The sequence below is a fragment of the Sorex fumeus genome, unplaced genomic scaffold, assembly GCF_029834395.1.
Source record: "Sorex fumeus unplaced genomic scaffold, SorFum_2.1 ptg000232l, whole genome shotgun sequence".
NCBI lineage: Eukaryota > Metazoa > Chordata > Mammalia > Eulipotyphla > Soricidae > Sorex > Sorex fumeus.
Genome location: NW_026606289.1, coordinates 53,547 through 119,181, shown reverse-complemented (window position 1 = coordinate 119,181; position 65,635 = coordinate 53,547). Strand labels below are relative to the sequence as shown.

At 46.8% G+C, this 65,635-nt stretch overlaps 2 protein-coding genes and 1 pseudogene across 2 annotated transcripts; 1 reads left to right on the top strand and 2 right to left on the bottom strand.

The window, feature by feature from the left end:
- Positions 1–7,366: 7,366 nt before the first annotated feature.
- Positions 7,367–12,562, bottom strand: LOC130017950 (cytochrome c oxidase subunit 7A2, mitochondrial-like; annotated as a pseudogene).
- A 6,317-nt stretch (positions 12,563–18,879) lies between these two features.
- LOC130017949 (olfactory receptor 3A1-like) lies at positions 18,880–19,815 on the top strand. The gene has a single exon (XM_056108731.1). It carries the CDS (start codon positions 18,880–18,882, stop codon positions 19,813–19,815), a length of 936 nt encoding a protein of 311 aa, XP_055964706.1.
- A 13,174-nt stretch (positions 19,816–32,989) lies between these two features.
- On the bottom strand, positions 32,990–33,952 carry LOC130017948 (olfactory receptor 10V1-like). Its single transcript, XM_056108730.1, has one exon. It carries the CDS (start codon positions 33,950–33,952, stop codon positions 32,990–32,992), a length of 963 nt encoding a protein of 320 aa, XP_055964705.1.
- Positions 33,953–65,635: the final 31,683 nt, after the last annotated feature.

Below are 65,635 nucleotides of genomic sequence, written 5' to 3'. Positions count from 1 at the left end.
ATCACTGTTTACAGTAGCCAAAATCTGGAAACAACCCACGTATCCTAGAACAGATGACTGGTTAAAGAAACTTAAGTAAACCTATGTAATGGAATACTATGCAGCTGTTAGGAGAGATGAAGCAATGAAATTTGCTTATAAATGGATAGACATGGAGAGTGTCATGTTAAGTGAAATGAGTCAGAAAGAGAGGGACAGACATAGAAGGACTGCATTTATTTGTGTAGTATAAAACAACATAACACGAGGCTGACAGCTAAGGATAGTAGATACACGGGACAGGAGGATTGCTCCATAGCTGGAAGCCTGCCTCATGAGCAAAGGGGGAAAGGCGGCTGGAATAGAGAAGAGGTCACTGAGAAAGTGATGGCTTGAGGAACCGGTCAGGATGAGAGATGTGTGCTGAAAGTGGATAATGGACCAAACATGATAACCTCTCAGTATCTACATTGCAAACCATAATGCCCAAAAGTAGAGAGAGAGTATGGAGAATATTGTCTGCCATGGAGGCAGGGTGAGGGTGGGAAAGGGGGGTGTATACCGAGGATATTGGTGGTTGGGAATGTGTACTGGTGGAAGGATGGGTGTTTGATTATTGTGTGATTGTAACCCAAAGATGAACACTTGTAACTATCTCATGGAGATTCAATAAAATTTTTTAAAAAGAAAATGTGAGGCAACTTCCTATGGAACATTCAGAAAGATATCTGGTGTTAGGGGGATGATTGGGCCACATTCAGCAATGTGCAGGGTTACTCGTGGCAGTGACTGGGAGACTATATGTGGTGCTGGAACAAACCAGGTTTGGCACATTCAAGGAAATTACCTATTGCGTGGTCACCTGACCACAGAAATATATGTGTGTGTGTGTAATTGAATGTTTTATAATTCTACCTTATGACAGATAGATTTGTATTGGTTTTGTTTCTTTATCATGGTATGTCCTTTCGAGGGTGAGAATTGTTCATATAAGTGTCAATTGGAAAAAGTCATACTTTCCAACTGTAACTGGAAGAACACAAGACTTCCCCAATTATGTTAGGTACCTGAAAGCCAGAGCTAGAGTCAGACTGAAGCCATGATGGGTTGCAGCTAACATTAAGTTTTGACTAGGCCCAAGTTTCTGTTTCCCAGAAACTGAACTTGTAATTTCTGGTAAGAAATTGCTAAATCATCTGACCAATCGTGAGGGGTCACTATGTCCAGTTTTTGGGAACAACCACAACTGACTGTCACTATGTCTATTTTTTGGAACAACCAGAAACTAACTGCTATGAAATGTTGAGTAATAGCTGACAACTGTTGCTTAATCACTGCTATCATAGTACTTGCTCAACCTTGGAACCTACATAAATGCTTGCACTTGGACTTCAAGAGAGCACGTGGTGGGTGAGATAGTTAACCCCAGTCAACTGGAATAAAACTCCTTTGCACTTGCATTACTGTCTCTGATTCTGTGTCCCTTCACGTCAAGACCTGAAAACCTGGGTACAATACTATCATGTTTGAGTTTCAATCATACCATGATCAAATCCCCATCCTTCCACCAGTGCACATTCTCCACCACCAATGTCCCCAATATACCCCCCTACCCCCATACTTTCCAACCCTCCCCCTGCCTTCATGGCAGACAATTTTCTCCATACTCTCTCTTCCTTTGGGCATTATGGTTTGCAATATATATACTGAAAGGTTATCATGTTTGGTTCTTTGTCTACTTTCAGCACACATCTCCCATCCTGAACAATTCCTCCAACCATCATTGTCTTAGTGATCTACTCTCTATAACAGCTGCCTTCTCACCCAGCTCATGAGGAAAGCTCCCAACTATGGGTCAATATTCCTGGCCCTTGTGTCTATGTCCTTGGGTGTCAGTCTTCTATTATGTTATTTTATATTCCACAAATGAGTGCAGTCATTCTATGTCTGTCCCTCTCTTTCTTTCTTTCTTTCTTTCTTTCTTTCTTTCTTTCTTTCTTTCTTTCTTTCTTTTCTTTCCTTTTTGCTTCTTTGGGTCACACCCGGAGATTCACAGTGGTTACTCCTGGCTCATGCACTCAGGAGTTACTCCTGCCGGTGCTCAGGGACCAGATGAGATGCTGGGAATTGAACCCGGGTTGGCCGTGTGCAAGGCAAATGCCCTACCCACTGTGCTATTTCTCCAAGCCCCTGTCCCTCTCTTTCTGACTCACTTCACTTAGCATCATACTTTCCATGTCCATACACTTATAAGAAAATTTCATGGCTTCATCTCTTCTAACAGCTGCAAAGTATCCATTGTGTAGATGTACGAAAGTTTCTTTGTATTTCTTGTTTCCAGTCCTGGGCACTCGAGTTGTTTCCAGATTCTGGCTATTGTGAACATTGAAGCAATGAATCTACAGGTGCAGATGTATTTTCTACTGTGCTTTTTTGCACCCTCAGGATATATTCCCAGAAGTGGTATTGCAGGTGGCCGGTCCTGGAGGTCTTCGGCAGCCGGAGCCCTGGTCCAGCTCTGAATTAAAGGGGTTTGCCTTGCACAAGCTGACCCAGATTCTATGCCCTGTCCCCCAGACGATCCCCCCCAAGCCTGCTAAAAAATGACTCCTGAATGCAGAGCCAGGGGTGAACCCCGAGCACAGGCAGGTGTGGCTCAGAAACTGGGGGCCAGTGTCCAGACGGTAGCCCTTTCCTTTAACTTCTTTGGTTGAAAGTCTCTGTTCATGTCTATATGCATAAAATTCACAAGTATAATTTTGAGCAAAAGAAATCAGACACGAACTAGTTTGTCCTATTGCATGCTGTTGATCTAGGGCCAGAACGACAGTAGAGCGGGTGGGGCATTTGCCTTGCACTCGACTGAGCTGCTTCGATCCCTGGCATCCCATATGGTCTCCTGAGTACTGCGGGGAGTAATTCCTGGCTGAGTGCAGAGCAGGAGGAACCCCTGGCCAACCCCCCACCAAAACAAATGTTAGTGCTTTATAAGGAAGGGGAGGGGCATTTGGGTCCTTGGGGATGGAGGTGGGTACACTGGTGATGGGTTTGGTGTTAGAATCATGTGCATGGGAAACCATTGTTAACGGTATTGTAAATTACAGAAGCTCAGTTCTTTTTTTCCCTTTTTTCATGTGGAGGGCGTTGGGCTACTCCCGGAGGTGTTCAGGGCTTATGCCTACTTCTTTGCTCGGGGATCACTCCTGATGGTGCTGGGTGGATCATGTGCAGTGCCAGAGATCAAACTGCGCTTGACCGCAAGGAAGGCAGTCAGTTCAGGCCCTGTGTTCTATCTGGCCTCTAACGTTTTATTCTTCTGTATATAGTGCTCCAGTTTCCCAAATGTCACCTGTGAGAGAGACCAGTTTTCCATCAGTGACTGAATTTGATATAGATGTGCTTTTTGGAGCAGCGAGCAGCTCTTCGGGGAGGCCCTGAAGCGGCTCTGGGGCCAGTCTCCAGACGGCAGCCCTTTCTTAACTTGAGCTGCCTACTACCCTCCTGAGCTGGACCCTAAAGCACTTCGTGTGAAATCCTGGCTCACCTGGGATGTGGGCCCGCCAAGCACATGCCCCTTCCACCTGGGGCCTCAGTCCCTGAGGTGCCCGGAGCTGCCTCCTTTGCTGTGCTCTTGCATCACCCTTCTCCAAAGGGTCTCTAGTTGATCATGCTGCCTTGCTCTTCCCTGAAGTCTCATCAAGGGTCCCTGAGGAGGAGAGTAGAGATGAAGTCGAGCCACCTACCTCTGCGCTCCCTTGCAAGATGGGGCTGATCACAGGGCCCCGGAGTGGTGAGGAGCCCCCAGTGCAAGCAGCAGCACAGGTGAGTCCCTGGGACAGAGAGGAGCAGAGCAGCAGAGGGAGTGTCACTGCTGACAGAGTGAGTCTAAGACTGTGAAACTGAATTGCTACCTGTCTATGTGTCCACAGATAGGTCTGCCCCAGGAAATAGGGACCTGAAGGCAACCCTGCCTTGTCTGTGGGAAAGTAGAAGGTGGCTGATGCCTAGAATGACTTGGCGCTTAGGTGGCATGTCTGTGGCAAAGTCACTAAAGCAAGCCCAGCCCCAGGGGCTCAGGTTCTGTCTGTCAGTTCTGTCGCATTCGATGGAACAGACACGGATCTCACAGGCACATGCAGGGGGCACCCACAGCATCAGAAGCATCATGGCTCAGAAGCGTCAGCTTGACAGGCAGGCTTCCTTGATCCAGGTCAGTGCTGTGCTGAGGGGGAGGACAGCTCAGTGTCCCTTCAGCTGTATTTCATTCAACTCTTGGTTTTTGAGGTGTCAGGGATCCCACCCAGGCCACACACATGCAAAGGCACGGGCTCTGTGGCAGAGTCACGTCCCCAACACACTAAGACAATCTTTACCTGAGCGAAGAAGTCAAACGCTGTAACGAGGACAAGACACGGAGAAAAGTTCCCGTTCATGAGCGCAAACCCACACACAGGGATAGCTCAGTATCCACGTCAAGACAGATGTACGTCGTGCTGCCAGGATTCCATTCTATGAAAGTAACATGGTACAGCGGACAATTCTTCCTATGCTGCTCTTGATTTTTAGGCATTTCTGGCTAGTGTTACAATGAGATTTCACGTACACATACACTGGTGGCTGTGTAAAACCTTAAGAATGAATCGAGGGGGCTGGAGTGATAGCACAGCAGGTAGGGCGTTTGCCTCGCACGCAGCCAACCCGGGTTCGATTCCCAGGATCCCAAATGGTCCCCTGAGCACCACCAGGAGTAATTCCTGAGTGCAGAGCCGGGAGTAACCCCTGTGCATTGCCGGGTGTGACCCAAGAAGCAAAAAAAAAAAAAAAAAGAATGAATTGAAGGAGTTTCTGGGGCCAAATTCATGCATTAATAAACAATCCCTTGTTCAAAAAATGTTCACATTTATTCTCATTAATGGTATGGGTTTTATCAGTCTTCATAACTGGCTGACGTGAGAGAAGGAAATGGATTTTTTTTGTTTGGGGGCCATATCCAGAGATACTCTGGCATTACTCCTGGCTCTGCACACAGCGAGCCTGGTGTAACTCCTGGTGGGTTTCGGGGACCATATGGAATTCCTGGGATCAAATCCAGCTTAGCTGCATGCTGTACTATCTTTCTGGCCCCAGAAAATGGATTCTTTTTTTAAAATTAATTAATTAATTTTTTTACTAGTGAAACACCACGAGGTACAGTTATAGACTTACAACTTTTGTGCGTGGGTTTCAGTTATACAATGATCAAGTACCCATCCCTCCAAGAAAATGGATTCTTAATGTTTTGTGTACTATGCATTTTTTGAGCACTGATGAGGTCGAATATCTTTGATTTCTTTATCAGACATCTCTTGCTCTTCATCTTCCTTCCTTCCTTCCATCCTTTCATCCTTTATATTTTTGGGCCATCCCCATCAATGTTCAGGGGTTACTACTAATGGTGCTCGGGAGACCATCTGGGATACTTGGGATTGAACCCCAGTTGGCCTCATGCAAGAAAGTGCCAGATCCAACGCCAGTCTCTCCTTCATTCCTTCCTTCCTTCCTCCCTCCTTTCTTCCCTCTGTACCTCCCTCCCTCCCTCCCTCCCTCCTTTTTTCCTTCCTTCCTTCCTTCCTTCCTTCCTTCCTTCCTTCCTTCCTTCCTTCCTTCCTTCCTTCCTTCTTTCCTCTTGGTGTGTGTTTGTTTGTTTGTTTGTTTGGGAGGGCACAACTGGCAGTGCTCAAGGCTTACTCTTGGCTCTGTACTCAGGAATCACTCCCGGTGCTGCTCAGGGGACCGAATGTGGTGCTGGGGATTAATTAGCCCTTTGCAAAGCAAGTGACTTAATCACTGTACTGTCTCTCCAGCAACTTTAATTTGTATTTTAATGACTTCTGTGACTCATTGCTTATTTGAAAGTGTGCTGTTTAAGGGTTGGTGATGTAGTTCAGCCTTAGAACACTCCTTCAATCACTGGCACTGCAAAACAAAAGAAGAAAAAGGAGTGTGTTGTTTAATTTCTATAAATTCTGAAGTTTTAAAAGATATGCCAGAGTTTATGTCTAATTTATTTGCTTAATGATCATAAATTATAAACTCTGTGTTTAATTTGCAAGTTTTTTATCATTACTTAATCTTAAATTGATTGTAATTGAATCACTGTGAGATATCACTTAATCACTTAACGTAGTAGACGACCTGCTTCTGGGTCAGGGTTTCGTACGTAGCAGAGCAGCCCCCTCGCTGCGATCTATTGAAAGTCAGCCCTCGACACACTAAACCATTTGTAGACTGTGAGATATACAGTTACAAAAGTTGTTCATAATTTGGTTTCACTCATACAATGTTCCAAAACGCATCCCTTCCCCACTGTACAGTTCTCACCATCAGTGTCCCCAGTTTCACTCTTGCTGCACCACCCTCCCCCGCACACACACACCTGACTCAATGGCTGGCACTTTCCTTCCCTCTCTGTCTCTCTCCGTCTCTCTGTCTCTCTGTCTTTTTCTGTATTTCCTTTGGGGCGTTGTGGTTTTCAATAGTTACTCAAAAGTTATTATATGTATATATATATACACGTATATATCTTTCTATACTTTCAGCACTCAATTCTTGTCCAGAGAGAACATTCCCATCCATTATTGTCATAGTGGTCCATTCTCTCTCCTAACTGCCCTCTGCCCCCACTCTCTTGTGGCAAGCTTCAAGCCGTGGACCATCCCACTTGGCGCATGTTTTTCTCTCCTTGGATATTAGTCTCATACTCTGTTTTTTCATATTCCAGAATTGAGCGCAGTCATTCTATGTCTGTCCCTCTCCTTCCAACTCATTTCGCACAGCATGAAAGTTAGCTCATCAGTTTAACTCATTCACCACTTTATTCCATAGTCGTGAGGCATGTACTTTGTGCCAGAGGCTATTTCGTTAGAGTCTTTGCCATGGGTCTGTTTTTGTTGTTGCTTATCTTTTATTTTATTTCTTCATTTCTTTTTATGTAATGAATATATATTTTGAAATTTTTATTCGTGAAATACCATGAGGTACAGGTGTAGACTTACAAATTTTGTGCTTGGGTTTCAGTTCTACAATGATCGAGTACCCATCCCTCCACCAGTGCCCATTCCCCACCTCCAATGCTCCCCCTATCCATCCCACCCACCCCCACCCCGCCATCCCACCTCACCCCCGTGGCAGGGCATTCCCTTTTGTTCTCTCTCTCCTTTTGGATGCTGTGGTTTGCAAAGGAGGCATTGAGTGGCAATCGTGCTCGGTCTATAGTTCATTTCTTTACTTTCATGGGAAAGGCTGCTTTATCGGTGGAAAGTAAGTAGAAATTGATAAACATTGATCCCCAAAGAACTCAGATCAGTGGGCCATTGAATCGGTTGGTGGCTGGGATAATAACTTGAAGTCAATCCTGTTTCTTGGGAAATGAAGCCACAATCAGCTCATATATAGCACATGCCGATTCACCAACTGTAAGAATCACAGGTGGGCATCACACCCCCTACCCTTTAGATGCACTGGAATTCCATTATCCTGGTAAAATAGCTTTTGTTTTTTCTGGAAGCTTATTTTCAAATTGCCTGTAGGAAGCAGTACTTACGGTCCTCCGGGCAATCTGAGTAGATCCCTTTCTTGCTTCCTTGATATGCATCCTCAAGTTCCAAACATGAGAGAGATTATTCTGCAGCTATCCCTCTTTTTCTGAATGACTTCACTCGGCAGGTATACTCTAGTTCCATCCGTGTTGCAGAAATTTGCATGAATGTGTTCTTCCCTAGAGCTCCATAGTATTCCACTGCGCACATATGCCACAACTTCTGGATCCTTTTATCCCTATTTGCCAGCCCCCATTTTTTTTATCATCTCCATGCTACTTTCCATAGAATCTGGACCAATTTGTCTTTGCAGCAAAGGGTCTCAGGGGTTCATATACTTGCACATTGTCCCCAACACTCGATGTCGCTCTAAGAGATGTGCCGTGATATCTCACTGTGGTTTGGATTTGTGTTCCTCTGATTAGTAATGCAAAGCATTTTTTCTTGTTCCCACGGCAATTTGGATTTCTTTGGAAAACGTCTCTTCATTTCCTGTGCCCACTTTAATTTTTGGTGGGAAGGTTTGGCCACCTACTGTTCCCAGTGTCTATTCCTGCCCTTGTGCTCACGGGCACTCCCAAAGGTGCTCGGAAGACCATTTATTTCTGCTTTCTTCCTCATTTAAAATCAGTATCTTGGGGCCATAGCGATAGTACAGTAGGTGGGACGCTTCCCTGCATAGGTCGACTTGGGTCAGTGCCCCGGCATCCCGTATGTTTCCCCGAGCCCACCAGGAGTGACTCTTGAGTGCAGAGTCAGAAGTAACCTCTGAGCATCCCCAGCTGTGGCCCATACACACAAAATAGTCTCGTAGTTTTTATTCTACAAATCTTTCATTTCCTGGGTTCCTTTTATTCCTAAGCAATGTTTGGATACTATTGTGAGTGGCGTAGTTCCTTAGTTTCCTTCAGTATTCGGATGGAGGGATGGGGTGGGTGTTAAGGGGGTTGGCTTGCAAGTGACAGTCCCTGATTTGTTCCCCAGTCCATATATGGTCCCCCAAGCACCATTGCAGTAACCTCTTAGTACGGAGCCCTGAGTGTGGGGTACAGTCAAGTTTGGTGCAAACCCCCCTCAAAAATCACATATTTGATTGTTGAGTTAAAAATGTAACTGATGTGTGCCGGGAGATCATGGCGGCCCAGAATGGCTTCTGCCTAGTCTATATCCCGTGGGGGTTCCATTTCTGGCACCAGGACTGCCTGGCAGCATTGCGTCCACAGCCCTTGCACTGAGCTTCTGGGAAGGTTGATTGAGAATTGCTGTTGGGACCCCCAGGCCTTCTAGGCATTTCTTGGGAGCTTCTCTAAAGTAATTAATTTCTGTCTTTTGGGATGATGATGATGATGACGATGATGATGACGATGATGATAATGGTGGTGGTGATGGTGGTAGAGGTGGTGGTGATGATGATGGTATGGTGATGATGATGATGATGATGATGATGATGACGATGATGATGGTGGTGGTGATGATGATGGTGATGGTGCTGATGATGATGGTGATGATGATGGGGATGATAATGATGGTGGTGGTGATGATGATGATGAAGATGGTGATGATGGTGATGATGATGATGATGGTAATGAAGATGGTGATGGTGATGATGATGATGATGAACATGGTGGTTGTGATGATGGTGATGATGCTGATTGTGGTCGTGATGATGATGGCCGTGATGATGGTTATGATGATGTTGTTGATGGCGATCGTGATGATGCAGATGGTGATTATGATGATGATAATGATGATGATGAAGATGGTGGTGATGATGATCGTGATGAAGATGATGAGGATGAAGATGGTGGTGGTGATGATGATGATGGTGATGATGATGGTGGTGAGATGATGATGATGATGGTGATGATAATGATGAGGATCAAGCTGGTGGTGGTGATGATGATGATGAAGATGGTGATGATGGTGATGATGATGATGATGGTAATGAAGATGGTGATGTGATGATGATGATGATGAACATGGTGGTTGTGATGATGGTGATGATGCTGATTGTGGTCGTGATGATGATGGCCGTGATGATGGTTATGATGATGATGATGGCGATCGTGATGATGCAGATGGTGATTATGATGATGATAATGATGATGATGAAGATGGTGGTGATGATGATCGTGATGAAGATGATGAGGATGAAGATGGTGGTGGTGATGATGATGGTGATGATGATGGTGGTGAGATGATGATGATGATGGTGATGATAATGATGAGGATGAAGCTGGTGGTGGTGATGATGATGAAGATGGTGGTGTTGATGATGGTGGTGGTGATGCTGCTGCTGCTGAAGATGGTGGTGATGATGGTGATTATGATGATGAAGATGGTGGTGGTGATGATGATGGTGATGGTGCTGATGATGATGGTGATGATGATGGGGATCATAATGATGGTGGTGGTGATGATGATGATGAAGATGGTGATGATGGTGATGATGATGATGATGGTAATGAAGATGGTGATGTGATGATGATGATGATGATGAACATGGTGGTTGTGATGATGGTGATGATGCTGATTGTGGTCGTGATGATGATGGCCGTGATGATGGTTATGATGATGATGATGGCGATCGTGATGATGCAGATGGTGATTATGATGATGATAATGATGATGATGAAGATGGTGGTGATGATGATCGTGATGAAGATGATGAGGATGAAGATGGTGGTGGTGATGATGATGGTGATGATGATGGTGGTGAGATGATGATGATGATGGTGATGATAATGATGAGGATGAAGCTGGTGGTGGTGATGATGATGAAGATGGTGGTGTTGATGATGGTGGTGGTGATGCTGCTGCTGCTGCTGCTGCTGAAGATGGTGGTGATGATGGTGATTATGATGATGAAGATGGTGGTGGTGATGATGATGATGAGGATGAAGATGGTGGTGGTGATGATGATGATGGTGATGATGTTGGTGGTGAGATGATGATGATGATGGTGATGATAATGATGAGTATGAAGTTGGTGGTGGTGATGATGATGAAGATGGTGGTGTTGATGGTGGTGGTGATGATGCTGCTGCTGCTGAAGATGGTGGTGATGATGGTGATTATGATGATGAAGATGGTGGTGGTGATGATGATGATGGTGATGATGTTGGTGGTGAGATGATGATGATGGTGATGATAATGATGAGGATGAAGTTGGTGGTGGTGATGATGATGAAGATGGTGGTGTTGATGGTGGTGGTGATGATGCTGCTGCTGCTGAAGATGGTGGTGATGATGGTGATTATGATGATGAAGATGGTGGTGGTGATGATGATAGTGATGACGATGATGATGATGATGATAGTGGTTTTGGCGATGATGCTGATGTTTGATTTTTGTGCCACACCTGGTGATGTTCAGGAGTTACTCAGGAATCTCTCTTGGTCGACTTGGGGGACCATATGGGATGCCAAGAATCGAAACCGGGTTGGTAGTGTGCAAGGCAAAGCACCCCACCCACTGTACGCTCTCCAGCTTCTGACTTCTGAGCGTTAAATCTATATTCTGAAACTTTGCTGAATTTATTGATTAGTTCAAACAGACCTTTAGTCGAGCCTTTAGGATTTCTCATACATAAGATCCTATCTATGAAAAACCAATTTTACTCAATGCAAGTCTTCTCAAACTTCAAAAAATAAGGAGGGAATGCTCTCTAACTTATATGAATCTAGAAAATGTCACACCAATGGCGGTGCTATGGGGCCACTCAGTACTGGGGGCAGGTTCAGGACCTCATGACGGTTCAGGACCTCATGCATGGTAGATGTGTGCTCTACTCCTCCGAGCTGTCTTCCGCATTGCTAAAAATCTCAGTTATTGGGGCCGGAGTGATAGTACAACGGTTAGGGCACTTGCCGGGCTGGGGGCCAAGCTGGGTTTGATCACCGGCCTGGAGTGATACCTGAGCACCACCAGGTGTGGCACCAAAACTAAAACAATTGAATTTACTGGGGCTGCAGAGACAGTACAATGGGTAAAGCACTTGCCTTGCACCTGACTGACCAGGGTTTATTTTTTTATGGGAAGCAGAGTAGGGATTAATTTATTTTTCATATCCAACATAGGCAGTACTCATTCTAATTTTTTCAGACCCTCCACTGGCTAATAGGATGAAATCTTCTCAGCAAATCCTAGCTTTGAAAAGGCACTTGCTCAAAAAACTTATTTGTTGGCATGCTGTTAGCAACTTTAAAACCACCTATCTTTATTGTTTTGCATTATTACAACACCGTGATTTACCAATTTGTTCAAAATACAGTTGTTTCAGGCATGCAACATCCCAATACCAATCCCACCACCAGAGTCACCTTCCCTCCACCAATGTCCCCAGTTCCCCACCCGATGCCCCAGCCTTCCCCCTTGCAGGCACAAACAGGTTTACTTCATACTGCTTGTTACTGCACTATAGCACTGTCCTCCCGTTGTTCATCGATTTGCTCGAGCGGGCCCAGTAACGTCTCCATCGTGAGACTTGTTGTTACTGTGTTTGGCATATCAAATACATCACGGGGGGCTTGCCCGGCTTTGCCCTGCAGGCGAGATACTCTCGGGAGCTTGCCAGGCTCTCCGAGAGGGGTGGAGGAATCGAACCCGGCTCGGCCGGGCCGGCTGCATGCAAGGCAAACGCCCTACCACTATAAAAAGATTGTAAAACTTTTTCAAGAGCAAGGAAGGCCACCAAATGAAGCCACAGGGGCCAATGACTAGAAACAATTTCCTGGAGAAAGCCAGCAGTGTCCCTCATTGGAGTTTGGTCCTTAAGGGGAAAAAAGATCCAAACTAGAATTTAAAGAATAAACTTTTCTCATGAGCCCAAGCTCCCAGAAGCTAAAACAGAGCAGAAAACACAAAGGGCAGAGTCCGAACCACCAGCAAGGCATGGGGTCTGGACACACGTTGCCTGATCGCATGCAGCCGCATTTCACTTCCTGTATTGCCAGGATATTGTGATTTGGTCCCACGAGATGAACTGTTTGCTTGATTGGTGCCATGCTCTGAACTCAGGGATCACTCCTGGTGATGTTTGGGGGTGCCTTGTGGGGTGCTCGGATTAAATTGGGACTAAGCCTTACCCGCTGTACTATCGCTCCAGTTCCCCTCACTGGAAGATTTTTAAAGCACTTCCAGTTCATAAAAAAAAAAAAAGCAAACAAACAAACAAAAATACCAGCGTGCCACTCTTATCCAGTTCTAATGAACTTGCTAGGTGAATTATTACCACCCTCCTTCCCATTTCGATGCAAATATTTCATTAAAACCCAGGCAGGGAACAGACCAGACGTCTTTCCAATCCTGCACGGCCCTGCTGCAGCATATGAAAACCCTTTAGTGAAAATAGAAACATCTTCAGCCAAGAGCCTGAAGGCCAGCTCCTCAATATAAGAAGGTTGCGCTCTATCTCAAATATATATACACATATATATATAAAATGAAATGAAAGAACGTGTTAATATCACCGATGTGTTCACTCTTGGTTAACAGACATTTAGAGTGTCATTAGTGACAGTTGCCTCTTCCCTGCAGGCCAACCATTACTTGGAACATTCTTCAAAAAACACTGTATCTTTGCTAAAGTTCTCCAAGTCTACACCTTTCCCTCCAAATTAAGTCACAAGTGCATTTTTTCTGAATATATGTTTCAAAATCCTCTATGAAGAGCACGAGCGTTTAGGAAATAGAACCTGCCCAGGAAATCCTGAGCTTGGATCACAAAGGTGAAGGAACTGAGAAGGGAAATGGTTTCAGGTGGCCAGTGACTGGGAGGGCAGCCCACACCCAGACAGGACAGGAGGGGTGGGTAGGGCAAACTCAGGGCTCCCAGGCCCCCAAGGTGCCCTCTGGTGGCCTTCGGGATGAGACAAATGAGACAAATCAGACAAACGTGTTGCTGATTTTTAGTCAGGGGCAGGTTAAAATTTTCAAAGCACAGCGTCTGGAGATTTAAAAAAAATGAAAAAAATTGATCACTCGAGGAAAAAAATCACCCTGAATCCCAATACCCCTAACCTGCAATCACAGCTTTGATTGCAATTATTTCACAAATAGTCACAAAATGCTCGGCTGAGAAATCACTCCACAGCCTGGAGCCGAGGGAGCGCCTTGGGGAGGGCGGGGGCCTCTGCTTCTCTGAGTCTCCCCCTCGGATGGACTTTTCTGCCTCTGGGAAAGGAAGATAATAGAAAAAACACACAGACACAGACAGACACAGACACACACACACACACACACACACACCGCCTTTGTCTGGATTCAACAGAAAGATGGTCTACGGAGAGACGTCACTGAAGGTGGCAAATACATACTCTCCTGTTATAGCTGCAGCAGGGCAACCAAACCTTGTTTTTGCTTGATATTACACAAAGGAAGATGAAATGATCAGGTCTTAGATCAGTAAACGTCCATTTGTGATCATTGTCTAATCTCACAATGTCTGTACTAAAGTCTTTTTCTCGGGCTTCCTGGGCTGATTGGTGCTAGCTGAGTCTTCTGTGAGCTGGCTGTTCTTCTGTGCCATTTTCCCATTGGATTTGCTGTGATCCTACTGGGCTGACGGTACCCTGAATGTTGTAGGTGTTATGGAGCTGCTTCACACGACCCAGGAGCTACAGAGCTCTAATGATTTGGTGGCTTGGCAGCTTGATGTAGCTCAGTTGTGGAGCTGGGCTGTTTCTAAACCAAAGGGTGTCGACTGTGTCTTCGTGCTGCTGTACCTTTGCGAAGAAAGGGGGAATCTGCCCATCCCCACTAGGAGAAGTTCTGAGATTTGTTAACCCCGAGTGGTCTACCTGGGAAGCTTTGGTGGCATCTTGTACTTCTCAATATCAGATGTGGAGCTGGGCCATTTCTCTGCCCAGAGCACCACTGCATGGCCCCACAACCCCCCAAAATGAGGCCTTTCAATCCATGATAAGAGTCTATTTCTCCATTTTCGTAGACTTTCTTAGATCTCTTACGAGTGGGTTTCATTTCTCCATGTAAATATTTGCACCTATTTTATTACATGGATCACTTTGGATAGGTCATGTTTTGTTGAGGGGGGCACACCTGGCAATGCTTAGGGTTTTGCACCCAGGAATTACTCCTGGCTTTGCACCCAGGAATTACGCCTGGCAGTGCTCAGGGGAACATATGGGATGCTGGGGATCAAACCTGGTCGGCCATGTGCAAGGCAAACACCCTACCCGCTGTGATATCTCCCTGGCCCCAGGTATTTCATGTTTTCTGATACTATTGTATGGGATGGCGAGTTTTAGAATTTTTTACAAATTTTTATTAGTGAAACACCGTGAGGTACAGTTGTAGACTTACAAATTTTTGTGCTTGGGTTTCAATTATACAATGATCAAATACCCATCCCTCTACCAGTACCCACTTTCCACCACCACGGGTCCCAGTATCCCTCCCACCCCCCATACCCCCCATGCCCTCTGTGGCAGGGCATTCCCTTTCGTTCTCTCTCTCCTTTTGGGTGTTGTGGTTTGCAAAAGAGGCATTGAGTGGCAATCATGTTTGGTCTATAGTCTACTTTCAGCATGCTTCTCCCATCCTGAGAGGATCCTCCCAACACCCTTTATTTGATGCTCCCTTCTCTATCTGAGCTCCCTTTTCCCCTAGCATGTGTGGCTGGCCTCCAAGCCATGGAGCAAACCTCTTGGTACTAATCTCTATTCCTATAATCCTATTTTGTTGCTTTATGTTCCCCAGATGAATGCAATCTTTCTATGTCTATCCCTCTCTTTCTGACTCATTTCGCTTAACATGATACTTTCCATGTAGGGGCACTTATATGTAAATTTCGTGACTTCATCTTTTCTAATAGCTCCATAGTACTCCATTGTGTAGATGTACCAAAGTTTCTTTAACCAATCATATGTTTTCAGGCACTCAGGTTTTTTCCAGATTCTGGCTAGAGTTTTAGAATTTTTACTTTACTCTTTTCGGTAGATTGTTTAGGGTTTCCTTTTTTCCTTCTTCTTTGGTTTTGGGCCTCAACCAGCTGCGCTCAGCCCTTCTGGCTATGTGCTACGTGAGGGACTGTCTGTGATGCTGGGGCTCGAACTTGGGTATGCCACATGCAGGGCAAGTGCCTTATGCACATCTAACTCTCTCGACAAAGAATATCGGATTTTAAACAGAATACCCTTTAAGAACGTCTTCCCAGAAAAACGAAAAAAACTTTCACAGGCTCCCTGGACAGATGCTCCAGCAGATCCGGTCCAAAGCACTGCTTGAAACTAGTCCATGAAGGGCTGGAGAGATAATACAGCAGGCAGAGAGAGGGCTTGCCCTCCACGTGACTGGTGGCTTGCCTTTCACATATCTGACCCCGTTTTCATCCCTGGCACCCCCCAATAGTAAAGGGCCCGGAGTAAGCCCTGACGACCACCAGGTGTGGCCCTATGCCCCTCCAAAAAATAAACAGAAACCAGTCTGTGATAATCCATCCAGAGTGGACCTTCGGTCTTTATTAGGAAGGAATCGAGATGTCACTTAGCGTGCCTTCTTATACTTCGGAATGTTAAGACATTTTTAAGCGAGAGCATTATGAATATCTCTTACACATCAAGACAGCGCTTCTACTTCATAGGTACTGTTTTCTCCTTTGTGTACGTTGTATCTGGAAGCTGCTATTAACAACTATTCAAGAATGATTTTAATTCATTACAATGAGCGATAGAAAATATCCAGTTAATAACGACTGGTTGTTAAATATTAACAGTGCCTTTTCTTTTCTTTTTAAGGAAAGCTTTTATTTTTCAGTTCTTTTGGGTTGTAGACCCCCCAAATTCTAAGGTTACTCTGGTCTCTGCACTCAGGAATTACTCCTGGCAGTGGTCGGGGGCCAAAGCGGATGCCGAGGATCGAGTCCGGGTCAGCTTCGTGGAGGGCAAGCACCCTACCTGCTCTCCATGGCTCCAGCCCCCTCCATGCTTTTTCCAGAATCTGTTGAAATGAACCTGGTTTTTGTCTTTGTTTTTATTAACTTAAGGAAAGACACTGATTGGTTTTTTAATATGAAACCAATTTTTCATTCTTGGGATATATATCCTTTGCATCATGGTTATATATGCACGATAATATATCATGCATTAGATATTGCTGCATTCAATTTTCTAAAATTTAATTTTTGTACTTGTAACTGCGTGAATTAAATTGGTCTCATTTTCTTTTATTGCAGTGTCATTATCTGGTTTTGGTATTATGTAATGCTGTCTTCACAGAATGCTTTGGGAAGTGTTCCTTATCTACCTTTCTGTAAAGATTGGTATGGGATTGGTGCTGTTTCTCTCAGGTAGATTTGACAGTTTTTTTTTTTTGCTTTTTGGGTCACACTCGGCGATACTCAGGGGTTACTCCTTGCTTTGCACTCAGGAATCACTCCTGGTGGTGCTCGAGGAACCATATGGGATGCTGGGAATCGAACCCGGGTTGGCCACGTGCAAGGCAAACGCCCTACCCACTAACTACATCTCCTGTTAAGAGCATCTGAGCTGAGGTATTGCTGTGCTATTGCTCCAAGTCCCCTAGATTCGACAGTTTTCTCTAGAATATCACCATGCACCTATGCTTTCTGTTCCACTCATATTATAGATTTTACTTCTTATTCTGCTTGTGTTAGTCATGGTAATTGGTGTCCTTCAAGGAATTTGTCTACTCAGTCTAAATTGACAAATTTATTCACAAATTTACCTTAGATGTATGGTTTCTCTTTAGGTCTATTTTATTGGTATTAAAATTTTTGTTTCATGAATTTTCTGTATTGACCCAGTTTATATTTTATTCACATCTGGTCTTATTTTCATTATTCATTTGCTACTACATAGATTTTAATTTGTGTTTTATTTGATTTTCTTCATTGTTTCTTTATCATTTTCTTTTCCTTTATAAAAAAACACTAGAGTTTGGGGGGGCCTGGAGTGATAGTACAGCAGGTAGGGCGTTTGCCTTGCACGGGGCTGACCCGGGTCAACTTCCTCCATCCCTCTCCGAGATCCCGGCAAACTCCCGAGAGCATCCTGCTCTCATGGCATAGCCTGGCAAGCTCCCTGTGGCGTATTTGATATGCCAAAAACAGTAACAAGTCTCACAATGGAGACCTTATGGTGCCCGCCCGAGGAAATCTATGAACAATGGGAGGACAGTGCTACAGTGCTATACTTTAGGGAGGCCTGGAGTGATAGTGCAGAAGTTAGGGTGTTTGCATTGCACAAGGTCAACCTGGATTCAATCCCCAGCAGCCCATACGTCCCTCAAGCCCTGCCAGAAGTGGTCCCTGAGCACAGAGTTAGGTGTCAGTCCTGAGCACAGCCCGATGTGGCCCCCTTAACCCCCCAAAACTTATAGTTGAGGGCAGAGATAGTACAGACGGTAGGGTGCTTGTCTTGCATGTGGCTGATCCAGGTTCCATCCCGGCACCTCATATTGTCCCTCAAGTGCACCACGAGTGATCCTTGATTGCAGAGCTAGGAGTCAACCCTGAGCACAGCCCCCAAATCCCAGAAATCGTAGCTAGGAAACATGGTTAAAATTGTGTTCTATTTTTAGTTCTTATATTTTGGGGGGGTAGTCATACATAACTGGTGGCATTCAGGTCTTACTCCTGGCTTGTGCTCGGGGATCAGTCAACAGTGCTCAGAGGACCATATGCAGTGCTGGGATATGAACTAGAGTTGGCATATGCAAGGCTAGTGCTTTTTACTTGTACTATTTCTCCAGCCTCAGCTCAGATGCTCTTAACGGGAGATGTTAAACCATTGATCTTTGTTAATTTATCTATTTCTTCTTTTTTCTGACCTGTGAATATTGTTTTGTGCATGTTTGAAAAAGCTTCAGAGGACATACAGACAGGGTTATAACTTTTATAATTGTAAAATTATAATTTAACAATGATTTATAATTAAGAATCCATATTTTTAGTGCTATATAAAATGTATAATTATAATATTTTACACTTACTGATACTTGTAATTATAATTTGTATAATCTTATAATTTTTACTCATGATGTTGTTTTTTGTTTGGTGCCATATCTGGCAGTGAACGGGGGCTATTTCTGGCTCTTTGCTGAGAAGAGATCCTTGATGATTCTTGGGGGACCATATGAGGTGCCAGGGATTTGAACTATGATTGTGGCTGAGGCAGCCATGTACGAGGCAAATGCCTTACCTCCTGTCTTGCCCCCCAACCTGAGATTTTGGCCTCTGCGCTTTCCTCCATCCCATTTCTTTCTTCAAGTTGGAACTCCAAGCTCACACCCTAATCTGATTTTGAGTTGGGTCCTACAGGTGCAGATTTCTGTGCATGGCTCCATGCAGCTTGGGAATGAGACCTCATCGACCCAGTTTGTTCTGGAAGGACTGACTGATGCAGAGGAATTGAAACCCTTACTTTTCATCATCTTTCTGCTGATCTACCTAGTGGCCATGGTTGGGAACCTCGGCATTGTTGGCCTGATTCTCATTGACTCACGACTCCACACGCCCATGTACTTCTTCTTGGCCAACCTGTCACTGCTGGACTCAGCGTATATCTCCAACACGGTGCCCCAGGTGCTGGCACATCTGCTGGTGTCAGTGAGGATCATTCCCTATAGATCTTGTCTTACCCAGATATTCTTCCACCACTTCCTGGCTCCCTGGGAGTGCTTCCTGCTCACAGCCATGGCCTATGACCGCTATGCAGCCATCTGCCAGCCCCTGCACTACCTAGTTCTTATGGGCCGACAGACCCGACTGCTACTTGGTTCACTCTCCTTTCTGTTTGCCTTAATCAATGGTCTCACTCACACCATTCTTGTGTCTTTACTCAAGTTCTGTAGATCTCACTTTATCACCCACTTCTTCTGTGACATTCCTCCACTGCTCAGACTCTCTTGTTCCAGCACACATGTTAATGAGCTTGCAATGTTCTACTTCAGTTTCCTGGTGGCTCTGGCACCCTGTGCCCTGGTTGTGATCTCTTATATTCATGTTGTGGTTGCTGTTCTCAGGATTCGTTCTGCTGAAGGCCGAAGGAAAGCCTTTTCCACCTGTGGCTCTCACCTCACCATGGTCTGTATTTTCTACATCACTTCAGTCCTCTGCTACATCTTACCCAGCTCTGCATACTCCCGCCTGCGTGACCGGGTGCTGTCCGTGCTCTTTGTCGTCCTCACTCCTATGCTAAACCCCATTGTCTATAGCATGCGGAACAAAGAGGTGAAGAGAGCTTTGCTCAAGGCCCTTGGGAAAGAAAGTACGTCTTAGAGTCACACCCTTTTGCTGGGACTGATGTGGAGCTTGGCATCAGCTACAGAGCAGATAAGACCTGTCCCTGCATAGTCACCCAGTAGGGAATCTTGGGTCATTTTACACGCACCGAGTTCCCAGTTTTAAGTGTCATCTCCCAAGAATTTTCATTGAACTGCATTCCTAACTAGCCCTAATTGGGATTGGGCTGGATCAAAACAGACTTACAAATGTGATAGGTCAGTAATGCTAAACTTTATGTGATTGGACCGTCTTTAGAGGAGACCCTCTCTAAAATGTGTGTATTTGGCAATAAAGCAATTGGCCATCACCTGCCTCCCAGGGTGGTTTCTCCACGCATCCAACATCCTTTGCCACACGACTTCCCAGTCCCGTACGCAATGTGTCTTTGCACACTGGGGGAAAACTGTTCCCCAACAGGCCGACACATACCTTTGGGTTGAATCCAATTATAGTGAGTCTAATATTTCATGTATGTGATCCATTTTATGAATTTTGCTTTTCCCTAGTCTAGCAATGACCAAATGTTTCTTTTGTATATTTGTTGTCTAACTCATTCTGTTATAGCAAAGTAGACTGTAGTTAGGGGTCAGAAGTTTGATCTGGAGAGAAATTCTTGCTTTCCAAGCATCAGGTCCCAGGTTCTGTCTCTGGTGCTACCACATACACTGATCTAGTTCCTGTACCTCTGTTGTTTGTACCTGATAGCTCTGTTGTAGTAACCCTCCGTTTTGAAAGTGATTTGCAGCTTCACTGCAGCCAGGTGAGTTCTAGTGCCACAACTGTATGAGGGTGGCCGCTGGTGAGCATGTGTGTAAGCACTGCAAGTAAGCGAGTGAAACCTCAGCAAACACCACTGGCAAGTGGCTGTATGTGCAACACCTGCTCACTGTAACACCAACAGACAGGAAGGAGAGGGGAGTCAAGGCCCTGTGATTGGTAATTTTTGCAGTTACAGAAAGTTGTAAAGATGACAACCAATACAACCTTCCTCAAACTCACCACTCACCAGGGAGAACCCCTATGAAAATTTGATGGCTTCCTTCAAGCTTCCTTTTAAACAAAAGTATATGTACTTGAAAACTCCTCCCCCACCCACAGTGTATTTTTGTTTTGGGTTCACACCTGGAGGTGTTCGGAGCTATTTCTGGCACAGTGCTGGAGTCAGCCTCAGTGGTGTTTTTGGGGTCATGTGTAGTGCTGGGACCTCTTGCATACAAAGCTTTGAACTATCCCTCTGGATCATCTCCACAGCCCTGCATGACACATCTTAATCCATATTTTCACTTTTACTGCACCTATGCACATGAAATTGTATTTCTGTGACAACATGTCTTTTTCTTTTCCCTAGGATGGAGCCTGTCCCTCACACATTTTAGGGATGCAGTCTACCTCTAAGACACGTTCCTGTCCTCACTACACATAGTTGTTAAAAATCAAAGTGGACCCTTTTTCCTTTTTATTGGAGTGTTTAAACCTTTTCTAATGATTATAATGTGATTAGTGATTATGGTCGACTTTAAATCGACCGTCCCACTATTTTCTGTTGTTTCATGAATTCTGTGTTCTCTTTTTCCCTCTTCGCTTAACTCCTTTAGAGTGAATTTTTACAATTCACTTAATCTCCACTTTACCTACCTATTCTTAGAGCTAGTGTATGTAATATTCATCTTATCTTATTGCATATCTCCTTACAATAATCAAAAAATCTTTTTATATAGAATGTCAAAACATTACAACACCCCTCTGTGCTCATGGGTCACTCCTGGCAGGTTTAGGACTATACGTGGAGGGGGGATTGGATCAAACTGGAGTCAGCCATGTGCAGAGCAAGTGCCTTAGGGAAACTATCTCTCTGGTTGTGCATGCATATTTAGAGTAGAAAACAATTTCCAATCAATATATGAATGGCCAAAAGCTAAAGACAAGTCATCATTAGCAGTCTTCAGCGAATGCAAATTAAGATCAGCATGAGGGGTATCTAGGGTTATGACTCAGTGGTGAAGTACCTGCTTTGCATGTGTGAGCCCTCACGTTCAATCTTCAGTGCCACACCTCATCACTGAGTGTGATTTCTGGAGCTGCTGATGTGATCTCTGAGCTGTGGGTGTGAGTCCCCGCACACCATAACCCAGTATGGAAACACCACAATCAACTGCAGTCAAACGTAGGAAACAAGGGCCCTTCCTTCAACATCGACAAAATGAAGGAAAGGGAAAGCAAATACGAGTCATCACCTCACACCTGCTGAAATGTCACTTCCAAAAATGCTGTTATCCAAGACTTGGAGAGAAGGGACCGTGTGTGCTCTGGTGGCAATCACTACAGAAAACAGTTGGATCCTAAAACAATGAAAATCAAAACAAACCCATGAGTCAACAGTTCTTCTTAAGTGGTATCTGTGTAAAGAAAATAAAAACACTAACTTGAAACTAGATTGGAGTCCTAATGCACCCCCTGTGGTCTTAGAAGCATTGCTTACAATAGCTAAGATAGAGAAAAAGCTAAAGTGCTCATCAACAGACAAATGGGTAAGAAATATATGCTTGTGTACAACAGAATATTATTCAGTCACCCAAAGAAGCCAATCTTGGAATTTTCAACAATGTGGATGAACTGTCAAAGGCATTACTCTAAATGAAATGCCTTAGAGGAAATAACCTCGCATCTCACTCAGATGTGAAATCCAAACCACCAAACAAAACCTCAAAAAATACTTCTAAACGAAGATAAACTGAGCTGAAAGATACAGAGAGCAGTTGGGAGGTTGTGAGAGGTGGGCAATTGGGGAGGCTACAATGTAAAAAAGGTACTGGAAATGAACATCCACCGATCCTAGGCATATCTTACTATACAGCATGGAACTAGAGTTAACCAATATATGATTGTGTGCCTGAATTGATGAGACAGTAGATAAGAATTTCCATTATGGTAAAAAATATTTATAACTATGTGATACTAGAACGAAGGAGACGTTACTGGTGCCTACTCGAGGCAATCGATGAACAACAGGATGATTGTGATTGTGATGGTGATACTAGATGCTTAATAGACTAAGGGTGCCGGCCATTTCTCAATGTATACAAATATTAAAGAATGATTTTGTATACCTGAAAGTTGTGTCATGTTATAGGTCAATGATTTCTAAAAAAATCACAAAGTAGGGAAACTGATTGGATTCCTAATACATTTATAATTCTGTATGCTTATTTAGAAAGATTCTAATATATATGCTTGCCGTGAATCATTCATGCTCTACCTAAGCTGCGTAAAAATAAACATTTTTCACCGGCAGTCCGGCTCCAGTGACTATAAACACTTTTGTTGCATTCTTTCATACTGTCAAATAGGACACATTACCTTCACTTAAACATATTATGAGGAGAGAATCATACCATGAAAATACCTGATTTTAATTCTTATCCCATATATTGCACGTTCCTGGTATTTATACATTTTCCACTAGGTCTTTGTCTTCGATGTATTGATTTCTAAGTTATTACTAAATTAAACTAGTTTATGCTTTGGATTACTGATTTTACTTTTTTATTTATGCATTTTCTTTCAAAAAGTGCTATAGAGGATCTGGAGAGATAGCATAGTGGGTAGGGCATTTGCCTTGCATGCGGCTGATCCGAAATTCCCAGCATTCCCATATGGTTCCCCAAGCACTGTCAGGAGTAATTCCTGAGTGCATGAACCAGAAGTAACCCCTGTGCGTTGCCAGGTGTGACCCAAAAAAGCAAAAAACATAAAGTGCTATAGATTTTTGCAAGTAGAAATGGAATGAATGCCTTTGTCCCCTAATTTTATATCTTGCTTTCTTTGCTATCTGACTTATACACAGCATTTTTCCTGATTCCAATGTTGCTTTCTGGGAGGTTTGGTTTTGTTTTGGAGCCACACCTGGCTGTGTTCAATGGTCACTCCTGGCTCTGCACTCAAAGTTACTCCTGGAAGTGCTTGTGGAACGATACAGGATATTTGTGCTGGAACCAGTTGCATACGACACAAGGGCCTGCTTTACTATTACCTTCTTTACTATTACTCTGGCCTCCCGATTTGTTGTTATGGTGATTTCTGTGAGAAATATACAAAAGATTTCCTTGTACTAAGACACTGACCATTGCTCCATTTCAGAGGTTTGCTTCCAACTATAATTTGAAGAGCACATGTGGACTATAGATCAGTACTTGAAACACGAACAGAAAGGGCCAGAGGGATAGGGCTGTGGGCAGGGTCTTGCCTTGCACAAGGCCAACCCGGGTTCAATTCCCAGCATCCCATATGGTCCTTTTGAGTTTTGCTAGTAGCGACCCCTAAGCACAGAGCCACAGCAAACCCAAAGCACCAGCGTAGGGCCCCAACCAAAAATAAATAAAAACAGAAAAAAATGGAACAGAGAACTAGTATAGGGGTGTAGGTCATTTACTTGCATATAGCCTACACATGTTTGGTCCCTGGAGCACTGCTAGGAGTGTTCCCTGAGCACAGAGCCAGGAGTAAGCCCTGAGCACCTCCTGATGTGGTCTGAAGCCCATCCTCTTCCCCCTCAAGAAGGGTTGCGACCTAGTGGTAGAACACCTGGGTTCTGCCACCAGTTCTGCAATAAATAAATAAATAGAGAAGTAAGCACTCAGTAAATCTACCTTTTGCAATCTATCTTGAGTAAATAATCATTCACATGAAGATATACAGAATTGTAACAAATTCTTTTAATGGGGAAACATATAATCACTTATTACAGTACTTTTTAATGCACCAAATTACATATTTTTGTTCTTGTTTTTCTGTATGGTTGGTTTTGGCCATACCTAATGGCCCTCCATGCTTACTCCTGGCTCTGTGCTCAGGGATCACTCCTGGTAGGCTTGGCAGACTCTATGTTTCCAAAGAATTTTTAGAAATATGCCAAGAAAAACTCATGCTAAATGAAGATAGTTGAGAAAAAATTAATCCTGAACTTGCAAACTATACATTATTTATTATTAATATGCATCTAGTATATGAATGCAATTATAGAGCTAAGAAAACATTCCAACATAACTGACAGTAGTTACAGAATTAATGATACAACTGCCTTTCATCTTCTTTAAGATTTGAACTATCTTCAGCGTTCTGGTTACCACTGAAACATACAAATCCCCACACTTTTCTCCAAACCAAAGAAAATGGTAAGAAAATGTGGCAGCTGGGGGTTGAAAAGAAATGGAGACTGTACTGCAGAATAGAAATACATCTTTAGTTCCTTTTAATTGTCTTTGGTATAATAACAAACATTAAACATCCCCTCCTGTGCCAAGGGGGTAACAGAATCCTGCGTTCAGTTAACTTTTTTCCTGCTATATAAAAATACCAAACATTTAAACACCCCGAACTACAGCGAGGGGTGGTGGTGGACAGTGTAGCCGCACTGTCCATAGGGCAAACAGGTTCCTGAAACACTGTTAACGACTCCCTCCTCCCAGGGAAGTTAGGAGGGGTCACAGGTCAAACATAGTGGGAAACAGGAGCCCCTAAGTACTGCATGTTCCACAGCAGCTGCGAGAGGTGGTGGCGGCAGGCGAGGTTGCAGTCGTACAGTTGATTTGCGTCTTCGGAAGTCAAGACACTACAGGGAGGGAGAGAGAGACCAGTTGCTCATGAACCATGTGTGCCTCTGCCCCTATGAGGGCAGTTGTGCACCAAGACCCTCTCCTTCAAGTCCACCTCTGGGACTTCCAGCTGCCGTGTTCCCTCCCACCTCGCTGTTTCCCAACCCCGACCCCGGCTCCTTTTAGAACTCACATAGTTATTATGTTGCTATTCACCAACAAGTCCTTCTGGACGGCCTCGTGCGAGTTCTGGACACACCGCGCTATGTAATGGCGTGCTATCTCTGCCTCCAGGGGCGACGGAAAAGTCATCCAGAGGACACTAGGTGCAATTCCGTTAAGGCACACACCTTCGTCTGCCCGTGCCCCGGCTCTATGTCCCCAGGACAACCATTCTGAAACTCAGCTGTACCCGTTGCACCTTTCTTCCCTGACTCCCCCACCTCCCATGCCCTGTCCGTTTCCAAAGCACTTTCCCATGACTTCCCCCAATCCTGTCATCTCAAAGGATACAATCGGAGCAGGCGATTTCTTGGCACTCCGGGTACGGCCCTGGCCTGTTCACTCGGACCTGGAACAGGCGGGCCGCATCTGCTGATTCCTGGCATGGCCCATCCAGCGAGCACTGGTCGAGTATACAGAATAGGCGCTGGCACAACCGGAACATGTAGGTACGCCATGGCATATTCACCTGGCGCTGGTGGAACATGCCCACGCAGACACAGCCATCCATAGTGAACGTGTTCATAGACTGCATAAGGAATGGGTATCTCGGGCCCCAGATGGGCAAAGCCACCCCATACTGGCGGAACATGCCTTACCAGCCAATGCCCGACATGAGCGCCTGGCACGGGCATGAAGTGTGGACCCGGCCTCTCCGCGGAATATCTAACTATCCTGGGATTGCCATATCTGCTCAGCCCGGGCTGGACGTATCTCGCCTGCCAAGGTAAGATGGGCTGAGCCAGCCAGGTAAAGATAGAAATGGGCCCTGGAATACGGAATGCCAAGTCAGGCAGCAGGGCGATGCTGCCCGGAGCGGGCTCTGGGCGCACTCTGCCTCTGCCACTTGCGCTATCCGCTCTGCCAACATCACGAGGCTCATTCTGGTCGCCAGAGCTGTAGCCGTTGTCTGCACTCGGGTCCGATTCCGACATGTCTTCTGAAGCGTCGAGGCCGCGTGTGCGAGACCGCGAGCCACCGTATGCCCCGCCTAGGGCTGTAACGTCACGGCCCACTGCGCCTGCGCACACGCAGCCCTCGCGCAGGTTTCTGAAGATCCGCTCGAGCGGTTGCTGCACACGTGACTTTGGCCACTGGCGGAATATGGCTCCTGGCGGCGCAGCCAGTCTCACCGAGACCTCCAGTTGATGGCTGTGTCCCTGAATATCGGCCTTCTGGGTGTCCACATCTGGCCAGACCAGCCCCCGAGGATGGCCCTCCAAACCCGTGTGTACCCGGCCAGGCCCCACCATGCTAACCGCCCAGTGTGGGCAGGTCCGGTCCTTTAGCTTACCCCTGTAGGGCACCGCCGGAGTCCAAATGGGCCGGCGCCGGTCCTCAACGATGCTCAGCTCTGTGAGGGTCAGGGCCAGACCTGGCCTCCCTCTCGCCATCTGAAGTCAATGCGGGCTGTAGCCAGACTCTTAGTGCTCCTCTTTCAAACCCAGAAGATGCCGTTTAGTTCCCCAGTGCACTTCCAGTCCATCTGGGAGGGACTTTTCTTCCCTTCTCACCTGGCTCAGCTCACCCCACCCCAACTCTGTGTATGTCAGGATTCATCTTCTTACCTCCAATCTGTGTGGGGCTTGGACGCTTTGTAGGCCAGTATCCCTCAGTCTGAGGGCCAGAGAAACCCCTACCTCATATCTGATCAAAGCCCCCCAAGACTCCCGCTCCCTTTAGTCTGCATGTGCCAGAACAAAACCCCCAGTTCTGTTCTGTCTTTATGGCCTGGGACCAAATACACCTCTCCCCCTTCTTTGCATACCTGTCCCAGCAGCCTAAAGCCTGTGTGGGTCCCACTCCTGCTCACCCCAAGTCTTTGTGGCCCAGGATCTTCTCTGTATTTTGTGTGCCAGGAAGAAACTCCCCAAGTCTGCGTAGATGGAGTTGCAGCAGCACCCCACCCAGTCCTTTACTGAGCTTTCTGAGTCTGTGTGTGTCAGGCTTAAGTTACCAATCTTAGAAGTTTCTGTGCATCCCACTTCTATGGTCTCTCTGCTAAGGCCTGCGAAGTCCTACCATGACCCACTACACTCCTTCCCCTTTCCCCTACTCTGTGTGCCTGCTCCCCAAGTATGTGTTGGTTGGGATGACCTCCCTTCTGCCCATGCTGCCTGGGTGGGTAAGCAGAGCAGGTTCACTCTGTGTCTGTCCTCCCAAGTGTCCAGCTATGGCCTTGCAGGAGGGAGGACTCAGCACCACTGCAGGGACAGTTCCTGGTGTCTTGGCCCAGCCCTCACCTGATTTCCCTCTCCTAGGAGTTGTCTTGAGGCTCTCTGACTCTCTAAGGGGGCTGGAGATGCTGGGGGTGAGGCGAGGGTGTTTCCTTCCCCTCCCCCACTGGGAAGAGACCCTCTGCTTGCTGGCCTTCTGGGTGCTGGTCTACTTCTGTGTGTGGAAGCAGGTCATGGATATGGGAAAGGTCAGGGTGCCAGGTAATGACTTTATCCCCACACTCTACCTTGTTCTCCAAGCCTGGGATCAGTCCCAGGAGATGGGCTGCCCACTGGGCACACTCAGACCTCCCCTTCCCTTTGGGGTGGGACACGGGCACCCTGCAGGGAAGGGTTCCTGCAGGTTTCTACCTGCTAGCTTTAGGCTGATGCACTTGGCATGTCCCAACTCTCTCAGGTAGCAGCTATAACTAACACACACCATGTCATCTCCAATCCCAAATGCGGAGTAGATGCGAGAGAGGCCACCCAACCCCAGTGCCTGGACCTGGGCTGGGGGTGGGATGGGGGAGAGCGGGTCAGGACGGGGTGGGAGGGTGCATTCTTACTGTGCTGCAAACATAGCAATAAAATCATGTCATTTCCCAAAACTGTCTCCTGGCCTCTGGGTGCCGGGACATGGCTTCAGAGGGGCACCGGGCAGTAAGGAAGGCCTTCTGTCAGGAACTGCTCACCTGCGGAGAAAGAAGAGGCACCGGCCAGGGGATGAGGTTGTGGAAGCTGGGAAATCCGGGGAACATACCCTCACATCTTTGTATTCCCGTTGACACTTTTTGATGTCAGATCATGCTGGGACTCCTGAACTCTGCACCCACATGTACTCTGAGCTCACCCTGCTGGGGAGCTGCTTGCAGTACTTCCTCCTTTTTCTGCCTCCACTGTATTGTAGTGGGCAGCCCTCACGTCCAGGGCAGTTCTACGCCTTGGATTTTCTAGTCAGTGGGACAGCCAGTCATCACTGGAGGAGCAGCCTGGCCTTGGGGCATTGGGAAGATGGTATGGACGCACTGCTCATTGCGGTGGGACAGGAGAGCAGGCAGCTGAAGCTGCAGGCCATTTATGCCACTATTTGTGACCTACATGGATTGTCGCGACAAGGCACACAAGCACCACAACCATGTTCCATTTAAGGTTCTAGGAGAAAATGTAGAGGAAATTTATTAATTTTGGATGGAGGAAGACTTCTGAGTTTAACAATGGGATCTTGAGAAGCAATTCCTTGTATTGGGTAATGACCACTGCTGTCAGTTCTAAGTGCAGAACACAGATGATTCTTTTTTTTTTCTGAAACACATCCACATTTTCACTGTGCTTATCCATAACGATGGGGAAAAGGATTTTTCTTTTCCAACATGGTTTACATTTCCTGTTATCAACAGGGAACACAGATTACATTGTATGCAGAGGGGAAATTAGAAAACTTTTCACCAATTGCTGAGAAAACTTTTAATTAGTTCCCAAGCGAACCATCTTGCTAAACTTTTTAATTAGCCTGTGCAGTTCCCTGGAGACCCATGTTTGCTGGGAGAGCACGGTAATTGGTGCTTCTATCCGTGTAGCTAGGTCGTCTTGATGAAGCCTCGGGGGTGGGGGTGAGGAGGCACTAAGCCAGGCCAACTGCAGAAGCTGGTATTGTCCTACTGGTATCTGGAACTTGGGGCCCCTTCCCCAAAGGAAACCTCTGTAAATTCCTCCCGAGGACAACGGAGAGCTCATCTCAACATCTCCTTAAGTTCCAAAGAACTATGCTGCTCTTCCCCTTCCAGGCCCTTGCATACATGCAGACAGGACTGTGTGGCCCTCTCCAGGCGGTCTGTGCTGCTGCAGAGGCCCCGAGGGCATCATGGTAGATCCGCAGAAGCTGATTAGGCTACCAGGTGCTGACTGAGGCAGAATCACAGAGGTGCCTGCCACAAAAGAGCAACAATGGTGGCGTCAGCATAGCTCTGTCCTTTACCGACACCTCTTCTGAGCTCTACAGCGGAAATTAGTGCAGCCACCTGCCTCGGTCGTCCTCTTTGCTTCTCCCACTCCTCAAATGCCACCCCTCGGCCATGCACCTCTTAAAGGCATATGGGTCAGGGACAGATCTCACAGGCACTAGGGGTCCCAAACATGTTCCCATCATGAAGTGACCTGAAGTGTGTCTCCACAGCCTGACTCTCCTCTCACCTCTATGCTTTCCTAGACCGTCTCCCTACACCACCTGAGGCTAACTTAGCACCCCACAAATTCCGGGGCTTCCTTCCCTTGGTATTGGCTGGAGTGGGAGCATCCCCTGTGCCTGTGAGGGGGGTGGGGCCAAGCTGGCCTCTCTGCGCTGCTCCTCTTGATCTTGTGTGGCCTCTTGTGGGTCACCACATGGCTCCTGAAGGGTTCTGTAAGGGATTCAGGACTCTGGGATCGGGAATCTGGCAGGACAACCTGGCTGGTCCCCTGCTCTGGGTCTTTTGGAATCTTCTGTTTGTCCCGCCTAAGGCGGTAACCACTGTGGAAATGGGATGGGTGAGGCCCACAGTCTCCACCCAAAGGCACCTTGCCCAGTGCCTCCATTTCCCTTGCCTCATGGCCCTGATTCAAATATCTGGGGCGGGGGGTCTTGCTAAAGAGCCATGCTGTGGGATTTCCTTTTCCACACCCTGTCCCCTCCCAGCCAGCTCTAGGGCAACTCCTGACCCTTCTGGCTGCCCTGAGACCCTGCTGAGAGGCTCTGGCCCTGCAGGGACACTGCTAGGCCTCAATTGCACCCACTGGGCCGAGTCACCCCACCTCCAACTGCACAGATCAAGGCTTTCCGACACATCACTCAGCAGCATTCACACCCAATAGGCATGGGTCGGTGGAGACTAAGCAGGGAGAGGATATGGGGATATCGCATCTGCCTTTGAAGAAGCTCGAAAAGTGGCCAACGGGGAAGCACGCATTAACCAAGGGGAGCGCGAGTGCTAAGCAGAGCCATCACAGAAGTGCTCACATGTTTGAAAGATTTTATTAAGAAAAATCCCATTCCTCCACAGGAGCAGGGTTGGCTCTAGGCTAAACCACTTTGCCTCACCCACCCAGGCTTGCAGGGGAACGTATTTGTCTGTGGAGTTTGGAACATAGTGGGGGATTTAGGAGTGAGTGTGGTGTCAGGTCATGAGTAGCAGGTCGGAATAGCTGCTGCGTGTGATAATTTGGGGGCTCAGTTCAGGACTTTGGAACTTGCATTCTAGAAGCGAGGAAGGGTTGACAGAATTGACATCTATAAGGAAGTGATTGTGATGGGCTCACTTGTCCAGTAATGCATCCATCAGAAACTCAGTGTCCTTTTTAATCACCTTTTTAACAGCATAGGGGTGTCTCAGGTTTGGTGGAGAGAGGACATCACTCATTCAGAATGAATATGTTACAATGAGGCTCTTTGGGTAAATATACATTACAGTAAAGACATGAAAACTCATTTTGTGAGTTTTGGGTTTTGGAACGCACCTGTCAGTGCTCAGGGATTATTCCTGGCTCTGGTTTCAGGGATCACTCCTGATGGGGCTTCAGGGAACCCTATGTGGTGCCTGAAACAGAACCCAGTTTGGCGGCATGCAAGACAAGTGTCCTGCCCTGCGTATTCTTGTTCTGGCCCCTGCATGGATTGTTTGGGCACATATCTGTCCCATTATCCCTCAAGGACAGGGCTTGCTCCAGGTTTCTTTCCCTGCCCAATGGCACCCCACACCCCATCAGGCTGCTTGGATACCTGCTGCGTCCTGCAAGGTATGCTGGAGGAAGGGGCTTGACTCAGTAGCCTTTCACCTAGCTTCAGCCCATTATCACACCTGACCTGTATTTCCAAATCCTGAGGCTTCTTCTCAGGAGAATTTTGGAAACTCCCATATTAAGTGGGGACTCAAAACATTGCTCTGAGAGGCTTGATGGGGTTCACAGTACACTTGTGGCTAACAGAACACTTACTGAGAACAGCTGCTGGGGTGACACACTCATCCTACATCTTGCTTTCAAGGATCCTCCCAAGAGGCAGCAGATGCTTTCAGTGCCAAGTGGGGTGTAAGCTTGAAAGGAGACTTGAAAGGGGACCATGCACCCAGGCTCCTAGGATCCAGCCATTTTTGCATCTTTTATATTTAGATTTTTATTAGTGAAACACCATGAGGTACAGTTGTAGATTTACAAATTTTTGTGCTTGGGTTTCAGTTATACAATGATCGAATACCCATCCCTCCACCAGTGCCCATTCTCCAACCCCACTGATCCCAGTATCCCTCCCATCCCCCATCCCCCCATCCCACCCTGCCTCTGTGGCAGGGCATTCCTCCTTGTTCTCTCTCTCCTTTTGGGTGCTGTGGTTTACAAAAGAGGCATTGAGTGGCAATCACGTTCAGTCTAAAGTCTACTCTCAGCAGGCATCTCCCATCCTGGGAGGATCCTCCCAACACCCTTTATTTGGTGCTCCCTTCTCTATCTGAGCTGCCTTTTTCCCCAGCGTGTGCGGCTGGCCTCTAACCCATGGAGTAAACCTCCCGACCCAGCTATTTTTTAAGCCATGAAGAGAAGGGAACGAGAAGGACTTAGCTGGCCAAAAGGTGGAAGGAGTGCTGGGGAGCTGCCTCAGGAGGATGGTAGTGGGATGAAGAGAGAGCAGCTTCCAGTGCCTGGCTCAAAGCTGGACTGGTTTTTTTTTGTCTTTTTGGTCACACCTGGCAGTGCTCAGGGGAAACTCCTGGCTCTGCACTCAGGAATTACTCCTGATGGGGAACCATATGGGATGCCGGGGATTGAACCCAGGTTGGCTGCATACAAGGCAAATGCCCTCTCCGCTGTACTATCACTCCGGCCCTGGGTTGGTTTCTGTCTCCAGTTCTTTGGGGATCAGGTGTCGCTTCCTCCTAGGCCCCACCAACCCCTTTTCACCTCACCTTATTGCTGTGGTGGATCTCCTGGTTTTCCTGTCCCTGTTTCAAACTCCATCTCTGACAGTGCGCTACAATGATGTAGAACCCAGAAAGGGCCAGCAGGCCATTCCCTGGCACTCCACAACTGCTGCACTTTTGAAAGCTTCAGGACTCAGAGGGTGATGTGGGGCCCCAGGGTTATGGTCAGGTGTAAAGTGCATGGGCCGCAACTTCACCTGGCAGCAGGCTTCTGCCACATCTGGCTGTGGCTTTCCAGTAGTCTCTTAAGGGCACCCTTGACCTCCTTGTTCCTCAGACTATAGATCATGGGATAGAGCATGGGCGTGACATTGGTGTAGATGAGGGACACAATTTTGTCCTGTTCTGGAGTGTAGCACGACTTGGGACGAATGTAGATGAAGATGGCACAGCCGTAGTGCAGGAGAGAGACAAGCAGGTGCCCGGCACAGGTGGAGAAGGCTTTGCTTCGGCCTTCTGCTGACTGGATTCGGAGGATGGCAGCGATGATGAAGGCATAGGAAAGCAGGATAAGCAAGAAGGGAATGAGCAGGATGAGCAGGCAGACAATGAAGACTGCAATCTCATTGGTCCGAGTATCAGAGCAGGCCAGGAAGAGCACTGCCGGGATGTCACAGAAGAAGTGGTTGATCTCGCGGGAGTTGCAGAAGGGCAGGAGGAAAATGAGTGTAGTCAGGGTGAGAGAGAGAGCAAAGCCACTGGTGCAAGCCAGGGCCAGCATGGCCAGGCAAAGAGGTCTGGTTATGATGAGTGTGTAGCGCAGGGGGTTGCAGATGGCCACAAAGCGGTCATAGGCCATGACAGCCAGGAGGAAGCACTCGGCACCACCCAGGGCAATGAAGAGGTGCATCTGCAGGGCACAGCCCAGGAAGGGCATCCGCTGGCTACTGGTCAGAAAGTTGGCCAGCATGTTGGGGACAATGACGAGTATATAACAAATTTCGATGGCGGACAGGTTGCGAAGGAAGAAATACATGGGGGTCTGCAGGCAGGAGTCCACCAGGGTGATGAGGACGATGGTGGTGTGGCCTGCGAGCGTGATGAGATGCATGAGGAGGAAGATCCCGAAGAAGAAGAATTTCAGATCAGCCAGCTCCCCAAAGCCCAGGATGATGAACTCAGAGCTTGTGCTATAGTTTTTGGGCCACAGGGCCATCCTGTGTAATGCCTGAATTTGGGGTGCTAGTTTTCTAGCGACTCTCCAAGGCTGGGGAGACCCAGGAGCCTCTGGCCCAGTAGGAGTCCCCACCAGCCCCTTGGCCAGGCCACTCTTCTCAGAGAATGCAGAACCAAGTGCTCACCAGTACCACCTCAGCACCTGCAGGGCTCTGACAGAAAGGGGCCTCCATGAGGGTGCTTGGCACTTGCTTTCGGCAGAACCCTTATTCCATCTGTACCAGCTGTCTGTCCCTTGGGTTGCATGCTGGGTCTGGGGTCACTGATGTTAGAGAGAGCTAGGCTGTGAGATTTGACCGTAAAGATCTTTTCACATGTCCTGGTTGTACTCCCTGCTCCACCCCAATCCCCACCCACACTTTCAGGAGAACTGCAGCGCTGCCTGGATGCTACCTCCTTGGTTGCTGAGAGACAGGAGACCCAGACATTTGTCCGGCTCCTGGACTGACTAAGTCCCCCACCCCTGAGACTTCCAAGGCCTCAAACCTCTGGGGTGGGTTTGTTACCACCCCATCCTGTGATTCATTGCCTCTTTTTTTTTCTCTGTGGGGCTGAGAGTGAGGCTGTGCAGAGCATTCCCTGTGACAGTGGCACAGACACGGTCACAGGCTGGCTTGCTTGCTCATTCTGCTTCCTCCAGGTACAGGCTGTGGTTGGGCACCAGGCAGATGCACTGTGGCATGAGCTTTTGGGTGGAAACACAAAATCTGAGACAGATTGGGGACTGCTGGGCCAGGCGTCAGGGCAGAAGTACCAGCATGGTAGAGTGGGGTGAGCACGCAGAGTCCAGACATTGTGGGTAAGGGTGCCTGGTGGCAAAGTGGCCCTGGTGGTCTGGAGTCCCTGTGTGGGAGTGAGGAAAGCAGTGTGGGCAGATAACTAGGTTACTGGGGCAGATTTTGCTCTGGCAGGACCCACCTTCCAGGAAGCCTCTGACAGCAGTGGAGAGAAGGACCCAGAGCCTGGATCCCCAGAACTCAGGAATGGGGCAGTGAAGCAACCACCTGAAGTAGGGAAGTTTGCTTCCTCAATTTATACTGGACTCCCCCCAGACTTCTGCTGGTTACATTGGTCCCTGAAAACCAGTTTTGACTGTGACCAGAGTTGAATGCCAGCTTCCCTATTGAGTGGCATCTGGGCACCTAAAGTCTTTGACCTTGACAGGAAAGATGGTGAGGACTTTCTAGGGTGACCTACTTCACTTCCCTGCCCTGGGTTCCTCCATGCCATCTACCCTTGCCAACATCACGCGAGCCCGGGTTAGATGGTCTGGTAGAAGGCAGGAAGCCCGCTGCCCTCTAGCTGGGGCTCTCTGAAGCTGGGCCTTCGTGCCTCCCCAGCTTCTGGTGCAGCCCCTGCTCTCTGGAGCCCCGCAGGAAGGAAGGTTTTTCCTTGCACTTGCCCTGGAACCCGAACTCACTTTCAGTCAGTCACTCCTGTGATAGTGCTGAATACACAGGGACTATTGCTGGGGATCTCTGGGCCCTAAATCTTGAAAACAGAGAAACACCAAAATAGAAGGAAATTCTGCAAAGATTCAAACACTTGCAAATACGCGAAGGTCATCAATCCCACTCTCAGAGTCCCTTATTAGCCATGAAGGCCAGTTCCTCTCCTGCCGGTTCTGTGCATGTACACACCCCTCACACTCAACCATAACAAGTGCAGCCACTCACATACACTTGACACACAAACACTCTCGCAGTGTACCTAGACACATATGCATCCACTATCACACACTCACAGATTCATACACCCACTCACACACATACAAACACATAGACATGCAATCATGTTCACACAACACACGTCCCTACACACATATATGAGTGCATATATGAACACACATACAGTCCCACAGATATGCACATACTTACATGTATGTGTCATAGCTGTTCATGTGCACACATTCAAAAGCCGAAGCGGGATCATGTATAGAAACCAACTCCCCTTGACTTTTCAAATCATATGCCTGGAGAAGGCTTTTGGTCAGCAAATATGGGTTTACTCTACAGCCACCAATTCCTACAAGATTGAAAGAAGCACTAGCAAGTGATTGGTAGAACCTGAAGCAAAAGCAGAGCAGCGTGGAAGCACAGGAGGCAGTGGTGGTCTCACACACTTTCTGCTTCTTGTCAGCTTCAGTGTGCAGAGGGCAGCCCCTTGCTTGGCCCTCCTTGCTCTTTTCAATCACGGTCCTTGCACAGCCTGAGACCTGGGTTACCTGGCCGGCAGCTCAGTGCACAGAGTGCTCGTTGGGAGCTGCCCCGCTGCAGAAGCTGCAGCTCTCAGAGGCCAGGAAGGAGCAGCTTCATAGGCTTAGGGCCACGGTCTTTGGGCCAAGTGGCCTGGCTTCCCGAGCCTGGAGGGCCACAGGGAGCAGCCCTCAGATGTATTGCCTGATGACTTGTTAGGAAGGGGTGTCCTTAGAGGAGCCACCACATCCCATGCCCAGCATTAAATAGCCAGGAAAGCAGGACGGGGAGGGCCCTCGAGGAGAGCAGGGAGGAAAGCCGTCCCTGTGGTCCACCCACCGAAGGGAGTGCCTTCCCTGGGTCACACAGTTGGCTACTAACTGATCCCGAACCAAGCGCAATTATGAGTGCTTTCTTTGCCAAACATGTAGGCTTGGTTTTGAGAAGTTGAGTTAGCTCTGATCTGCTGGAAGCCCAGTCCCTACCTAGTAGCCTCTTTGTGTGAGCGGCCCAGGCTGACCTCACAGGCAGGCAGCCATCCAGCTTGGACAAGGAGGAGGCTCAAGTGGGCAATGGAGCCCTGGAGTGCTGTTCTCATAAGCCCCGTTAAGCACCAACACTGAGATTCTGTCACTTTTTGTCACATCGAGGGGTGTGACCTTGTTCTGGGGGTCTCCGTTTCCAGAGTCAAATTCTGAGTGCTCAAAGCTGCCCACTCTGGACCTGCCCTTCTGTGGAGATTGTTTCCCCCCAACCATCAGCATTTTCACTGCTGAATCTCCGGCCTGGAGACTCCTGGAATCGTAGTTCCTCGCTCTTCACCACCTCCCATTTCCCTCGTAGCACTAGACTTCTCTCCAGGAGGATGGCCACTTGATGTACCCCAGAACTTGCTCTATCCAGTCCCTTCCCTGTGGCAAGACTTTCTGCTTCCCTTCTGATGCTAAGATTCTATAGATCTTGGGGTCAGGGCTGATGTAATCTCAGCCAGCCCAGGTTTGGGGACTTTATGTCATCTGGTTTGTGGTGGGGTTTCCTTGGGATTTGGCCTGTCTCCAGGCCTCTTGTTCTTGGAGGAGATGGTGAAGATACAGAGACCACCTTTCTCCCCTTCTGCTTCTTTCTTAGAGCTGAATTGTGTGTATATAACACAACTTCTTCATCCCACATGCCCAAACACCCAACACACATCTGTGTTTGGGCATGTGGGTTGTTTCCATAGCTTGACCACTATACCAAGTAGGGCAATGAACACAGGTGCACATCTATCCTTTTGAAGTAATGTTCTTGTGTTTTGTGCATAGATGGCAAAAGTGGTATTTATGGGCGTTCTTTCAGGAACCTCATTTCAATAGCCCTTGGTTTGGAAGGCAAAGTTAGCCCCCAGTCCCCATTAGCATGGCCCACCAGCCTTGCTTCCCTCACTGTTACCATTGTAGCAGCTGTCTTAGCTGGGAGAACACAACCACACCGAATCAGATTGTTTGCAGTCACTTTTCACACCACCCCTCAGAAAGAATAGGACTTTAACACCAACCTTGGGAGACACAGCTTTCCTGTATATGTGTGTGGGTGTGATGAGTGCAATCTTTCTATGTCTGTCCCTCTCTTTTTGACTCATTTCACTTAGCATGATACTTTCCATGTTGATCCACTTATATGCAAAGGTCATGACTTCATCTTTTCTAAGTGCTGCATAGTATTGCATTGTGTAGATGTACCAAAGTTTCTTTAACTAGTCATCTGTTCTTGGGCACTCGTGTTCTTTCTGTGAAAATGGCTGGTAAGGTTCCCTGGGTTCAAAGGACAGAAACCAAGTACCAGTGGCCCAAAAGACAGTGGGGATTTATTAGGAGAATAATGGGCTGTGGGAAGCGTGTTCGGCTCCCCACCTGAAAATGTAGGACAGGATGGCATCACTCCCCTGCACTCCACTTTGCTCCTTCTTTTGTCTGAGGACCAGTTGCCACTTCACTGACTCTCTAAATGGCACTGGCTGTGGTGCTGGGAAGGACTGAGTCCATATTAGTGCCTGCCCTCATAGCCACGAAGTGCAGAAGGAGAAGGGTAGGAGGACCCAGTGGGAATCCGAACCCAGCCTGCATAGAGCACAAGCACGTGACGATGTTGGGTTCAAAACAGTAGTTAATGGAGCCCTGTTCTTTCCCCCTTTCCACAGTGGTGTCACTAATTGTGGAAGCCACTTCCTTGCTGTCATGCTCTTATGCCAGGTTGCACATCTGATGCACATGGATGCAAACAAACAAGAAGGATTGTTTCAATGCAGGAAAGAACTGAAGAGAAAGGAAAGGGTCTTTGCTTCCCTCGTTTCCTCTCTACACTATGAGTTACCAGTTTGGGAGCACTCTCTGACTGCTCATCTCTTGCCGCATTGTAGCAACTGGTCCCCTAATACTGCTACAAGTTTCTGCAATTGGACACAACTCCAGCATCTAGTACTGTAGTACTTGACACTTCACAGGTGGTAAGTAAATTGTTGTAGAACAAATGGGCAAAGGCAGCAGAGGGTTCAAATGTATCCTTGAAATTGAAGGACAGAGTCTTAATGACTTAAACATCCAGTTCAGGAAACTGCAAAGAGGACAGATCCTGGGCAAGGAAGAGAAGAGACATTGCTTGTTTTTCCTCTCCTTTCTCATACACACCCTCTTCCTCGGTCTGCTCTGCAGGGCGTATCGTGTATGTTTTCATGGGACGGTGCTGTCCAGGATACTGTACTCACTTCCCTCAGTGTTGTTGAACCCAACTTCCTAAAACTGAAGCAACTGGTTTGAAGGTTTGCAATCTGTTGTACAAAACTAAGGCTTTGCTTTCACATCTTTGAAAGAGTGATTTGCAACTTTTCCTATTTGTATGTTTAAAATTTTTTTTCTTTTTGGGTCACATCCAGCGATGCTCAGGGGATATTCCTGGCTCTGCACTCAGGAATTACTCCTGGCGGTGCTTGGGGGACCATATGGGATGCCGGGGATAGAACCCAGGTTGGCAGCGTGCAAGGCAAACGACCTACCCGACTACCACCATTACTCCTTCCCACCACCATTATTTTGAATTTTACCACCACTAGCCAAGCCTGTCCCACTGGCAGATGCGAAATAGTTTATTTTGTATTGCTTGTTATGAATAGTACAAGGTATGGTGTGGCTACTTTTGCAGCTGCGCACTCCTGGAATTCAAAAATTTTAAATATCTGGGATCTGGAGGAATCTCTGAGGTGTGCTGCTTTCTTCTGAGATTCATTTGTAAGCTTCTGGATCATAACCATTAGTGTGCTTAAATGGCATCCAGAGGCAGTTCATGGGCATGACTCCTGTTTGTATGTCTTGAAACCTAGTTTTGTCTTGGATGTTGGTTTTGTCAGAAAAAATCTTTAACAGTGTTAGCCCCTTCTAATCAATATGGATGTTTTCTAATTTATCTTTTGTTATACGCTTACTTTTCTATAACCACTGTATCATTTTTACTATTGAATGATTTTGCACCTGAAAGAAAAATTTTAGTAGTCTCAAAAGAAAAAACAAATTATCCTCTGTTGTTTTAAAATTGATTTACTATTTTATTTTCCTGTTTATTCCATCATTTATTATGATATAGGAAATAAGAGATCCTACACCCAGTATGAGTGTGTGTATGCATGTGTGTTACAAGTGGGAAGTCTTTATCAATTATTACATTTTCCCTTACTCACATTCTAAGATGCTATGTAGCACTGTAGTACTGTCCTCCCATTGTTCATCGATTTGCTCGAGCGGGCACCAGTAACGTCTAACCATTGTTAGACTTGTTGTTACTGTTTTTGGCATATCGAATACACCACAGGGAGCTTGCCAGACTCTGCCGTGGGGGCGGGATACTCTTTTTTTTTTATTAGTGAAGCACCATGAGGTACAGGTGTAGATTTACAAATCTTTGTGCCTGAGTTTCGGTCATACAATGATCAAATACCCATCCCTCCACCAGTGCCCATTTCCCCCCACCCCCCCTCCCACCCTGCCTCTGTGGCAGGGCATTCCCCTTTGTTCTCTCTCTCCTTTTGGGTGTTGTGGTCTGCAAAAGAGGCATTGAGTGGCAATCATGTTCAGTCCATAGTCTACTTTCAACATGCATTTCCCCTCCTGGGAGGATCCTCCAAACACCTTTCATTTGGTGTTCCCTTCTCTATCTGAACTGCCCTTTCCCCTACAATATCCGGCTGGCCTCTAAGTTATGGAGTAATCCTCCTGGTGTTGATCTCAGCTATTCTTAGGTATTGATCTCAGATTTTGTTGCTTTATATCCCCCAGATGAATGCAATTTTTCTATGTCTATCCCTCTCTTTCTGACTCATTTCGCTTAGCATGATACTTTCCATATTGTACCACTTGTATGTAAATTTCATGACTTCATCTTTTCTAAGAGCTACATAGTACTCCATTGTGTAGATGTACCAGAGTTTCTTTAACCAGTCATCTGTTCTTGGGCACTCAGGTTTCTTCCAGTTTCTGGCTATTGTAAAGAGTGCTGCAATGAACAAACAAGTGCAGATGTCACTTCGACTACACATTTTTGCCTCTCTGGGGTATATTCCCAGGAGTGGTATCGCTGGGTCAAATGGGAGCTCAATTTCTAATTTTTTGAGAAACGTCCATACTGTTTTCCAAAAGGGCTGAACTAGTCGACATTCCCACCAACAGTGAAGGAGTGTTCCTTTCTCGCCACATCCGCGCCAGCATCGGTTGCTTTTGTTCTTTTGAATGTGGGCCAGTCTCTGAGGTGTGAGATGGTATCTCATTGTGGTTTTGATCTGCATCTCCCTGATGATTAATGATGTAGAGCATTTTCTCATGTGCTTTTTTGCCATTCGGATTTCTTCTTTGAGAAAGTTTCTGTTCATTTCATTGCCCCATTTTTGGATGGGGTTGGATGTTTTCTTCTTGTGGAGTTCCACCAGTATTTTGTATATCCTTGTTATCAACCCCTTGTCAGATGTGTATTCGGTGAATATCCTTTCCCATTCTGTAGAATGTCTTTGTATTTTGGTCACTGTTTCTTTGGAGGTGCAGAAGCTTCTTAGTTTAAGATAGTCCCATTTATCTATCTCTGTTTTTACTTGCTTGGCCAGTGGTGTGGCATCTTTGAAAGTACCATTAGCCTCAATGTCATGGAGGGTTTTGCCAACTTTGTCTTCAATGTACCTTATGGTGTCTGGTCTGATGTTGAGGGCTTTAATCCATTTTGATCTTATTTTTGTACATGGTGTTAGGCAGAGTTCTGAGCCCATTTTTTTGCATGTAGCCGTCCAGTGATTCCAGCACAATTTGTTAAAGAGGCTTTCCTTACTCCACTTCACATTTCTTGCACCTTTATCAAAGATTAGATGATCATATGATTGAGGGGAGATGTCAGTGTATTCAACCCTGTTCCATTGGTCTGCAGTTCTGCTTTTGTTCCAGTACCACGCTGTTTTAATTATTACTGCTTTGTAGTAGAGTTTGAAGTTAGGGAGGTTGATTCCTCCCATTTTCTTTTTCCCAAGAATTGCTTTAGCTATTCGTGGGGGCTTATTGTTCCATATAAATTTCAGGAGTGTTTGCTCCATTTCTTTGAAGAATGTCATGGGTATCCTTATAGGGATTGCATTGAATTTATACAATGCTTTCTGTAGTATTGCCATTTTGACAATGTTAAGTCTCCCGACCCATGAGCAGGGGATATCTTTCCATTTCCTCATGTCCTCTTTTATTTCCTGAAGTAGCGTTTTGTAGTTTTCTTTGTACAGGTCCTTTACTTCCTTAGTTAAGCTGATTCCTAGGTACTTGATTTTCTGGGGCACAATTGTGAACGGGATTGTTTTTTTCATGTTGCTTTCTTCTCTCTCACTGTTTGCATATAGGAAAGCCATGGACTTTTGGGTATTGATTTTATAGCCTGCAACTTTACTATACGAGTCTATTGTTTCTAGGAGTTTTTTGGTGGAGGTTATTGGGTTCTCTAAGTATAGTAACATATCATCTGCGAATAGTGAGAGCTTGATTTCTTCCTTTCCTACCTGAATGGGGGGCGGGATACTCTTGTTAACTTGCCGGGCTCTCCGAGAGTGACTAAGGAATCGAACCCATGTTGGTTGCGTGCAAGGCAAACACCTTACCCACCATGCTATCTCTCCAGTCCATTGGAATTAGATAAACATTTTAAAAAATAGTATGTAGATTTTAAAAAATCTTACTCTGCTTCAACAATCAGGTTTTGTTTCTTCTTTGATCTGAGGCCATTTTTGCTGTTGTGTTTAGTTTTTATTTCATCAATATTTTCTAGGATTTACTTCACCTAATCACACATCTTTGGTAATATTTTCTTGACTCTTATTTCCTGATATAGTCTTCAATGGGAGCCAATGCTGGGGGTATCAGGAAGGCAATGAAGGGAGCACGTGATGCCAAGGATGGAACCCAGGGCCTCATACACCCAAGGCATGTGCTTTACCACGGAGCTGTCCCTGGCTCTTGTTTATTTCTATTATGACATCAGTGCCATTCTGCTGATATTTATTTGATATTGTAATAATTTCATTGATTAAATGAGCATGGATTAATACTTATTGACCTTTGATATAAAAGTAGACTAGAATTCTGTATACTGACCTCTTTGCTGTTCCTCAAAGCATTTCATGGTTTTTAATATATTGAATCAATATATGCCTGTTGAGAACCTGCTCTGAGCAAGTCAGTGTTGAGGTTTGGGAGACTTCATTTTCTCTTATTCCTCTGCCCAAATACCATTCTTCTACTGCTGCTTCTTTCCCATACTGGAACAGGAATTACTGTAGAAAACTGCCAAAGGAAGATCTCATGTGTCTCACGAAAAATAAAGGAACCTCAAGTCCCCAAGACATACAGCATTGAGGTTACCAATTTCCCAATAAAAAGAGAAAGGGCAAAAGTCACCCCCAATCCAGCTCCCTATAAATGATCCTTAGCCAAAGGATGAGGCAGTTTGCAAAAACCCTAAATAATAAGCTTTCAAAGAAAACCATGTGCTCTCCATTCTGGGTTCGTCCACACTCCCTAATCTGTTTATGCAACTTCTATACTTTGTTTGTTGCATTCCATTTGGGGTCATCTGCAGTCCAATTTGGGGAGTATAAATTTCTTTGACTTCAGGGGTATAGTGCCGCCAGCAGGTTAATCTGTACCTGTGAGGCGAGTGCAGCAGCAGCCTGATGGCACTGTCAGACTTTCAGATACCCCAAAATTGGTGCTGTGCCTTTGGCCAGACCCCAAAAACTTGGGGCAAAGTTTACCAAGAAAGTAAATGGCCAAAAGTTAGGTATGTGGGAGACACACCCACAAACCACCTCCAGCTCAGCTATATAATTGGAGGCATGGCCTCTCTGATTCCTGATCGAACTGCTTAATGGCCATGATCCCAGAGATCAGAAACGAATCTTGAAACCCAAAGGCTTTTGTCAGAAATGCGTCCTGTTCCTGCAGTAGGTTACTGGGGCTGGGACACTCCAGGTGGAAATAGGTTTCGTGCCTTGGCCTCTTCCCCTTGGCGCCCTGGTGATCGTCATCCTCCAGAGGTCACTGGACAGTCAGGTTTGGGCCTGCAGTAATGAGTCACGCGGTGCCTCACCAGATGGGGATGGAACCAGCCCTTCCTCCCCATTCCAACGAAACCCCGAGTCGCCACCTACAAACGGCCTCTCTGGCTCCTGATCAAGCTGATTAATGGCCATGATCCCAGAGACTCAGAAACAATCTCGAAACTCAGCAGCTTTTGGCGAAGTGTATCTGGACCACATACAAGGTGGCCACCGCCTCAGAGCTTATAGGAAAGCCAGGTATGAGCCGGCGGTGATGGGTGATGGGGCAGCTGCAGTCTCATGGGAAAGGGGGTAGTACCGGCTCATCCTTCAGGCCCTACGGAGGTAGCAAGTTGCCCCCACGAGTGGCTCTATGGCACAGCCATAACACCAGACACATAGAAACCAATCTCATAATTATCTGGCTCTTTGCAGAAATCCAAAATCATTATTTGATTCTCATAACCAGCTATAGAAAACAAAGTATTTCACAATGCCTTTTCAGCAATTCTGATTGTTGGGGGGATTCTAAAACAATAATGGTGCATATTTTGTCAAAATAATGAATGTAATCAATGTAGAGAAAAGTTAAGTAGAAATCATCTGCCTCACAGGCATTGGGAGGGCTGGGAGGGGGGTATATTGGGGTTCTTGGTGGTGAAAAATGGATACTGGTGAGAGGAAAGGTATTTGATCATTGTATGACCAAGACTTAAACCTGAAAACTTTGTAACTTTTCCCACAGTGATTCAATAAATAAATATAAGAAGAAAAATAAATAAAATTATGAAAAAAAAGTACGGTGGAGTTCATGCCCAATTCAATCAGCTAATCACTGGCTGAATAAATAGCAGTACTCCTACATAAAAAAATTCTTTGACTTTACAGGATTCTCTCTTTTCTCCCTCTCTCCTCTCTCGTATTTCCTAAGTAAAACTATTTTACTTCTCTGTTTTCTCTGTAAATTATTTTTTGTGGCGTAGACAAAAGCTTGAAATTGTGTGGAGATTGGGACTGACCTTTTTTCTGGTTTTGGGGTCACACCCAGCTGGGCTCAGGGGCTACTGCTGGCTCTTTGTTCAGGACTGATGTCTGGTGGTGCTTGGAGGACCATATGTGTTGTCAGGAATGGAACTGGGTTTGGCTGCATGTGAGACAGCACCTTAACCTTTATATTGTCCAGCTGGAATTGGTGTTTTTTTTACCAGGTCATGGGTCCATGGGAATGCACTCACCAAGAATATTTTTGTTTCATCTACTAATTTCCCAGGGCTGGAGAGATAGCACAATGGGTAAGGCATTTACCTTGCACGCGGCCGACCCGGGTTCTATTCCTCCACCCCTCTCAGAGAGCCCGGCAAGCCATCAAGAGTATCTCGCCCGCATGGCAAAGTCTGGCAGGCTCCTCGTGATGTATTCGATATGCCAAAAACAGTAACAGCAAATCTCACATTTGTTGTGAGATGTTACTGGTGCCCGATCGAGCAAATTGATGAACAACGGGAGGACAGTGCTACTGTGCTACAGTGCTACAAGGGCAAGGGCAGAGGACAGTGGGTGAACAGCAGGAGATGCTGAGACAGTGGTGGAGGGAAGTGGCACTCAGTGAAGGGGGTGGCATTAAAGTGTTTTGTTTGTTTGATCGGTTGGTTTTGGGATCACAACTGGAGGTGTTCAGGGCTTAGTCCTGGCTTTGCGCTCAGGTGAGTTTGGGGGACCACATGGGATGCTGGGGATTGAACCAAGGTCAGCCACAAGCAAGGCCAGCACCCTACCCACTGTACTATCACTCCTGCCCCACATTGTGATGTTGCATGCATAAAACCCTACCATGAACAGTATTGTGAATTGTGGCACTTCAAATAAAAATAAATATATTTTTAAGAAAAAGTATGGGGGTGAGAGTGACAGTACTGTGGGCAGGGTGCTTGCTTTGCATGTGACCTATCCAGGTTCAGTCCCTTGCACAGAATATGATCTCCCGGGTCCCACCAGGAGTGATCCCTGAGGTCAGAGCCAGGAGTAAGCCCTGAGGACCACTGCCAGGTGTGGCCCCCATAAAAAAGTTTAAAAAATCTGGGGCTCAGGAATGGGGCTCAGTGAGTGGTAGAGCATCTGCCTTATAGGTGTAGGGCCATGAGTTCAATCCCTGGCACAAACCCACAACGTACAGTGAAGTCCAAATGTGTGATCTATGCTATACTACAACCAACTTTGCAACTTCAGGACCTTGAATAACAACAATAGTAGCCAAAGGAAGAGAAGGGGAAATTAACACTCAATTTTCTCCTCTTCTCCTGCCAACTGTCTCTCACATATCCTGCTATCTAATGTGCAAGGAAGCAAAACTCAACATTTCCATTGTGATAACCTTGGTAAATGCTTAAAGAAATGCATATCCCAGACCTTTCTTGGAAATCCATCTTATGTTCAGTTAACCATGAAAAAAAATCTTCCTTAGGAGGACCTGAACTTTGGACAAGGCCATAATTTTTTTCTGAAGTTGACAGTTTGCATGTAATTGTTGGTGATTTATTAAATAAGCGGAAACATCTTTTTTCCCATAATTTTTAAATTTATTTATTTTTCCTTCTTATATTTATTTATTGAATCACTGTGGGAAAAGTTACAAAGCTTTCAGGTTTAAGTCTCGGTCATACAATGATCAAACACCTTTCCCTTCACCAGTATTCATTTTTCACCCCAAGAACCCCAATATACCCCCCCCAGCCCTCCCAATGCCTGTGAGGCAGATGATTTCTACTTAACTTTTCTCTACATTGATTACATTCATTATTTTGACAAAATATGCACCATTATTTTTTAGAATTTCCCCCCCCAACAATCAAAATTGCTGAAAAGTTATTGTGAAATATTTTGTTTTCTATAGCTAGTTTTGAGAATCATATAATGATTTTGGATTTCTGCAAAGAGCCAAATAATTACGAGATTGGTTTCTGTGCGTCTGGTGTTATGGTTGTGCCGAAGAGCCACTCGTGGGGGGCAACTCATGACCTCAGTAGGGTGTGAAGGACAAGCCGGTACTGCCCCCCTTCTCATGAGACTGCAGTTGCCCTGTCACCGCCGGCTTATACCTGGCTTTCCTAAAACCTCTGAGGTGGCGGCCACCTTGCTGCCAGGGGGGTGGGGGAAGGCGGAAGGGAGCAACACCCTTTCCCTCCCAGGGAGGCATGGCACTGTAGTTTAACGCATGGTCCATTCACTTTTCTGCCACAAGCTGTCGGGTTCTGGATTAAGTTCTTTTGCCTCTGGAGCCATGGCTGTGCTGGAGAGCCGCTTGTGGGGGACAACTCGTGACCTCGGTAGGGCGTGAAGGGTGAGCCAGTACCACCCTTCTCATGAGACTGCAATTGCCCCATCACCGCTGGTTCACACCTGGCTTTCCTATAAACTCTGAGGCGGTGGCCACCTTGTATGCGGTCCAGATGCATTTCTGCCAAAAGCCGCTGGGTTTCGAGATTTGTTTCTGAGTCTCTGGGATCATGGCCATTAATCAGCTTGATCAGGAGCCAGAGAGACCGTTTCTAGGTGGTGACTCGAGGTCTTGTTGGGATGGGGAGGAAAGGGCCGATTCCACCCCCATCTGGTGATGCCCCGCGTGACTCGTTACTGTAGGCCCAAACCTGAGTGTCCAGTGGCCTCTGGAGGATGACGATCACTGGGGCGCCAAGGGGAAGAGGCCAAGGCACGAAACCTATTCCCACCTGGAGTGTCCCAGCCCCATTAACCTACTGCAGGAACAGGACGCATTTCTGACAAAAGCCTTTGGGTTTCGAGATTCGTTTCTGATCTCTGGGATCATGGCCGTTAAGCAGTTTGATTAGGAACCAGAGAGGCCATGCCTCCAACTATATAGCTGAGCCGGAGGTGGTTTGTGGGTGTGTCTCCCACACACCTAACTTTTGGCCGTTTATTTTCTTGGTAAACTTTTCCCAGAGTTTTTGGGGTCTGGCCAAAGGCACACAACAATTTGGGGGCATCTGAAAGTCTGACAGTGCCATCAAGCTGCTGCTGCACTCGCCTCACAGGTACAGATTGACCTGCTGGCGGCACCATACCCCCTTGAAACATTTTTTGAGGATCAACATTTATAACTACTGGCTCTGTATAATCACTCCAAGGTTTCAGATATTACCTCTTTAGCACAAGGCAGCAACCTCTCTGAAGGTCAGTGCAACATAACTTTCCTGAGCCCCACTCTGTTACTATGGTTCCGCAAGAGTATGCATGGTGGGAGGTCAACGGGAGGAGCAGCACGTGGCTCAAGTGCTCCAGGGAAGCAGGGCTTGTGACCCAGGCCTTCAGTCACACTTCTCTAAAGGGCATTCTACCTGTCTCTTGAGTTATGCATGTCTGGCTCCCACTACAAGAACTTCCAAAGGCCTGGCTCCACCTGCGCTCTGCAGGGAGAGGAGAGGAGAGACATGGCCTCAGTGGCTGTGCCTGGTGCCTTGTGCTCTGATGTGAGGGTGTTGGGTGCTTGAAGCTGACAGCCACTCCCGCCAAAGGCAGCACGGGCTTCACAAATGGCTGCACTGTTACAGCACTGGTGTGTCCCCCTGCTCTGTCACCAAATAATGCCATACACTCTCTCCATATATAGCCACACCCTGCCACAGAGGTGCAGGCAAAGTGCTCATCTCAAATCCCATATTTGGAAAGAGGGAGAGTTCAGCTTGAGTCTCTACACTCTGTTGGGCTCCAGCTCGAGTCCAGACCTTGTCAGTCTTGATTCAGTTTACGTCCTGAGCAGAGCGTGCTTGACTCCGGTCAGCTTCCAGAGCTGGCCTTTGGGCCATGGGAAAGTGGTGGTTCATAATTCTGTGACTGAACTGAGTTCCTTATCCCCTAAAGATCCCAAGGAAAGCTTTGAACAAAGGATTCAGAAAGTATTGTGAGCTGACAAGCAGAACTTGGGTCAGGAGACCACTTTTTCACTGTGACTGCCTGCAGCAGCTACAGACCATCTCAGCGACATGCTTGGCACATGCCTCTAATTGTCTCCCATGAGGTGCCCTTGCCAAGATCCTCTTGCATCTTCTAAGTTTCTCTGCCCAATAAGGCCAACAGCGGTAACGCCCAATTCAGCTCTTACCTCCCCGAGCCAGTTGTAGATTGGGCAGTGGGGGTCAGTTTCCTGAGCTACAGTGCAAACCATGAAGCTCAGGCGAAAGTCTTGGGATTCCTAAAGTGCAAACCAGCTGGAATCTAGCTGGGTCGGCTTGATTTTGGGTGTCCTCTTCTCATGATCTCTCTTTATATCTATGCAACCGCAGCCATGGGCAGTTGGGTAGTACTTCATGGTTGGAGAGCAGTGCAGATTCAAGGCCCCACCCCCAAGCACTTGGCAAGCTTGTGCCCAGAGGGATGTCCTTTGTCCCAGGTGGACCTAAGAATCTTGGGACCAACTAGTCTGGAATTGATGATAGCTGTGCCAAAGAAGTAAAATTTAGCCTGCACTCCTGGGAGACAAGTCATCTGCCAGGGCTCATCTGCTGAAAACACAGCTACTGCTCAGAAAGCAGCAAAGGAGAGTTGCCCTGCAAGCTTGTAGTCCCGGAAAGATACTGGGAAAGAAGTCTGACCATTGCCAGCAGATTGTAGGTCCCAAAGGCTACTTCAAACCACGCTCCTCAGCTCCTTGGGGCACCACGTACCTCGTCTAGTGTAAGAGCTTCTCAGGTGGACACAGCTCCTCGGCACAGCACCGGACCAGAAGTCAGGTTTTAGGTGAGTGAAGGCATCATGGTTAAGTACAATTGACACTGGACAGACATGTCATGATTTGACAAGACAGAGGTTTTACAAAAGTCTTATGAAGGTCATTCCTGAGATGAAATCTCAGAAAAGGAGAGTGTGGTTGCCGGTCTGAAGTGAAAAGTCCTCTCTGGGTTCCAGCACCATCGCTGGTCCTGCAGCTTTGGAGGTGCAGGACGATGTGGCTCAAGAGACATGAGGTCGATCAGAACTCAGACACACGGGTGTTTAGGAGTGCAAAGGGGCCACTTTCTTGCACCTCCAGATGCTGTACCCAGGGCAGAGGCAGAATCCTCCAGGCCACCTGTACAGGCCCTTCTGACCTGGTGACAACAAGCAATTATCTTCCCAAGTGACTAGCATGTCCTGTGGTCTTCATGGATGCTCTTCAAAATGCCACCACACCACAGAGGGTGCACGGGGCCTTTCCAAGGAGGACTCAGGCAGGGAACATGCCAGATGAGGAACGTCCATGTGTGTGTAAGTCAGAGATCACATGGCCTCGATGGTTTCAACCCTGGCAGCATTACAAATGCTACTTTAAAAATGAGCATGAAACAGATTTTGCATGATCCTCTCAGAGGGAAGCAGGCATCCTGTTTGCTACCCCTTGATCTAATAGGCAGAACCCTGGCTTGGCCTTAAAGCCCCGAGGGCCTGGCTGCACGTTCTGTGAGCAGAGCAAATGACGCTGCCACTAGGTCCTGGAGTGTCCCCCAGGAAAGCTCATTTGCCTCCTTGCCACACTGGCGCATGGTCCATATAGTGAACAGGCTTTGTGGGTGAAGAAGGGGCTTGCAGGACTCTCTCAGAGGGCTCTGTGGTGAACTTGGGGGGGTGCTTTTTATTCTGACTGTGGGTCCTTTTGGTCATTAAACAGCTGAAAAGCCATTTCTGCTTCTTTTTTGGTCTCACATTCCCGCTGTATGGAGGAAGTAAAAGGTTCCCAGGAAATGCTTGTTGTCCGTGAGGTCTGCACTGTTCAAACTCGAGGGGCACCAGAGCAATGTGTGGAGCTCATGGGACCGACTTGCCAGGCTTCCCCTAAGCTCCCAGACCTGTGGCAGGACCTGGACAACCACAACTTTGCGGAGTCACAGAACAAAAGATGCTGCAGTATCTTGGAACCCACCTGGAGAAGCACGAACTGCACGCATCTGCTTGAGGTGATGAAGAGGAGCTTGAGGTATGTGAATTGGTCCTTTCCACTTAGGTACTGAAGTCTGTCTTTGCATCCTAGATTTGGAGGCTCAGATTTCCTCACCCCACAGCAAGGCTATGCAAGCTGCATTTGCCTATTGCTTATCTCTCCCTTTAGATTCTCTCACTGGCAAATTCCTACTCATTCTTTCTGTTTCCCTGAGATTTCATTTCCTCCCTGCTCAGAATTGGTGAGGCTCTCCTCCCTATGCACTCATTGGACACAGAACACCCTCTCCAAAATGTACTTTATGCCACAGTAAGTTTAAGCCTCTCTCATCAGACTGTGAGTCCTTGCAAGCAGGCGCTGTGTCCAGGAAGTTGCTGGTAGGAACCTTGCCACAAGGATTGAATTTTTGAGCCCTCAAAATATGAGTTGAGAGAAGGAAAGATGGCATGATATACTTTGCAAAGGAAGATCTGTGGCTGTGTCAGCTCCCTAGTGGGAGGGGTGTCTGGACTGCTGGCTCAATGATAAGGACCCATGATTAAACACCCGGAACTGCTGTGCTATGGGAGTTGCTATGGTAGGGAACTAAACTTCTGGCAAGCATCTAAGTCCCAGATGCTAACAGAGATAATAGAGTGGAATATGGCCTGGACTTACGGGGAGTGGATACATGAATGATTTTGACTTGGACAAATTTACTTGAGGGCCTAAAAAAGGACCTGATGTGACACACATCTGAGAATTTATGGAACTGGGAGCAGAAATGCCAAGGTTTTAGATATTACCACTTTAGCACAAGGCAGTAGTAGAGACTGCCATCCCAACAGCAAAAAACCTCAGCAACCTACAAATAACTCCATGTCCCTGTCCACAGGACTTTTGAACATAGAGAGAGCACAAAGACACCAAATAGGGTGGTCTCCAGCGACCCTCTCTGGGATACCCTTGCTGCTAACCATCCCCCACTCCCTTCTCCTCTGAAGACTTAGAATATGCTGGCTCCAGACTCATATTCAGGGCGAAAAGTGCCCTGAAGACTGCTGGCAGGGTCAAACCAAATTTTGTTAAAGCTAAGAGGGGGCAGAATCTTTGTCTCCTCTTCCCTCAGCAGTGTGTGCATGCCCAGGGTGCCTTTGGGCCAGCGGATTGCGCTTTTATTTTCCCAGCAGAAGATGCAGGGATAAGTGGAGGGTTACTGAAACTTCAGTGCTTCAGCCTGTGAGAGCTGATCCGATGCAGTCCTTCTTGGCAAAACACTGATTCATCTGCTTTCTCTCCCACCCCACTTGTAGCTGAGGCTAGAGAACATGAATTACCAGGAAATTGGAAACCACAGCAAAGTGACTGAATTCATTCTTGTGGGACTATCTAAACATCCTACCTCCCAGAGTATTCTCTTCTGGGCACTGATGCTTCTCTACATAGTGACTGTGGCAGGAAACAGCATGATCATTGTCCTGGTGGGAGTAAGTCCCCAGCTCCACACCCCGATGTATTTCTTCCTCGGCAACTTATCTTTACTGGATCTCCTATTCTCTACCAGTGGCGTGCCCTTCATCATGGCCAATTCTCTGCAGAACTTCCCCACCATCTCCTACAGTTCTTGTTTTGCCCAGCTTGCCATCCGAGCCTTCTTGGCACTGGCCCAGTGCTTCCTTCTTGCTATCATGGCTTATGACCGATTTGTGGCCATCTCAGACCCACTCAGGTACAGCTTAGTCATGTCCTCTGGAGTATGCATTGTGACGGCATCACTGGCATGGCTGACGGCCTTCTTGCTCACAGTCATCCCCATTCTGCTCTTTCCCATCAGTTTCTGTGGCCACAATGCTGTCAATCATTTCTCCTGTGAAGCCCAAGCTATCTTTAAATTGCTCTGCTCCAACACCATTTTCCTAGAGGTCATGATGATGGCATGTGCGGTCATTTCAATGCCGGTACCTTTGACGTTTATCCTTATGTCTTACCTTTGCATCCTTAGGGCTGTACTCAGGATCCGCCCACACGAGGCCAGGCTTAAAGCCTTCTCCACATGTGGCTCTCACCTGCTCGTGGTCACCATCTATTTTGGGACACTAATTGATATTTATGTGAGACCACAGACTAAACAGTCCCAAGATGGGGACAAAATTGTTTCCATATTTTATGCAGCAGTGACCCCGATGCTCAACCCTCTCATCTACACCCTGAGAAATAAGGATGTAAAAGCAGCTTTGAAGAGATTAACTGGTAGGGCCAAGTCCTGATACTTGTGTCTCAGGAGCCATGCTACCAGTGGTGATGACAGCAAGTATATCCCCCGCTTGGCAGCAAACCACTAACCAGCATGCAGCTTGATGAGCAAGCACCAGGAAGAACTTTTAGCCACCTGGTAGCTTTGTGTTTCAAATTTGAGTGACTGAGTAGCAGAAGATATCACAGAGGAATAGGAGTCTGATGCCATAGAATGATCAAACTGCTATGGGCCAAGTACATCCTAAACAAAATGCAAATGCAAGGTAAGTGAGAGAAAAAGTTTAGCAATGTGAATAATAGAAAAATCTCAAGTAGTTTTTCTTCTGAAGACTGACTGGAAATCATCAAACCAAACCATAAATACTCAAACAAGAAAATGGCCAAAGGGCTCAAGCACAGAATTCAGTCAAGAAAAACGAAGTCACATTAAACAACTCCCAAATAGCACTCTTACTGGTTCATATGAACAAAATGAAAGAGATTCATACTGTATAGTATAGAGAGTTTTGGGGGAAACTATGCTGGGGCATGAAAATTGAGTACAGTCATTTTCAGTAGCTTTCCAAACCTAGTATCAGGATGGGAGCAGTCAACTGCCCTCTATGCTGCTCTGAGAACATAGGGGTGACTTTGAAAACATCCATGCAGGAAGAAGTTGGAACTCTGCTTTTTTTAGACTCTCATGAACGAGGTTCTTGAGGTTCTTGCCCTTTGAACCCTTCATGACAACAAGAGAACCTGGGAGGAAAGGGGGATTCTCCTCAAAGGTGATTGGCACTAATGGTCATATTCTTTATTTACAATGGAATACATTTCTTTTTTACAGTTGTGGAGTTTAGGCATCAATTTTGGGAAAACAGAAGAGACACCTTGTTATAGATCAAAGTTTTGTTCCCCAATCCATAGAGTGAAACCCTGATCTTCAGGGGGTGGTATGTGGGTACTTGGGGAGGAACTTTGGTTTAGACGAAATTAGGAGGGTTGTCCGTTCCCCTAATACGAGATTAGTACCCTTATGAGAAGAAACACCAGAGAGGTCAATATTATTTCTCTCTCTGCTTCCTCTCATCCCTGGCCTCCACCAAATGCCAGGTGAAGAAGGTACAGTGAGAAGGTAGCCATCTACAAGCATGGTTAAGAGCTTTCACTAAGAAATAAGAGCACCTCGATCTTGGCTTTCCCTTCTCCATAATTCTGAAAAATAAATGCCTGTGATTTAAGCCCTGCAAGGTGCAGTATTTGTCCTAGCAGCATGGATGACCAAGACACCTGCCTTAACATTCCATGTCATCATGACATCTTGATGCATCTATGCCACAGAAATACTGATATACAACACATAAAGTATTTGTGCAAGAATTCCTGCTCAAGCGCCATGTACACACATCAGTTTTTCCAGCAAGAGCCCCAAGTGTCCCTCAGCAGAGTCATCTGAAGTAAATCACAGTACATCCATGTCTTTAATATGGTACAGCAAAGTCATATCTACTGTATAGGTCTCTTATTCTTCTGGAACCAGGTACCCTGGCTATTAGAACATGTTCCTTTGATAACAATGGTGGAAACACAGGATTGGGAACTATGAGGCGTCCTAGGGTTAAATCAGTACATTGTCGCTTTTGCACACCGTCTTTTAGCTAAAGCCAGTCACATTGCTCAGTTCAACATAGTAGGGCAGGACCATAAGTCCAGTCATCAGAGGGAGAAACTGCAATGTCATGTGGTTAAAGATGAGGATTAACGGTAGGAGTAAAACAGAAAACACCACCCTACCTCAGAGGACCAGGCAGTGCTGGGGCCTGACCAAGAGGAGTGCAACTCCCCCTTGTGGAAAACATGTGCACTGGAGAAGAAAACTTCCAGGATGCAGTCCATGCCATCAGGATGGGATGTGGGTGCAGTGAGGCACTCTGGCTTCTAGTTACCTTCACCTGGGTCCCAGGTGGGGTGTGGACCTTTAGGATAATTCAGTGGGGTTTCAAGCAATAAATACTCTCTGTGACACATCATACAAAACTGAGAAGCCTCTACCAGGTCATCTGCTTGAACTGTTGAGAGTGAAGAAGACCTTTGTCTAAGCTGGGCAGTTCAAGGTTATGAGAGGGCCACCCGAGTCCTTGCTGGCTCTAGCCTTTGGTGCGCTCCTCCAGAAGTGCATCACAATGAAGGAGTGGGGGCTGGAATGATAGTCCAGTGGGTTGGGCATTTACCTTGCATGTGCCCTACCCAGGTTCGATCCCCAGCATCCCATATGGTCCCCGAAACATCGCCAGAGGTAATTCCTGAGTGCAGAACCAGGAGTAACCTCTGAGCATTGCCAGGTGGACCCAAGAAAAGAAAAAAAGAAGATTTTCTAAGGTATCCAGTCAGGTTGACCTTGACCATGGGCACTTGGGGTTTTGTTGTTGTTTTGGAGCCAAACCTGATGATGCTCGGAGTTAATCCTGGCTCTGCACTCAGGAATTACTTCTGGTGGGGCTTGGGGGATTATATGGGATGCAGGGAATTGGATCCAGGTCAGCCGCATGCAATGCAAGCACTCTCTCTGCTATAGTATAATATAACCCTGAACACTTATGATGGAGGGCATTAGGGGGTACGGCAATCATGTGACAGTTTCTAAGAATTGACTTTACCGAGGATAAAGAACAGAAATGATAAGAGTAACGAAGTGAAAGAAATAAATGAGTTTTATGGTCAGAAAATATCCTATTTTCCATTTTTCTTTGAGTCATTCTAAGGATAGAAAAAGAAAAATCACCTATAAGAGTGTCATTAAAAAGCCAATCTTGGAGACCAGAGAGATAGTACAGAGGTAAGGTGCTTGCCTTGCATATGGCCAACCCCAGTTCAATCTTTGAATCCACACAGAGTTCCCCAGGCATAACTCCTAATCACAGAACCAGGAATAGCTCCTGATAACCGCGAGTTGTGCTTACCCTCAATCTTGGGTTGGAGATGTGGTTCAAGTGGTATAGCAAGTGCCATCCATGTACAAGACCCTGGTATGACCCTGGTGGTTCCTCAGCACTGCCAAGAATGGCCCAAAAAGTAAATAAATATAATCTAAAAGCAAAGTGGAAAACATGTTTCTCAGTCTTAATGTGACCCAAATTATGATCAGTGCAACAGACAATCCTACCTCCTTGTATGGGCGTGGGGCAGTGATGTGAGTTCGCTGCATGCATGCAACCCTCCAAAGGAAACCGATCGTAGTGTCTCCCTCTGCATGGAAATAGAAAGAAGGAAATAGAAAACTAGGTAAAAGCCAGGAGAGAATTATAGATCCAGGATGAGAGGAAGATTTTCAATTTTGTTTCTTCCCTGTGCACTCATTATTTCTAAAAAAGTTAAGTTACAAACTACCTTGCTTTCTTTTATTTTGGGGGAACCTCGCAAGTGGTGCTGGAGAGTTAGGAAACTGTCCCTGTGACTCTCAGCTCAGTTTGGTCCTGTGGCACCAGGTGCCACCAGCGTTCAGCAGTATCACCTAGTGGCACTCAAGGAGGGTCTGTCACCACATCTAGCAGTGCTCCAAGCTTTCCGCAGTGGGAGATGCTTGTGACCATCTTATTTATTAAAATTAATTTTTCAAGGAGGAGGTGACCACATCCAACAGTGCTTGAGGTTCACTTGGTGGTGTTGGGGGCTGTCAAGCAGGTGCCTTTATCCCTTTACAATCTCTAGCCTTGGTTTAAAGAGAAGAGCAATAAAGTTAGTTCAATAGGAGCAAGAGGGTATTCAGTAATAGAGGTGTCAGGATACAGTGCCAAAGGCAGGCACAGGAACATGCCTTGGGTAGGGAAGGCTCTGAGGTGTGGACGAAGGAGGGAGCGCCAAGAAGCAGGGTTGGGAGGTGAGGTCAGGGCAGGGGGCAGAGGGAGGTGCATGGGAGAGGAGAGGTGGAGCCAGATCAGGCCACTGGTATGTGTGCAGGGGGTGTGGTGATGGGTCAACATGGGGTCAGGAGTGAAAAGAGTGGAGTTAGGGAGGTGGGGCAGGGCAAGGTCAGGAGCATGGGCACAGCTGGTGGCTTTCAAGTCGCTGGGGGCAGGGCAGAGGGCATCCTGTGAGGGCTTCCTGAGAGAGGGGAGAGGGACTTGACGTGCACCGGCTAGGCCTGCAGGCAAGTTTCTGGGAGCAGGCTAGGGGAGTCCGACATGGCCATGCCCACAGTGTGAGGGGCACACTCTGGACTTTGTTCTAAAAATCGCCCGGGACGGCATGCACGGACTAGCAATGGGAAATGAATGCTTTAAAAATGAGAAGGAGTATGGGATGTGAGTGCAGGGGAGACACTAGCACTTCAGGGCGTCACAGAAACTGAGAAGGTGAGTTCTCCCAGAACTTAGGTACTGTGCTCTGGGAACTGGGAAATCCAATGAGACATACACTGGTATTCCCAGCTACTGCTGTTTCATACAGGACTGGGGGCACTTTGGGTGGATTCCTCCTGGCAGTGCTGCAGTAGCCATGCGATGCCAAGGTTGAACCTGGGGCTCCAGTTTACTCTGCATCAGCTTATGCCTGCACAGGTTGTATGGTTCTTCTGCCTGTGAATCTAGTTAACACAGCCCTCATTGTATTCCAGTGGGCATTCTACTAGCCAATATGTCCCATCGCCCCTCCTTTCCTGACATGAAGCACAGCCTCTTTTCCAAGAATGTTGTGCAGCCATGCCTGGGACATTCCTCTGCACCCAAGTGTGTGCTGCCATTCTGTCCCTGTGTGTTCTTACTGTCCCTCTGCACCAGGGTGTGTCATTTCTGCTTCCTGTGTGACTGTTCCTCCATATGTGAATGTGCATGTCCTTCTTGACTGTGTCCCTCTGCACAGGAGTTTGCGTGCCTTCTGGGATCCATGTGTCCCCCTCACCACTGGCATTCCTATCTGCTCTTGTGTACATGTGTCTCTCCACGTCCAACTGTGTCCCCCCACTCCCCGCTTCTGACTGTGTTCCTCAGCATCTGACTCTGTCCCTCCTGGCCCCACTGTGCTCCTCCGGGCCTCAGTATGTCCTACCACGCCCGAGTGTGACCCTCTGCACCCAATTGTGTTCCTCTGTGCCTACATGTGCATGGTTTTCCACTCCCTGTGTAGTGTATTTCTCTGTAAACTGTGTGTATTTCTCTGGATGGAGGCAGTAGATCGTCTTCTAGCCCTTGGGACATCTGAACATTTTTTTTTGTAATAGCAGTTCAAGTCTGCTGCCAGAACTCACAGCTACCAAATCCCTTTGTGCCTGTGTTTCACCATCCATTGGTACAGCTTCTCTGCCTCAACTTTTGCATGCCTGTGTTAGAATGAATTTATATTAAAGTGTTTCTATTCTATACCTGGCAACCTCTCCAGGGGAGAGGGTGGATATGGAGGGGCTGGAGTGTCCTGAGTCTGGAGACATGTGCCTCTGTTTTCACTCCTTGTATGGTTCACACTCACCCTCTGTTCCTGAGGTCTCCCCTCTGACCCTACCCCTCCCTCGGCAAAAGTATCGCAATACCTCCCTAGCACTGGGGTGCAGAGATGGAGCCCACTCGGGAGAAACAGCCCACAGGGAGATGGAGGGGGAAGGTTTTGGGTCCTGCCGTGGCCACTACCTGTCTGAGCCCGGATCTCAATCACTGTCCGGTTGGGGCTTCTTTCCCCAGAAAGCCTCAGGAATAGTACACAGGGCCTGCACACCTCTACCCCCATGTATTCCCTGTTACAACCAACCCCACTCACACTATACAGGCCCTGTGTAAAGCAAGGAGCCATTTCTCATGGTTGTAGTAAAGCCTGGCACCAAGCAGAGAGGCCCCGCAGCACCTGGAACACTGGGGGCTATGAGGCAGCCTTGCGTGTACAAGGACCCAAATTTGGTCTCCCAAACAGCTTGGTTTCCAGGCATCATAGGGTATAACCCTAGATTTCTCTAACACTGCTGGATCCAAGCAGCAACCCAGTATTGGACAACCCAGCCCCATTACCCGTGTCCCACAGCAAGCACCAGTCTTTCAAAAGCTTGACACATTGGTTTGCATTTTGTCGGACGTAAACTCTTTTCTGTCTTCATAATGACAGAAACATCTATCTAGGTTGTGAAATTATCAGTAACTAATTCTTTTGTTACCAAGCACTATGTGACATGCCACATTCTCATTCTTTCTTGTTGGTGGCTAAACTGGAAATAACTACAGCAGCTACGAATATTCATGCACAAAGCTTTGTACAATGTTTTAATTTTTCTGGGACAAATATGTGCGTGGAATAGCAGACTTTAGTAACTACATATTTCACTTGTATCACTTGTCATTCTGTTGCTCATCAATTTGCTTGAGCGGGCACCAGTAACGTCTCCATTTGTCCCTGTTGCATGCTAGTGTAGCCCAGTGGCATCTGCCCGCTCCGGGAACACGAACAGCCTCAAACAGTTCGTTCAGGGTTTTGACGAAGTCTGAACATCTAGTAGGTGGGTGGCCAGGCGTTCTTTTGACATCCCATGGAATCCAGTTGGTAACAGCTCTAGTCCAGTGGTGATCTCCAAATTGCATTATGTGTCCGGCCCATCTGATTTTCAACACTTTGGCAAATGAGACAGCTTTCCTGATTCTTGATCATCGGTCTTGAAGTCCTACGTGATCTCGAGCATCAGCTGCTGGAACGGCAGCTTGCAGTTGAGCAGCTCGGTGGACTTTTGGTAGTGGCGGATCTCACGTAGCACCACGGTGTAGGGCCAGTAGCGGTGCAACTTCTTCACGCCGTCTGTGGCTGGCACACTTCTGCAGGCTGCCTTGGTGGCCGGCTCCTTGCAGGGTGCCTTCCCGCCTGTTGCTTAGTACGTCTGCTTAGTACGAGCCCTTTCCTTCTTCCCAACTCAGCTGGAGACTCCTTCAGGGTTAGGGAAATGAGACTCATTTTAGCTACTGTTGTTGGCATATTTGGTACATCATAGGTGGCTGGCCAGGCTCTGTCGTGAGGGCTGGATACCCTCGGTAGCTTGCAAGGCATTCCTTGGGGGAGATGGAGACTTCTGGGGGCAATCTCTAATTGTCCCTGCAGGTGTTCCCAGTCTACTGAATGTAAGCTCCTGGTGACTGGCCTGCTGTAACAATTTGTACGCTGACAACACACACCTGCCTCTGTCTCTGGGCAGCTCCTGGGGAAAGTATGGCCTCAGGTTGATCTCCTTGAGGTGGATGGAGTGCGCCCGGAGGTTGTTGAATAGCTGGTAGAGCAAGACCCCATTGCATAGGTCTGTTCCAGGTTGAACACATGTGCCGAGTCCCAGGTCACTTGGTGATTGGCAAACAGTTGTGCAGTGGACAAGTCATTGCGTGGGCTACTGTCACTGTTCCATGCTTGATGGTGTTGTGACTCAGCCCAGCTGGGGAAAGTGGTGATGCTGTGGCTGCCACCACGGATTTTGCTCACCCCGTCAACGCCATTCTGTCTTAATCCCGCAAATCAGCTGGCGACGTCCAGCAGGAATCATGCGCAGAGTTCCAGCAGGGATCACATGCGGAATTCCATGCCTGGCGTGCTGAGCCACGCTTCATCCAGAGCGAGATGGTGGGCTGGGTTTGGGAGAGCGCGAGGGGTTCAACCAGCATTGGTGCCATCTTGCCTCACTTATAAAGCACTAGTCAATCCATCTGGGCCTGGGCTTTTGTTTTGGGAGCTTTTGGTTACCATTTAAATTTACTTGATGGTGTTAGGTCTGTTCAGATACTACAAATCTTGGTTCAGTCTTGGGAAGTTATAGCAATCCAGAAATTTATCCATTTCTTCTAGTTCTCTTGCTTCTAGACATACAGATTCTCAAAGTAATCTCTGATGATCTTTTGAATTTCTCTGGTTTCTGTTGTGATGTCCTTCCCTTTCATGTCTGATTCTGTTTATTAGGGTTCTCTCTCTTTCTTTGTGAGTCTTGCTAGTGGGTTATAAGTCTTATTTATTTTTTCAAAGAACTAACTCTTGGTTTCATTGATCTTTTGTATTTTTTTAGATTACAGCTCATTAATTTTTGCTCTAAGTTTTATTATTTCCTTCCTCCTGCTCTGGTTTGACTCCTTTTTGTTGATCATTTTCAAAGATCTTAAGCTGTGAAATTAAGTTATTTATGTGAGCCCTTTCTTTCTGATAAATGCTTGCAGAGCTATAAACTTTCCTCTTTCACTGCTTTTGCTGTGTCTCACAAGTTCTGGTAGCTTGTGTCATCATTCTCGATTGTTTCCAGGAATCTTTTGGTTTTTTTCTTTGATTTCCCCTGTGACCCACTAGTTTTCAGTAGTGATCTGATTTCCAGGTGTTTGATTTGATTCTCAGCTACTCCGTGTGATTAACTTCTATTTTAATTGTACCATGGTCTGAAAAGATAGTCAATATCATTTCTATCATTTCTATCTTCTTGATTTTATGGAGGTCTGTTTTGTGACCCAACATGTAGTCTATCTTTTTTATTTTTTAAAAAATTATTTATTTATTGAATCACCGTGAGAACAGTTACAAAGTTTTCAGGTCTAAGTCTTGGTCATACAATGATCAAACACCCATCCCTTCACCGGTGCACATTTTCCACCACCAAGAACCCCAATATACACCCCCATCCCACCCCTCCCCCTGCCTGTGAGGCAGATGATTTCCACTTAACTCTCTCTGTACTTTGATTACATTCATGATTTCGACAAAAGATGCACCATTATTATTTGGAATTTCCCCCCAACAATCAGACCTGCTGAAAAGGCATCATTAAAGAATTTGTTTTCTATTGCTGGTTATGAAGAGCATGTGACATCGCATGGCCTCTATTGCAAAAAATATTTCTAATTAGAAAAATATTTCTAATATTTTACTAATTAAGTCTGGAGGGATTTCTGCCAAAAGCCGCTGGGTTCGAATTGGGTCCGTGTGCCTCTGGAGCCATGGCTGTGCTGGAAAGCCGCTCGTGGGGGGCAACTTGTGGTCTCGGTGGGGCAGGAGGATGGGTCGGTTCCACCCCATTCCATGAGGCCGCAGTTGCCCCGTCACCGCATGCTCATACCTGGCTGTACAATAGACTCTGAGGCGGAGGCCACCGTGCTTTGGGTGGGGGGGAGGGAGAAGAAAGGCAGAAGGGACAGACACCCTCTCCCATCCAGTGGGGCACAGCACTGTAGCTTAATGCATAGTTCAGTCACATTTCTGCCAAAAGCCGCTGGGTTCTGAATTGGGTCCGTGTGCCTCTGGGGCCATGACTGTGCTGGAGAGCCGCTCGTGGGGGGGGGGCAACTCGTGGTCTCCAACATGTGATCTACTTGGAGAATATCCCATGTGCACTGGAAAGAATGAAAATCACTAATACACACACATATCACTATCACTATCACCCTGTTGTTCATCGATTTGCTCAAGCGGGTGCCAGTAACGTCTCCATTCATCCCTGTCTTGTGCTAGTGTAGCCAGATGGCGTACTGGGGGCTCTTTCAGAGTCAGGGGAATGAGGAGCGTCATTGATACTGTTTTGGCATATCAAGTACGCCACGGGGAGCTTGCCAGGCTCTGCTGTGCGGGTGTGATACACTCAGTAGCTTGCCAGGCTCTCCAAGAGGGATGGAGACCTTTGGAGCAGCCTCTAATCACTTTTACAGGTGTTGCCAGTCAGGCATATATGTGTGCAGGATACTCTTGGTAGCCTGCTGGGTTTTCTGAGAGTGAGAACTAGACAATAGGAGGTCACGCAGCCAGATTCGCTTCTGGGAGCTTGGTTATATAATCCCAGGATCTTGGTCTTTGATGGGGTTACACAGCAGTTGGTGGGTGTAACTGTCTAGCTACTGGAAGATGGGGGGATCTGGGTGGAGGAGACCCAGTTCCGAACCGAGCAGGCTTGGAGATCTCAGGGCTAGGTCCCACACACCTGGGTTCCTCTGTCAGTTCCTTCATGCACGAGGCTCATCCTAGCATGTAGAGAGTGGTCTCAGCATGGCTGTGGCTGGGTCCCAGAGGTCTTCAGCTGCCGGGGCTCTGCTCAGACCGGAGAGGGAAACTCAACCCGCCCCCCTCCAAGGGTCTCCGGTGAGGACAGCCAGGTGCAGGGACAGGAGACTCTATGTTGTTTTCTTCCAGGAGCTTGGTTTTATAGTCTCTGGATCTTGGCCGTTGATGGGGTTACATGGAAGTTCGTGGATGTAACTGTCTAGCTACTGGAAGATGGGGGGAGTCTGGGTGATATATATGATATCACACACATATATGTATTAACCCTCTATCTTCCATTTATTCCTTCAAAATGAGTATTTCTATGCTGAGTTTTAGTCTCGTTGATCTTTGAATATGTGAAAAGGCGGTGCAGAAGTCTCCAACTACTATTGTCTTGCTGACAATATCTTTATTGTAGTCTAATAGCAGTTGTTTTAAGTATTTTACTGGCCCCTCATTGGGTGCACATATATATGTATATATATGTTGAGGAGTATAATTTCTTCCTGATGTACATATCACTTGATTATTAAGAAATGGCCTTCATTGTTCCTTGTAACCTTTTTCAGTCTGGAATCTATGTCATCAGATACTAGTATGACCACCCCAGCCTTTTTGAAGGAGTTTTTTTCTTGAAGAATTGTTTTCTAGCCTTTGACCTTGAGTCTATGTTTGCTCTGACTGTTCAGATGTGTTTCTTGTAGGCAGCAGAATGTTGGATTCAGCTTTTAAATCCATTTTGACACTCTGTATCTCCTAATTGATGCATTTAGTCAATTGACATGGAGAGAGATTATTGTTATGGGATGTTGTGCCATTTTTGTAGGAATTTGTTGTGTTTGTGGGAGTTTTATCTTGCTTACAGTAGCCCCGTCAGTACTTCTTTTAAGGTTGGTTTTGAATCTATGAAGTTCATGAGCTGTTGCTTATTCATGAAGTTGTGTATCATTCCTTCAAATCTCAGTGGCAGTCTGGATGAGAGTAAAGTCACTTGTCACTTGTATCACTTGTCATCCTATTGTTCACCGATTTGCTTGAGCAGGCACCAGTAACATCTCTATTCGTCCCTGTCGAGTGCTAGCGTAGCCCAGTGGCATATTGAAAGTTCTTTCAGGGTCAGGGGAATGAGGCTCGTTATTGTTACTGCTTTTGGGATATAGAATACGCCACAGGTAGCTTGTCGGGCTCTGCCATGTGAGCGGGATACTCTCGGTAGTTTGCCAGGCACTCCAAGAGGGACGAAGGCAAAATTGCGTTGCTCTCTTCCGGGAGCTTAGTTTTATGGTCTCAGGATCTTGGCCATTGTGAGATTACATGGCTCCGGGAGCAGTTTGTGGTGTGACTGCCAAGCTACTGGAAAACTAGGGATCTGGGTGGAGGAGGCCCAGTCCCAAACTGAGCAGATCTTGGAGATCTCAGCCCCAGGTCCTGCATACCTGGGTTCCTCTGCTGATTCCCCCATGGGTGAGGCTTATCTGACCGTGTGGAGAGTGGCCTTGAGTGTGGCTACGGCTGGGTTCTGGAGGTTTTCGGCTGCTGGGGCTCTGCTTGGGGTGGGGAGAGAAACTCAACTCCCCTCCAAAGGGGCCCCAGTGAAGACAGCCTGGCACAGGGCCAGGAGATTCTGCATCGCTCTCTTCCGGGAGCTTTGTTTTATAGTCTCTGGATCTTGGCAGTTGATGAGATTACGTGGCGCTGGGAGCAGTTTGTGGGTGTGACTGCCAACCTACTGGAAAACTGGGAATCTTGGTGGAGGAGGCCCAGTCCCAATCCGAGCAGGCTTGGAGATCTCGGCAATGGGTCCCACATACCTGGGTTCCTCTGTTAGTTCCCTCAACATTGGTTCAGAGAGTTACATATAAGATGTTTTGAGAAGGCTGGAGTGATAATACAGAGGGTAGTATTAGATTGACTTGAGTTTGATCCCTGGCACCATATGGTCCTCTGAGCCTGCCAAAAGTAATCCATGAGTGCAGAGCCAGGAGTAAGCCCTGGCCACTGCCAATTATGGCACCAAAACAAAGATGAGAAAGTGAGTTGGGACACAAAAATGCCACCTTCATAAACTTTTATTATGATATGTTGTTATAACTGGCAGAATCACCTGCCCCTGCACCAGGCTGTCTTCACCCGGGCCCCCTTGGAGGGGGGTGGTTGAGTTTCCCTCCCTGCCCCAAGCAGAGCCCTGGAAGCCAAAAAAACCCCTCCAGAACCCAGCCACAGCCACACTTGAGAGTAAAGTATTCTTTTTTTTTCTTTTTTGGGTCACAGCTAGCAATGCTCACACTTGAGAGTAAAGTGTTCTTTTTTTTTCTTTTCTGGGTCACACCCAGCGATGTTCAGTTGTTAATCCTGGTTCTGCACTCAGGAATTACTCCTGATGCTGCTTGGGGACAATATGGGATGCTGGGAATCGACCCTGGGTCAGCCACATGCAAGACAAACGCCCTACCCACTGTACTATTGCTCCAGTCCCGAGTAAAGTATTCTTGGTGAGGCCTTCATTTTATTAAGTTTTTTAAACCTCTATTTCACCATTGACTTCTTTCCTGGAGAGTTTCATCTGATAGATCTGCTGTAAATCTAAGGGACACTCCTTTGTATGAAATTTCCTTCTTTGATTTTGCTGCTTTTTATGTAGGAGTACTGCTATTTATTCAGCCACTGATTAGGCTGATTGAATTTTGCATGAACTCCACTTTACTTTTTTCCCCATTTTTTATAATTTTATTTATTGAAACACCATGAGAGCAGTTACAAAGCTTTCGGGTCTAAGTCTTG

What these genes read in the sequence shown, in the direction of transcription:
- LOC130017949 (XM_056108731.1), top strand. Translation starts at nt 18,880, where the DNA reads ATGCAGCTTGGGAATGAGACCTCATCGACCCAGTTTGTTCTGGAAGGA.
- LOC130017948 (XM_056108730.1), bottom strand. Translation starts at nt 33,952, where the DNA reads ATGGCCCTGTGGCCCAAAAACTATAGCACAAGCTCTGAGTTCATCATC.